Source organism: Alligator mississippiensis, chromosome 7, assembly GCF_030867095.1.
Source record: "Alligator mississippiensis isolate rAllMis1 chromosome 7, rAllMis1, whole genome shotgun sequence".
NCBI classification, from domain to species: Eukaryota; Metazoa; Chordata; order Crocodylia; family Alligatoridae; genus Alligator; species Alligator mississippiensis.
In genome coordinates this window covers 87835711-87907799 of record NC_081830.1, presented here as the reverse complement: position 1 = coordinate 87907799, position 72089 = coordinate 87835711, and the positions used below count along the sequence as shown (strand labels likewise).

General features: G+C 49.5%; 1 long non-coding RNA gene across 2 annotated transcripts; it reads right to left on the bottom strand.

Annotated features, from left to right (window-relative positions):
* Positions 1-23160: 23160 nt before the first annotated feature.
* LOC132251457 (uncharacterized) lies at positions 23161-70758 on the bottom strand. Of its 2 annotated transcripts, none has more exons than XR_009463557.1 (3): positions 70476-70758; positions 36932-37289; positions 23161-24528 (listed from the first exon to the last, which is right to left on the bottom strand). It is a non-coding gene; the product is annotated as an uncharacterized LOC132251457 (long non-coding RNA). The 2 variants fall into 2 exon arrangements; XR_009463556.1 differs by lacking the exon at positions 23161-24528 and adding an exon at positions 32071-35847.
* Positions 70759-72089: the final 1331 nt, after the last annotated feature.

The window sequence follows — 72089 nt, the reverse complement described above, 5'->3', positions numbered from 1 at the left end:
GTGCCACATGTGCAATGAATGCTATCTGGCTTTACGACACAGTTAACTTACTCCCTGCATATGTGGGTGCAATGAATGCTATCTGGCTTTACTATGCGGTTAATTTACTCCGTGCATATGTGGGTGCAATTAATGCTATTTGGCTTTCCGAATCAGTTAATTTACCCCCTGCATATGCAGGTGCAATTAATGCTACATGTGCAATTAATGCTAATTGGCTTTACAGCAGTTAATTTACCCCCTGCATATGCAGGTGCAATTAATGCTATTTGGCTTTACTATGCAGTTAATTTACTACCAGCATACACAGGTAGAAAATTTACTGTGCAGTAAAGCCAAATAGCATTAATTGCAAATATAGACATGCCCAAAGAGAGAGAAAATCCTGGAGTAAATTCAGCATAGTTGCTTGCCCCTAACTTTCAGGCAGGTCAGAGGGAGATGGGCTGGCGGTGGGACAGTTAAGGCTCCCAAGCCTTTGCCCTCTAGGCTCTGCCGCTGACTTCTTGAGACCTTGAGCAAGTAACTTGATGCCTCTGTGCTTTATCTCCTCCACTATTTCCCTTGGTGGGTACTGGAAGGATTTACTCCTGATCAAAGTGCTTTGAGACCCTTCGATGAAAGGCTTTGTTTTATTCCCAACACATTTCTAAATACTTTTGTATTCTCCTTAATCCAGTTTGTCTTTGATATTTTATCGGTTCCTTTAACTTTCTTTATAAGTTGCCTACGCTATGATTAGCTTCCTTTTTTTCTCCTTTTTTTAATGCATTGATTTTTGTGTTTCACATCCCCTGCATTCACACTCCCTTTTAACCAGGATGACTCTCCCCTGCTTTATAAGCGTTGCCACACTTTGAATTGTGGCTTTAGGGGCAGACAGCCTTTGAACAGTCAGCAGCTTTCATCAACATTTCCCCCTTAAATGCACCTTGCTCGTCAGCTATGCTGATGGTTGTTGCATGCTTTGGGACGTTGGACCTTTGAAAATAGTCTGCACATCACTGGCTGGCACCATATTCTCTTGTTATAAGGAAACATAGCCCAGTTCCTGCAATTTGGCATCATCTAGGATTCAGACAGTAAGTGGTGTTTTAATGTAAAGTGCCCCATCCTCTTCCTCACTTCCAACCCTGCCCTGATGGAGTAAGTTGTAACCATGAGTATTGACAGTCCAGTCATGAAACACATCCCACCCATGTTTAACCACGTTATATTTATTCTCAAACACCAGACCCTTGTCTTGGCTTCTCACGTGGTTATATAGACATAAAATGTTCCTAAAAGGCTGCTAGTGCTGTCACATGCATTAGGTCTTGAGGTTGGTTTACATCTTGGGGTGCTGGTACCATGACTGGATCACTAGCATCTAGAGAAGGAAACCAGGTCTGATTGACCCCTGCTTGGATCACCCTAGTGATTTTTACATTCCTGTTTCTCCAGGGAAACGAATGGCTCATTTGAAAGTCTTTGCATCTTCCACCTTCGGGCCCATTGGAATTGCAAGCAGTGACCCCGCAAGTCTGGCATTTACAAGTTGAGGATGAAGATGGATGGCACTGGTTTCATGAGAAATCCTCTCTGCCAGCTAGAAGAACACAAGGCAGAATCCAGCTTATTCACATACTGCACTCCAGAGAAAAACAGAAGCAATTTTCCCTCAATTGTCCCCGGAGCCCCATCAGTGACTCTTTGTATATCAGGTCCTAGAAAAGCACAATAGTCAGAGAGGCCCTGCCTAGCCCAGAAAGAGCCAGAGCTCGAGAGTGCAGGGAGGAAGCAGACAAGCCTGTGGCCTGTCCAGATGCACTCATCTCTTTGCTCATACAGTCATTTCTTTGGCGATAGCCAGGGTTACTTTAATGCCTTATGTACAGTCCATGACAGTCCGGTCCATGATAGTTGGTATATCTGCCAGGTGTTTGTAATGCATAAGAGAGAACTGCTGAGTCCTAATTCATTAGCAAGACAAATGCACTGGGACAGCACGTGCCATTCTGCAAGAGAAGCTGTAATGTTGTTCTAGTTTGCTCCATCGCAAAGATGCCGCAATGGCGGTGTATACCTGCGAGCAATCAATCATGTAGGTCTAACAGCCCTTGGGACATCATTTGCTGCTCCTGTGGTACTTCTTAGTTGGAGAAGTCTGGGTTTTGCAAAATGCAGGTGATTGCTTTAAAAGCACATATTAAAAATAAAAATCCACCTAAAAGGATGGGTTTTGATAAAACTAGAGCAGCCAAGGCCACCCAGATCGGAACCTGCAAGTCAGTTGTTAACCTAGGGGCATCGGGGAGAGTTTGATTTCCAATGAGCCTTGTTAAGGTAGATTGGTGAGCTGTGACATGCCAGTAGATTAGGGTCTCAGTCCATGACAAGGACTGCACCAGAGCAACCCAACGAGCACAGCAGAAATGAGTTTTGAAAGGGGTATGCATGTGCAACACCCTCGCCAATGCTACTACAAGGATTCAGATGGTCCGTACAGACTGAACCTCTCCTCCTGGCCCCTGCACTGGTCTTTCAAAGGTTATAGATGCATCAGCTAACTGGGGGCTGAGAAGATATTTGCACTCTTGCTGCTGTTGGGTAAAGAGGCCTTCTGTTTTCAGACCCGAGGCATCTTTGGCCAGTGCCCAATTCAGTGCGGGGTGGTGGGGCAATGTGGATAATATCAGAAATCATGGCTCTTATTGAATGGGGAAGCCAGGATAGTGTGCAAGGAACAAAATGCAACCCAGACATAAATAATGGAGGACGTTACCCTTGCATTGTTCCCAATAAATATGTTGGTCTATGATGCGCACTCGACCAAGCAGATGCCCTTTCGTTATGATTGATGTTTGTGCCCAGTCTCTTAGAGAAATGGTTCAAGAACGGTTCATCCTTGTAAATATACTGCCTTTGCAAGGCTGCCAAGACCAAAGAGCGTTTGGGTTATCTACCGTGCAGGAGGTGGGGGACTTGCAAACTTGCTTTAAAGTAAAAAGGCCAGAGCATTGCCCTGAGAAACAGCATTCAAGCAACTTCGAATCATAGAATTATAATGAAGATCAGACGGGACCTCAGGAGGTCACATCTAGTCCAACCTCCTGCTCCAAGCAGGACCAGCCCCAACTATATCATCCCAGCCAAAGGCTGGCCTTAAAAACCTCCAAGGATGGAGAGTCTACCAACTCAAGTCTAGAAGAGAATTGCTTTATTGTCCTGGCTCCATCATTGTTCTGCCTCACTCTTTGCTGTTAACCAACATGGGTTCAACCATGCCTGCACATGCCATTCAATAAGAGGACTGAGAGCCGCAATATGCTGTGGCTTTAGAAGTTACCCATAGCCATTAATACTCTATTATTTTAAGACAGCCCATGGTGGCATAAGCATACTCTCCCCTGCTAAAGTGCCGTCCACATGAGACAGCCGCAGGACTATGCCCTGGGGCATTCAAACTTTGCAGGGCAGGTAAAAAAAAAATACTGCCCATGCTTTAGAAACAGGAACACTGGAGCCACTTTGCCCAAAACATCATAAAAAGACAGTGTTACACTTGGGACCAGAAGCCAACTCCCCGCCTCCCAGCTCATGGTCCGAGACATGTGTATATATATCTCCCTCGGATCCATCCTGCACCTTCGGACATCCCCAAGCTTCAACTGGGAGCTTCTGGGGCCCACTTGATCAGGAGGAGAGGTAAACTGGGGTTAGACCAGTCCTTGTATGCCTGTTCTTGGGGACAGCATCAGTGCAGCCAGAGCACGTCTTGGCTACCTGTTAACTCAACAGAGGCTGGATGAATTGGTGGATGAAGGGCTGAGTTTTCCTGCTTTGGAAGGGACCCAAGAAATAAGCCCAGGAGATTGGCATTCATAATCAGGCAGTGCCAGCTTCCCCTGCCAAGAGCTATAACACTTTGTAGCTGGAGACTCCACTGCAAAACAGCAGGGAAGGTGTCCAAAAACTGGGCTTTGTCAGGTAAGGCCAGCACCAACATCCAGCCGGTCCCTCTCCAGCCACGCTGCTTACTAAAGAAAGGTCACAGCTTGTTTGCAAAGGGGTAACGGTTCCCGAGGCAGAGCTGCATGCCGAAAGCCAGCTCCATTCAGAGGAGCTGCTCCTCGGCGCTTGCAATGAACAGCATGAAGCCGTCTCCGATTCTCTGTGCCTTGAATCACGCGAGAGCAGCTGTCCCTTTGGAAGCTGGCAAGAGATGGTGAGAGCGAGGGCCCATGCCCCTTTTTCCCTGCACAACAAACAATGGAGCTGAGTTTGCTTTGTGCATCCCTGTTCTGTTCAGCATATTTTATAGTCAGGGGTGTGGGCTTTGCATGCGTCCTGAAGGCACCTCCATCCACCAGCAGCTGCCCAAGGCACGTGCACAGCTTTGAAAAGTCATCACCAGGTGATGAGGACACACAGCAGGCTGAGAGGTGACCCTAGGGACCCATCCTGCATGTTACACTTGGGAGCAAGCTTTGCAAGACCATGATGGCCCAGGGGACCCCCGCTTCCCAGGCACTGCCCATCTGTGCATCACCTGGGCCCCAGATGTTTGCTAATTTTGCAAAGTTGCCCCAAACCGTGCAAGGAGAGCTCTTCCCCTGGCATGTCATCTCCCTGCACTCTGGGGTAAATCCTGACTGCACGGGGCTCAGCACCTCTCAGCATGAAGCTCCAAGGCTTTCAAAGAGGATGGGCAAAAAGGAGACATGTTCCACATCATCAATTAGACGTTTCAGCCTCGGCTGCAACACAGCCTGTTAACATGGCATCGCACCAGGGCTTTCCAATCAGGTTAAGCTAACACTCCTTGAAAACACGCTGCTCGAGCCCATCAAGACAAAGCTGAATTGGTCTCTTTAGGACCCCCTGTACTCCACAAGTTCTTAAAGATAATTGCCAATGGTTCAGAGATTACTTCCAACTCCTTTCTTAAGTACCCTGGAGAGGATTTCATCAGTCCCTGCTGACTCCAAATGCATCCGAGACGTTCTTTAACCTGTTCTTTCCCTATTCCCGCCTCCTCGTGCAAATGTATGTGCTTAATCCTGTAGTCACAATTCACCTGACTTGTAAAAAGCAGCAAACACTTACGCTCTTTCCGCATCACCCTGTTTTCTTTCAGAGCGCTGCATCTTCCTGCCCTCCTCCTCTTTACACCACCATTTTGTGAGCCGCCTTACGTCCCGTGCTAATAGCAACTCATCTTGCATGAGTTAACAACCACCTACACAATGGTAAATAGTTGAAGGCATAAATGACTGCATTTTACACATCAGATCAACCATTTGGGGTCTCTCTCCATGTTTTTTTACATGAGAACAAGGGTCATTGAATTATTCTGCAGATAAGTCCTAAGGGCCTTAAAGATGAACCTAGGGTCTGGTCTTGAATCTTCATTCCCCGCTTTCCTCGGTCAATGCTGTAGCCTAAGTTCATTATGCTTATTTATATCTTCAACTCTACTTATCAGGCTTCGGTGGCAGGGCAGAGGGCATGGGACTAATGGTCTGGTTGGGCCTGCTAAGCCCATATCCCTTTGCCTCAAAGCAGTTATCCTTGGATTTTCCTGATGGAGCCCTTTCTACTGGCAAATTATGAAGAAACTAAGCAATGTATTTGCAGCTGATCCTGGCTGTCATGTAAGAAGGCTTGTGCTGCTGGTACCACTCTCTGGCTGGGGACCGTCTTCTCTCATCATGCTTGTCCCTCAAGATTGCACATCACCACGACACGTACGTGCATGCACCAGGTCTAGGCCATTGATTCAATGTGGCTGCTGGTGCTTGGAAAGCACTTTTTTGCTCTTGCAGGGCATGCCTCTTTCAAAAAAACCCCCAACAAAATCAGCTAACAAAAAGGAGGACCCAGAAAGTTATAAACCAATCAAACCTCACTCGGCTCTGAGAAAGAGAGGGGAACATATTATAAAGCAATTTCCAAGTACATCACTGCTAATAAGGTGATAAAAGAACAGCCAACACAAGTTTGTCAAGCACAGGTTGTGTCAAAGTGTCTTCCTTTGACAGGGGAACTTGCCCAGTGGATAAAGGGGAAGCAATCAATGTGATGTATCTGGAGTTTAATAAGGGGTCTGACACTGTTCCACATGACAGTCTCATAAGCAAGCTAATGAAATATGGTCTAGATAGGATCTTTGTTAACACAACTAGCTAAAACAAAAATCATTCTTGGTTGGCTATCTATATTTCCCCCAGCCAAACCATAGGATCATAGAAAATGAGGGTTGAAGGGACGTCAGGAGGTCACATCTAGTCCAACCTCCTGCTCCAAGCAGGACCAGCCCCAACTGCATCATCCCAGCCAAGGCGTGGCCTACCCGGGTCTTCAAAACCTCCAAGGATGGAGATCCCACCACCTCCCTTGGTAACCTGTTCCAGTGCTTCACCTCCTTCCTGGTGAGAAAGTTTTCCTAATTTCATAGACACTAGGACTGGAAGGGACCTCGAAAGATCATCGAGTCCAGCCCCCTGCCCAAAGGGCAGGAAGTCAGCAGGGAGCATAGGATCCCAGCAAGAGATATCCAACCTCAACCTCCCTTGCTGCAGCTTGAGCCCATTGCTCCTTCTGTCGTCTGCCCCCACTGAGACCAGCCCAGCTCCATCCTCTTTGCAGCCCCCCTTCGGGGGGGGTGAATGCTGCTATCAAATGTCACCTACCACGGTCTTCTTTTCTGTAGACTAAAATCAGCCCATTTACCTTATCCTTTTCTCACCAGTCCTGTCCCCCAGCCCCACAACCATTTTCACTGCCCTCTGCTGGACTCTCTCCAACTTGGCCACTTGAGATGCAAGGCATCTTAAGCAGGGTCCGCAAGTGCTTTTTCCTCCCTTTGGGTCCAAGTCTATTCAATAACCTTTATTTACCATTTGTTGCACTCAGAAAGAGAAAGCAAATGCAAAAAGGGGAAAGTACAACAAGCAAGCAAGCATCTGGGATGATCACACATCACAAAATTAAACGAGTCCATAGTGCACGTCCATCATAAAAAGAGATGTAGTAGCAGGAGCGTTGCGTCCAAGCGACAGCACTCCACTAAGCGCGAAGCTGAAGGACTGTGTCTAGTTGTGGGCACCACACTGTTAGAAAAATATAGACAAATTGGAGAGAGTCCAGAGGACAGCAGCAAGAAGGACAAGAGGTTTAAGAAAACATGACCTATAAAGAAAGGTTGAAGGATTTGTTTGATCCAGAAAAGAGAAAGATATTGTGTGGAGACCGGGGGGGCAGGAAGAGATATTATAATAATCTTCCGGCACACAAAAGGCTGCTTACACAGAGGATAGCGATCAATTCTCCTCCAAGGCCAGTGGGGGAAAGACAAGAGGGAAAAAAATCAGCTTAATTTGCAGAAAAGAAGATTTAAGTTGCATATTAGAAAAGAAATGTCTAACCCTTGCGGAGGCGGAAGGGGAGGGGATACTGGAGCGAGCTATGTATAGATGTTCAAATCCCATTTCCTGGAGGTTGGCAAGGATGGAGTAGGCAAACATCTGCCAGGGACTTGAGTCCAGCCTCAAGGCAAGTGGCTGGACCAGATGACCTCTTGAGGTCCCTTGCAGCCCCATATGTCTATGAACTACATTTTGCTTAGTTCCCAGACTAAAAGCTCTCACAAGAGGCCGGACAAACGGTAGCAAAGCAGAGACGAGAAGGAGCACTTGGGTATCAGAGGGAGGTCAGGAAGATCGTTGCACACAATGCCATGTGGACGAGGTAGTTTGATCATTTGGGTTCATTTATCTGATGTGCCCATGGGGTGCTACACAACGTCTTCTCAGCAGTTTTGCAGTCACAGAGCACCTGGTATTTACTCGGGAACCAAGCAGCGAAGCAGGTTCATAGCACACGTCTAAGCTTTGGCACTCATCGCTGGCTTGCTGATATGACTTGACTGCAGTGCTGTGTTATAAGCAAGAGAGCTGCTTCCCAATACTGGCAACCCCCTTTCACCATCCTTCTCCCCTTCCCAGCCTCCCCCACCGTCCGCATGAAACCCCAAAAGCCAAAATGCGGTGCTGATTGCATGGGGAAATGATCTGCTCTGCAATGGGGACATGCTTGGCCGCGGTGAAGGAGATGCACCACTGCTTGGGAACAGACTTGAAACAAGACCTTAGCCAGCAGGCCCTGAGCTACCACGTGCAAGCCCCAGACCCTTGGACAGAGCCGCATGTCCACTGTAAGCTTCTCCCACCCATTTTGGGTGATGGGGAGGTTTTGGGCATTTTCTTGGAAACTCTCCCTGCAAGCCCTCCTTGGACTGCTTGGAGGTAAAAGCCTTTAAGCAACTCATTTCGAGCCAGGAAAGCTCCCCACCCCAGACCAGCACCTCGGTGCCAGGCTCTTTCCAAACCACGTGCCACTGCAACACAATTCCCACGCTCACCGCTGACAAGTGAACCCACAACGGGTGTGTGCAGTGCAGAGAGAGGACAAAAAAAATAGGACTCTGCCTTCTTGAGGAGCCTTGTACTATCTTATCCCACTGCAGAAAGTCGAGGGAACCATCCATAGCACAGCCTTCGTCGTGCTGGGCTGGGGGCAGATACAACTGGGGCATTATTTGCAGGACACATTTCTCCCAGAGTTATCATGGATTTGGCCTCTAGACGAGCAGATTTGCAACCCAACTCAAAAGTTTGGGGAGGAAGCCCGCTTCCCTTTCTCCATCGCTGCATGCAACAACAATCTCTTTTAGTCAGCCCGGCTCCGAAAGTACAATTAATGTCCTCTCTCAAGCGTTGAGCTCAAAATTAGCGTCATACAAAAAGCTCAAAGAACCACTGCGGCTGAGCTCCGAAAGCAGTAATTTAGTTCAGCCTGGAGGTAACACATAAAATAACGAACAAGCTCCCCCCCACCCCCATGATATAAGCCACAGAGTCTTAATGGATTTTTCCCCTTTTACTTTTAACAGCCGTAGCAGAGTAACTTGCAATGATTGTGACTTCAATTAAACACGCTGCGGAGGTTGGCGGGGATTTGGCATGAAAATGTTGTCGGAAGAAAGAACAAAAAATGCAAGTGGCTAAGAGTGAGTGCTAAGTTAATTAGCTGGGGATTGCTAATTTTGGTAAACGTGGAGCAGCAGCGCAAGCCCTGGATCGTCTTCAGAGAGATTTGTCTTGCTGAAACAAAGAACCAAGGAAGAGAAACCAGCCAAAACGCCTTCCCTGACTTGGCGAGCATCCTTTGGGTGATCTGGATTGGACCAACTGTAGGGTTGGGATAGAGATAGTCAAGCTTTTTGGATACCACAGTACCCTTCCTTGACTGGCTTGGCCTTTGCTAGACTAGACTGTGCTCTTGCATGGCACAGCTGCTCTCCCACAGAGGCCAATGAAGGATGAATTGGGCTTAGAAAGCCAATCGGAAGACATCGGTGTCATCCAAGGGGGCTGGAAACCCAACTCATGACCGATCCTTCATGGTACATGACCGAGCTCTTTCACTATCTCACCTCCCAGACAGTAAATCAGCCCAAAGACAACAATTTACCATAGCATCTCCTGCATCCGTCAGCTCTGGCTGTGATCCCACCCGGTCTGCATCATCACTGAAGTGTTTGAGCCCGGTTGTGCAAGGCGCTGTACAAACAGAAGATTAACACACTACTCATGTCCCCTGATATCATAATAGGACCGAACCCTTCAAGCCAGCACCAACCATTAGCTGAATTGCAAACCGAACAAAAACCTGAAATGCTTTTCTGAACTGGGCCCTCTGCAATTTTTTGAAAAAGATTAATATCTTCCAGGGGGCCGCGCAGAGTGTGCACGAGCAGTAGCCTGCTTGAAATGAAACCAAGATGAAACAACAGCAAAAAGAGTGAGAAATCCCTTTCTCGTGTGCTAGGAATAATCCCTGAACACAAAAGGGAACCTGGGCAATAAATGTATATATCTATTGGCTGTTTCCTCACACTTTTTATGTCCTTTATTGCACTTTATTCAGCTCGAGAGATGGATGTACCAATTCCAGTTTAGTTTGCAGCCAGCTCCCCTTTCTGGTTCTTCTCCCCCCCAGCCAGCAGGCTGCTCCGCGCTGATCTCCATTGCTGCTCCATGCACAGATGGCTCCTCATCCCACGTGTTGGAGAGGAGGCAACCGAGACGGTAGCACGAGCTGCCTGTGTGCTGCTGGGGCTCCGGCTCCAGAGGCTTTTCGAGGTCCTGGGGGAGCGAGCGCTGGGAGACGCAGCCCGCTTTCAGTTGTAAGCACCATCCAGGCCCCTCTGGAAAGCCCTGCAGAAATGCCTCACGCACCCCAGCCGCTGGGGATGAGCATTTGGCCCTTAATGAATAACGAATAATAAAAAAAAGGGAATAAACCTGTCAAGTAAACAAACTGTAAGCATGGGAGGGATCTCACTGCCAGAATGAGCCCATTAAAGGAATCGCTTTCTGCACCCATATGTCAAAACCCCATACTTGGTGCGACAACTATTACTTGAATCCAGGCAGCCCATGCATTATTCATAGGATCATCCTACTCCAGTCCCCATGGCCTTAAAACAGAGCGGTGATACCCTCCTGCTAGGAAGCGAGCAACTCTCCATTAGTGGCGGTGGGTTCTCCGGGTAAGTCGGAGCCCCCTTCAAACAGGCGTGGGGACCAGCGTTGCTCTTCCCTGCCCTCCCTCCCTCCGCCCAGCCCTGTCCTCTCCCTCAAACACGCTGCAAAATTCAGGACCAGCCTTTCCTCCCTCGCCAGCAAGCAAGCCCAGCTGCTGCTTTCCAATTACCGCAGAAAGTTTGTAGGCGGATCCTGGCATATGCCAGGAAACCAACAGTGTGTAAGCAGAGTGACAGCAGAGCAGGTTGCAACTGGGAGGAATGGGAGAAGAAAGATAAATAGAGAGAGAAGAGAGGGGGAGGGAGGGGAAAGGATGCTTCTTCATGTGTTTGCTGTGACTGGATGGGAGCAAGAGCTGTGTACACATTTCTTGAGCTACAGCTTTTCCTTGTATCAATACAGGGAACATGCAGCTTCCCCCAGCTCCCAAATCAGAACGTGCAGCTTCCACGCCTTGGCCAGCTCTACCTATTTTGCCACCTTAAATCTCCTCTGCTGTGGGTCGTATCATTGTAGGGAGCCCCGTGCTGGGGGTCCAGGGCGGGAGGGGGTTGCATGATGATCCGTGACGTCTTTCGGATCAGGAGCTGCCCTTCCTTTGGGGAAAGGCGATGCCCGTGCTAACCCAGCATCCAGAATCACCATTTCATGGTGGCGTGAAACTCTGGCTTCATCCACACCCCAGCCTTGCAGCTGGAGGATGAGGGTGGAAGGGAGAGGACATGATGCAAGCTCTGGGCCCTGGTCCATCACAACTCATTTATATTATGAGGTCCCCTCCAGGACCCCCCCAGCAAAGGGAAGAAGGCGAGTGAGCTAGCAAATGCAATGCAGAGCCTGGCTTGAGAAACACTCCCGAACGAACCGGGTCTGCCATGAAGCAAACATGCCATGAAAAGCACTGCAGCAAGAGCAGCAGCCTGCACTAAATATAAAGCAAGGATGCAAGTGCACACGCATGGGGGATGGATGCAGGAGAGCGCCTGCAAGCCAAGGGCCCGTTCGCTTCTGGCTGCTGTCAGCGGGTAGCTTTTCTCCCACGGCTCCAACTGGACTGGAAGACGAAGATGTCGAATGGGCAGCTGTGAAGGATGCCCCTCGGGCTTCTGCTTGTTGCCAGGAAGTGGAGAGCATCTGACATTTGTCATCATTAAGAAGGAGCCCAGAAGGTTTGTGCTCGTGGGGGCAGCGTGACGAGGACATGACAGGTGGGTGAGAAGCATCTCGGAGACACGCAGCGCAGCACGGAGGTTTGCTACAGCCGCCCGGAGCTAGCGGAATAGCCCTGATCAGCACATACCCACGCTTTTTTATTTAAAAAAATAAAATAAAAATAAGAAAAAAGGTCCGTCTCCAGCACTTTTGCTTATCTGACCACTCTGCCCTTTTCTGCCAGTATTGAAAGGACGAGTCAAAACTTGGGCTACAACATTGGACTATAGCAAAACTCAGCTTAAAAACCCAATGGAGCAAAACAAAAACCTACCCGCCAACCGCAGAAAATGATGCTGAAAGGTTGTTTGGCATCTTTTTAAAGTTACGCCATTGAACTTTTTAATTTTTTTAAATCCTTTTCTCCACGCCAGAGTATTTCGGAGTACAACATGGCACCCTGGGGTCTACGAGCCCGATGGATGACAGCCGGCCATCGATTCAGGCAGACTGGCTCGTGAGGGAGTTGTGCAAAACAAGAAAAAAAGTCATTCCAGATTTTTCCTTAAGTGTCAATTATCTAAGGTATTATTAGCAGGAGGTAATTTCTTTGGTATTTATGATTTTTTTTTTTAGATGGATCAGTACGCTATTGCCAAACCCAAATGTTAAAAGCAATGAGTCATGCCCCAAATATAAAGTTATGAGATTTAAAAAATGACAACAATATATTTTGGGTGCTGTGTGTGTCTGTTCTTTGACTGCTTTTGTCGGCTTGGATGCCCTTGCCTTGTGTTTTCAAGCTGGTGCAAAATGAGGAGTAAAAGTTGACTTCAAAAAAAGAAAAAAGAAAAAAAGATCTGAAGTTCTTGCCTATATCGTAGGACTCCAGAGCCGGTGTTTGAAGAAATAACTTTAAATAGGAAGAAACAAGTGTTGGTCATGAAGGTAACACTGTATGTCTCTAGCACCATGAATGCATATGATTCTTTGAAGGATGCCTGGAAGTCAAGTGTTGCTACCCCAGGAGCTCAAGGTTGTCCTTTCCCTGCCTACTAGTCTTATCCGTGATACTCAGACTGGTCCCAGAGGTGGACGGGCATGAAGGAATAGGCCTAGCAGTAATGTAAGGAGTATTTGGGCATCTGTAGTCAAGACAGTGACAAACCCCAGCAGTTTAAAGAGCAGTGGGTGCCAACAAACAACCCAAGGAGGCAGCTCGGAGGCAGGCATCTTCTATTGCAAGGGTTAACCTTAATTTTCAAAGTATATTTTTAACCTGCCAGCATTTGACAAAAAAAAAAAGGAGAAAAGGAAACTATTTTGGTTTCACTTTTATTCTGGGGCTTTGTTAGACATTGTGGGAATGGAGAAGATAAGATAAGCTGGCCTCAAAGCCTTCTCTCTTTTATGTTTATATCCATCCAGCCTTACTGCTTATCACTGAACTATTTAACTCCCTCTTTATTAAGGAAGAAAAAGGAAGGAAAAAGAAAAGCAGTCGAGCTGATCCCTGAACTCGCTCCTATTAGGAGATGGGCAGAGCTCAGATAGTCAGCAGGTCTGCAAGGATAAGCAGCGCCAAGTTGAGAGACTTATTTAAAAGCTAGCCAAAGCATTTCGAGACTGGAAAATTGGGCTGGTTATCACAGACACGCTGCCTGTCTAGCCATCACCCGAGGCAAGGCAGACCTATGTGCCCCCTAGTTCACTCCCCAGAGCTTGCCCACAGTTGTCAAAAAGACAACACCAATTTTGCTTTGCTGCTTTGGATTTTCTCTTGGAAGAAATAATACAAGCCGTCAGTAGCTCGTGGGTTGCACCTGGACTGGATGAGCAAGTTTTTCCCAATACCAAGGGTCTCCCCTCCATCCCGAGTGCCACGCTCAGGTACCAGAAGGAGCTTTTGCATGTGTTGCATTCAGCAATTATTCTTTAATGATGGTCCAGGTGTCCAACCCCAAACTGGTTCCAGGTTCAACCTGAGTTGGCCATGGAGGCCGGGGGTAGTGCCAACAACAGAAGGAGCTTCAAGGTTTGGGCCATTTACCAGCACTAATGAGTCATACCGGATCCCTGCTGCTTACAGTTCTCAAGGAAAAGGTAAAGACACAGCATTGGCAAGTCGCCCTTTGCAGCACAGGTGAAGCTGTGAATTTTCAAGAGGGATTTAAGGACCTCAGGCAAAGCCAGGCATCCATAACTTAAGTTGCAGCAAAGGATGTTGAGGCTTGATGAGAGGAAAAACGAGGAGGGTAGCAAAGCACTGGACCAGGTTACCCAGAGAGGTGGTGGCATCTCCATCCTTGGAGGTTTTTAAGACCCGGGTAGACTAAACTTTGGCTGGGATGATGTAGTTGGGGCTGGTCCTGCTTGGAGCAGGGGTTGGACTAGATGTGGCCTCCTGAGGTCCCTGCCAGCCCTCATTTTCCATGATTTCTCCTCTAGACTGCAACTGTGCCATAAACACCAGAAGAGCAGCAATGAGGTAGGACATAGCAAGGAGGACAAGAAATGCATGGAGGAAAGGCGCAGAGAAATGCTCATGGACAAACAGGCAGTGGGACATCAGAGGCTTTTCATTAGGAGATGTCCTTTTCCCACTGGTAAAACAAGCCTCATGCCCAGGCCTGGTGCCCATCAGTGCATGCTGCAGCCCAGTATCCATTTCCATAGGCTTTTGGGTTGCACTTTGCCAGGGAGTTGCATGCGGTGCTAGGGCAGGGGTGGGGAGAGAGAAGAGCATGGCAGGAAAGCGCCCCTCAAACTGGATTGAACCCAGACTGGGGCTGGTTTCTCGCCCTGGTTCCTGCTCTCGCTGGATTGATCCATCAATTGCCCTTCTTTCATCATCTGCCACATCTGCTCTGCAGAGCAAACCTCAGCTCGCATTTTTTCTGGTTTTGTTTCAATTTCCCAATTTGGACCTTGACCTCCCCCCGGCTTCTTTGCTCTTGTTCAAATTAAATGCCGGCTAAAGGTGATGCATCCTGCTCCAAGGAGAGCTACAAAAGCCCTGAAAACTACCTCCCAGTGTCTAGGTTATTGCAACTCATTTCAGTGCTGACATCCTTAGCACTGCAAGGTCACTGCAGCAGCCAGTGTCAGGTCCCATCCACGCCCTCCTGAAGGTGCAGATTCACTTTGGGTCTTTTTGCCTCGTACCAGTCTTTTATGTGCGCCGCACACCAAAATGCAACGGACTTATTGTTGTGGGCCTCTGGCCCAGCCCAAACCACAGAAGCACAGGCTGGAAATTGCTAAATGAGCCTGACAAAGAATAAGGAAAATGTTGTTTGGGGGAAAATCTTGGCTGCTGCTAATGCTTCTAATTTCTCCTTTCCTCTCCAGGGGAGCAGAGGGAATGAAGCAGCTTGTGTTTCTCTCTTACTTTCCAATTATAGTAGTTTTACAGTGAGCACCTGAAAAACCTCAGGCTGGCTCATAAAAGAAAAGCGATGCATACAATAGTCCCTGCATCGTGCAGGCACCTCTGGGGTGGAGGATAGTAGCCAACCAGCAGGCTGTAAAATAGCAGGGGGAAGGGTATCTTGGGCTGGAAAAGTGCCACAAAACCATTAATTTTACAATCTTTGCATTCTCTTATGTGTGAAGAAGGGTGTGTGTGTCCAAAAGCTTGCAAATAAAGAATTTTTTTGCAAATATCTATTTGGCCTAATAAAAGAGATCACCTCTACCGAGAGTTACGACATCATTAATGCCCATGAAGAATGGACAGGACTTGAGGTAACTACAGGCAAACCCCCACAGGGACCAGGCTGCCTGCAAATCAGGAAGCTGAGGTGCTAACTCGGTCCGATCAGGCTTTCCAGGAAGCGTGCTCACACGCGCATGTGTCTGAGGAGCGTAGCAGTTTCAGACCTGAAAGCTGCCACCCCAGAGCCATCTGCTCCTCTCTCTAATTGCTAATCCTCATGCTGCAAGAAGCACCCAGAGGACTCACAGCCAGGAGAAAGCACAAGAGATGCACCTTGGCCACGCAAGAAAACACACTCAGGATCGAGCGAAGGATCCTGCGTGTCCCAGCCACCAAGACACGGAGGGAACATGAGCGCACATTTAATTTTTTGGACCATAGTGAACACCAAGGGAATCCTCTTTCCACAGAAAATTAACCCAGCTTTCCAGAGCTCCTCAGCTTCCTCCTGCCTGCAATTAGCCCATCTACATTTAAATCGCTCACTTTAGCAAAGTACCTGCTGGCAGGCTTTGCATCCTTGACTCAAGGTGGAAACAGCTTGTCGATGCTCTGCCTGGGGCTGAAGATGTGCTGTTGCCTTTGGGGGCCCTTGTGCTGGATGCTGGGTTGCCGACGGTCTGTAGTAGAAGTAGGAATCAACTCCCAAATCCCGGCTTCTTGCATGAACGTGTCCTGTGAGGAACACAGCACTGGGCTTCTTGGGCACATCTACATGTGCATTAACACACTTTAGTTAATGTACACTGAATCTAGTACCCCTGGACACCTATACACATGATGGAGCTCTGCTAATTAGCATGCAATTAATACTCTGCCTGAAGCATGTTAATTAAGCAGCCTCTGCATCACATGTATTCAGCTTCCCTGCATTTCAAAGTGGGGGGGGGGGGGCACTTGAACTAAAGCTCATTTGACAAGCTTTAGTTCAAGCACTAGCACTGCCATTTTGAAGCGTGGGACACTGAATACATGTGACATTGTGGGTGCTTTAATTAGAGCTGCTCTCAGAGCCATTCTAATTAAAATGCCCCCCCTCTGGAGCATGTATATAGATACCCTCCATTGTGAGATACTAGGAAAATGCACATTAGCCTGTCTTAAGTGATGCTTAATGCACTTTAGCCTATTTTAACATGCATTTTTAGTGATGCTTTAATGTGCATTAAAATAGGCTAATGCACATTAAAGTGCATGCGTAGACATGTCCCTTGTGGGGTTTTTTTTGTTGGTGTTTTCTTTTTTTAATGCATCATCAAGGACCCACAGGCCAGAGGTGTTCTCTTAAGAGGTGGAGAAGTCTGAACAATGTCACACAATAGCTTAACTCAATTAAAGGAGACTTTTATGTATTTAAGCAGTATTTGAAGTGGAGCAAAACCTCCCCCATTTTCAGGAGTTCTTGGGGTCAACCCTTCTTGGGGGAAGGGTTTGTAACAAGCTGCAATTCTGATGCCCTCTCTCTTGGCCAGGAGCAATTAGGAGCAGACTAAGAGTGATGTATTGCTGCAACCAGGACTGCAGTCTGCACGCGCGTGCAATTAATAGGAGGCCAAACAAAGGAGTGCAGGTGAGATGTGCGGAGAAAGGAGGTGTGGAAGCTGCCTAGGCAGCTCCTTTGATCCCCCAAATTTTAACTCTTCTGTTCATCACCATTGAAAAGGGGAACAATTCAATCAAACCTCCAAGAAAAGTCCCAGCCCTTTCTCCCTTCCTGGCCCTGCCTTTAAACATTCAGTTATACAAAATGGTCCTTTTGTGATTGTAAAAGAGCTCCTAAAAATAACAGTAAAGTGAAGGCAATTAGAGAAATGCCTGCTTGAGCCCCCTACCACTGCCAGTGCGCACCATAAATCCAGCCCATCTGCTCCCCAACTCTTGGAGCTGGAGTTTACTCATCTCCTCCTCCTGTCCCCTAACTAGAGATGTGCTTTTTTTTTTGGCTACTCTGGACCCTTAGCTCACCATTCCCCCACCATTTCTTTTAAATATAAAACTATTCCCCCATTAGCTCATCCAACAGCCTTTCCCTGGTCCTAAAAGCAAGCTCCAGCCCCCTGAGCCCGTGCTATTTAACCTGAGGCAGGAAGGACACTCCCATCCCAAGTCCAATCACAGGCCTGTAGTAATCAAGCTCTGCAGTTTAGCCCAGTTGATGCAATTAAGCCTAATTAGCCAAGCCCTCTCAATGAACCCTCCTGGGACAATTGGACTCCAAAATGAGTATTTCTAGAGCTAGTTAGAGAAAGCCTCTCTCTCAGCTTTTTCCCAAACAGCTACAAGTAGACCAGGACTAAGCAACCCTTACACCTACCTGCAGGTATGCCCCATGCCTCTTTTTTTGCATCAATATAAGTAACCTATAAGTTGACTATAAGTAAGCCCTGCCTCGGTTTTCTATATCACGAGCTTCTGCATTGCAACTGGCTTTGTCCGGGGGTACCACAGTGCTGATCTGGAGTGACTCTGCTATGGAGCAGCTGAAAATGGAGACAAGTGTAAATCAGATGAGTATCAAGCTCTTTAATAGCATTGCCCAGGTCAGTGCAGTCTGGACGGAGAAAGGGCTGACTCAATAAGCATTTTAATAGGATTTCAGTGCCTGGGGTGACCCAGCTAGAGGCACAAATTATCCTTTCTTCCCCATACCTATCAATTGGGATCAGAACATTTCACTGATAAATGAAGGGCCTGTTGGATTCTTGTTGGTGATTTGGGGGAAAGAAAAAATCAATAGCTGGCAATACTATGCAGAAAGCCAAAATATCAGGGATGATACTTTTTTACGAGACTTGAAAGGGGGAAAAAAATGCTAATTTTGGAGAAAAAAAAACCCAAACCCCCACACAGTGAGTCATACAGCCTATACGGCTTCATAAGAAAACATGAGGCTGGTCTGCAGGGTTAGTGCAAGCCACTACCCCTAACAGCACCGTCTGGGGCCACGAATAGTCTTACGAGGGCACCGCTGGCTTCTTCGCTGCGTCTGTCTGCTCTGATGGTTATGCCCCGCGTCTTGGCACGAGGGGACGTATGCTGCTTGGCTTGGTTGCAGGTTGTGATGCTGCACCCCTCCATCTCAGGCGCTCACGTGCAAATTCGTTCAGCCCCGGGACCCCCTCACCGTTCAGTATTAATCTTGATTTAAAGATAAGGAAACTGAGGCAGGGATGGGGTGAAAATTACCCAGCACCTGAATGCAAGCCAATGTCCAAGTGAGGACCAAAAATTCAGGTCCCCTAACTAACCCTCTAAGCAAAGAGAGCAAGGGTTCAAGTGTTGTTATGTGAAGGGATGCTGGCCTTCAGAGGGTGTCTGAAGTGGGAGGAGCGGGCGTCGCGCTGGAAGTGGGAAGCTTCCTCCCAAGGGCACTCGCTCTAACACCATTAGACTGAGGAGACGGTGAAAAGGAGGAGAGGGAAATTAAACGACTTTGCAGAAAAGGCCCTGGGGGGAGAGGGGACAAGAAGCTGGACAGGAGCCAGCAGTGTGCCCTTGGTGCCAAGAAGGCTACCGGCATCCTGGGCTGCTTTGGTGGGAGCGTTGCCAGCAGATTGAGGGCAGTGATCCTTCCCCTCTGTTCAGCACTGGGGAGGCCACATCTGGAGTCCTGCGTCCAGCTGTGGGCCCCCCACTGCAGAAAGGATGTGGACACATTGGAGAGAGTCCAGCGGAGGGCAATGAAAATGGTTGGGGGCTGGGGGACAGGACTGGTGAAGAGAGGCTGAAGGAAATGGGCTGATTGAGTCTGCAGAAGAGAAGACCGAGGGGATTGAATAGCAGCTTCACCTCCCTGCAGGGGGGCTGCAAAGAGGATGGAGCTGGACTGGTCTCAGTGGGGGCAGATGACAGAAGAAGCAATGGGCTCAAGCTGCAGCAAGGGAAGTTGAGGTTGGATATTAGGAAAAACTTTCTTGCTAGGAGGGTGGCAAAGCACTGGAACAGGTTACCCAGAGAAGTGGTACAATCTCCATCCTTGGAGGTTTTGAAGACCCAGGCAGACAAAGCCTTGGCTGGGATGATGTAGTTGTGGCCGGTCCTGCTTGGAGCAGGGAATTGGACTAAATCAGTGGTTCTCAATTTTTTTTATACCAGGACCCACTTGTAAACATCAATGGCCAGTCCCAAGCTGCTGCCCGTGCCCCAGATCGTGTGGCACGGGGGAGCCCCAAGCAGCCCCTTGCAAGCTGGAAATCTGCCAGCCTGCAAGTGAAAAGCCACAGTTTACCACGATTTTCTCCTTTGAAGGAGAATCCATTTTTCAAGTTTGTTGGCGACCCTTTCATATATTCTTGCCACCCACTTTTGGGTTTTAACCCACAGGCTGAGAAACATTGGACTAGGTGTCACCTCCCGCGGTCCCGTCCAACCCTCGTTCTCGATGATTTTATCCTTTTAAAACACGAGGGTGACAAGAATAACACAAGAATCCCAAGTCACCAGGAAACAGGGAGGAAAACACCCCTGTGAACAAATGTACATCCAGCACAATTGCACACCCCAGATTACACATCTAATGGCAGCTGTCGTTGATTTGCAATGAGGCTTTGTGTTTGATGTAGAGAACTCAAGTCTTTTTGGTTGAAAACCCTGGCATGGGTTTGGCTTAGGGAAGACTTTTCCCTTGGAATAAAAACAGGTTTAAGTTCTAGGAGGTGTTGAAACAGTCCCCTGGCTCCGAGCAGTGCTGACCACAGGTGATGGTGTGAGAGCACTGCACGATCCTCTCATTTTCATTGCTTTGGCTTGGTTTCAGGGGCACCCATGCAGAGTCGTGCCTGCACCAAGGCAGGGCCAAGGGGAGGGATGGGAGCATTATCATGGGGGATGTGGCTGCCTGGCACTGCTCAATGCTGGGTGCAGTGTGGCGTGCTGGGGAGAAAGCCCCCGGGACAAATCCTGGAGTCAAAGCAAGTGTTATGCTAGTGGGAGACTCCCTCTTAGCTTACATGCCAAAGCCTTTTGATTCTGCACCTGAATCCCTGGTTCTCCACCTAACCCCACACCTCCGCCAACAAGCTTCCAGCTCCGTTGCCCACATTTGCACAGCCAGAGACACGCTGCCTTGTGCACGGGCACTGAAGACGTGTGCACGTGCAGTCTGTAGATGCCCAGACACCCACGAGCGCTGCTTTCCACTGTCTTGGTCCCACCAGATTCCTCCCAGATGCGGTCTCACAGTCCGGGGAGGCAGCTCCGCTCTCCATCCTGGAGTATCCTGCCGCGTCCTTCAGGCTGGCATTTCACCCGCCGGGGATCTTCTTCCAGACGTTCTCCGGGGGCCGACGTTCAGCGGAGCAGGTCTTGCTGATTCATCTCCTACCAGCGCTGCTGACTTCCTTTAAAAGCCCAACCTCCGAACATACATTAGCATCAGGGCTGACAAGGATGTACCCTCCGTGGCAATAATGAATGCTGCTGCTGTTTCCTAATGCAAGAGAACATCCCTTTGGCTTTGGCACCGTGCATACATCGTGGAAATTATGAATGCAGGAATCTCCTCCTGGCATTAGTGAGGCTGAAGTGCCTGCACCCCGGGAAAGGAGCCATGTCCGCACCCACGGTGCAGCGAGCAGGTGGGGCACGGCCAGGGATGTCACCTGGGGAAAGGAGGATTTCTTGCTTAACATCTCCATTTTCAGCACAACGCTGAAAACCAGCGTTCTTTGTCCCCTGTGTTGCATGAATGATCATAAAGAACAATATCTGCAGCTCTGCTCCCCAGGATGGAAATGAGAAAGCCGTCAAATCGGTCCTACTGCCTGAGGGCATGAGCTGATGGCCAACTGGAAACCCCTCTTTCACGGACAGTGTGTGCTGTAGTGATCGCGGTGGTGCTAAGGGGCACGGAGAGCCGTGCTTTGCACCAGGCATGGGGGCTTCAGCTGCAGACGAGATTGCACGTTGCAGTCCGAGATGCCCCCATTTTTCTCTTCAAAAGGGACCCGAGAACAATAAATGCAGCGAATTTAACTCCCTCGCCCTTGCTGCTAGACGTCTCGGTGAGGCTGCATCTTTTGCATGGCTGTCACATCACTCAAGGTTACCGCTGGAAGACGTCTGCGAAAGAACCAACTTGTTATAACGTGTTCGCCGGTAATTACATCTAAAATTATTCCCAACATTTTTCCTTTGGCACCGAAACATCTGTTTGCATCCACAACGCTTCTCTCAGATCCCACGGCAAATTACATAACGTTTTCATTAGCATCCTCTAACAGGCGACGAGACGATACTCCGGCAACCTCTCCCCCCTGCCGAAATCGCTCCCTTCGGTACCCCCTGCCCTCCTGGAAGGAAGACTCACAAAGAAGCTGGAGAATAAAATTAAATATAAAGGGGGAAGTGGAATAGTTTTATTCTAAACAACTCGGGGCAGGTGTGGACAAAGGCACGTTGTGGATCTTAGATCTGCCCCTGTTCTCCCAAATCTCTTTGTTTAACCCAGCATGCTAATTAGTGACAGAAGCCTGGATGTCATTTTAGCTAACCTCATCTTTTCCCAGATCCCCGTGGCCCTGGTCTCCCAGAGCACATCTCCTCTCAGGCCTCAAGCCAGCCCCCGGCTCAAGGTGGGATGGGACAAGTCCCCTGATCTCAGACTGGCTTCGGCAGGACTGATTTATGCCCTAGCGCTGAAGCTCTCTCCTTCCTCAGAGCAGGGATGGTGGCATGCAGTGAGGACATGTCCCTTTTCATAGTACTTGGCCTAAAGCAAAAGCATTTCACAGGAAAAATAGCTCTGAAAATAAGCCAGACTATACCAGCACCCAGTTGACTGGGCACCAGAGCATCCTCACCCATGGGGGTTGGCCAGGCCTGAATTTTTTGGGGACCTTTCTCCCTGATGTTGACATATCCGTTCACATCATGAGCCATTCCTTTGCAGGCTCTGCTTCAGAGACAGTCCCCTTTAAAATGGCTTGGTCCTTCATATCCACCTGCCCGCTGGAGGCAAAGGCTGAATCCTGTTTCGCTTCATGCACCTACGCACGGTGGGTGAGTCAGTCCTGGGTGCTCTGACCTCTAGGCCACAGGTCAGCCCTGATCCAGGGTCTTCCTCTTGAAGCTGACCCATTGCACCTTGCATTTAATAGCATGGGCTGTGCAACAGTTTCTACCCCCACTAAGAACAAGATCCAGGGCAGGGGTGCACACCCTCCAACTTGCTCCTTTCCTCCATGCCCCATGAAAATCCTGGAAAGTCATTCTCCCCCTGTACTCGGCCTTGGTGAGGCCGCAGCTGGAGTACTGCGTCCAGTTTTGGGCTCCACAATTCAAAAAGGCTGTGGAGAAGCTTGAGAGAGTGCAGAGGAGAGCCATGCGCATGATCAGAGGTCAGGGAAGCAGACCCTACCATGACAGGCTGAGATCCCTGGGGCTCTTCAGCCTGGAAAAGCGCAGGCTCAGGGGTGATCTGATGGCCACCTACAAGTTTATCAGGGGTGACCACCAGGATCTGGGGGAAGGTTTGTTCACCAGAGCGTCCCAAGGGATGACGACTAGGTTGAACGGTCATAAACTACTACATGACCGTTTCAGGCTGGACATAAGGAAAGACTTCTTTACTGTCCGAGCCCCCAAGGTCTGGAACAGCCTGCCACCGAAGGTGGTTCAAGCACCTTCATTGAACACCTTCAAGATGAAACTGGATGCTTATCTTGCTGGGATCCTATGACTCCAGCTGACTTCCTGCCCTTTGGGCAGGGGGCTGGACTCGATGATCTTCCGAGATCCCTTCCAGCCCTAATGTCTATGAAATCTATGAAATCAGCTGTCTTCAACTTCTCCAGGCTAAAATCCCTGCAAGACCTCAAGCAACGACCAAGTGACCTTGAATTGTGCAGCCCTAGCTCTGCTCTCCCTGCCACTCGTTCACAGCCCTAATTTAGGAGCTCCTGCTATTCTCTGCCATCCCTTTGTTATTAATCAACGCCTGCTCCCGTCTTCACCACAGCTCCTGCACTTTGATCCTCTCAGTCCCTGGTCTTATGCAGTAAATTAAAATAGCTTCTCCAAAGCAAGCACTTTTAAGCAGGTAAGGTCTACAATATCACCTCCAAATCAGACAAGCTAGGACAGAGCAAGCCTAGGGTCTATACTGGCTTATTTTATTATTAATATTTGAGTTATAGTACCAGGGTACCAACCAATATGCAGGATCTATTGCAAAAAGTGCTGTAAAAAAATCACAGAGACAGTCACTTTGCCAAAGGGCTTATAGCATCTAAAGCAAACACAGGAATAGTATTAGCCTCCATTTAAAGCCAGGCTTTAACCATGTGGGTCTCATAGGCTGCTTAGCTCAGGATGACCTTGGATTGCTTTTGACCTTGTGCAAAGCACTTACTCTACTTGTGTCCTGGTTCAAAGAGGACATTGGTCAACATGTGATGAGTGAGGGCATTGCTCCTCATGTTGTGGGGAGTAGGGGATGACACTCCTCCTAAGAAACAGCCACGCAGAGATGTGCCAAGTGCAGGGGGTACAAGCAACAGTTGTGCAGGTAAAAGGGTACGTAGCCAGAAAAAGTCTGAAAACCACGCTTGTGGTCCCAGGGGTGGATCTAGCGGGGGATGCAGCGGTGCAGCCGTGCCCCCTTTGATGCCTGCTCCACCCAATCTTTCAAACCAACTGCCTGGGGGAGACGTAGGCAAACAAGTTTCTTTGGGTAAATCCGGGTATATCTTTTATTAAAGCAACTCACATAGTTGGAAAAAAAATCTTTGCAAGCTTTTGCTGGGAGAGACAGGCATTTCTACTCAGGCAGCGCTGAAGGAGTCACTTGACATCTACCTGATTCCTGCTACACTCTTCATTCCAGAGGCATTAATGACCCCTCTCTCCTGTTTTTTTTTAATGCTCATAATGTTATATTAATCAAGCTATTCTTTCTTTTGCAGTACTGCTGTTGGTTCACCTGGTACTAGAGCTCCGCTCTCACAGCCCTACAGCTGTTTTTTTAACTTTAGCTAAAAACATTAACTCAGGTGTGGAAACAACTTTTGGTGATGCACTGGATGCCCGGTCAAGATGCTCAGGACGGCTTGATCTTGTGTTATGAATCTGAAAGAGAAGTGCATTTAATTGTAATGAGCACAGGACTAAAGAAAGAACATCTTTTGATTATTCTTGCCTAGTTTGTTGTGCTTTTAATGACAGAGAAAATGAATGCATATTCCAATAAAGGTGTATTTGTTTGGCTTCAATCTTAAACTGAATATTTTAAGAAAATCAGTATTCCTGCCCAGAGCAGGGGGGTTGGACTCAATCTTTTGAGGTCCCTTCCAGCCCTTGATGCTATTATTATGAATAATGTAGTCTTAGGCCCCTAGCATATTAATAAAGCTTCTAGTTTCTTTGGACCTGAAGAAAAGATGCGCTGTGTTATATGTGATGATGCAAAACAGAATCCACACCTCTCTTCTCAAAATCCCAGATTCCCCACGTCCAATCCTGTCCTCTGCATCCCTGAACACATCTCCCAGGCAATACATTAATGGACATTTTATTCCGCAGCATTTGTTGAATAATTATATTTTCCCTGCCACAAGTTACAGCTTGCAAAGACAGGCAGAGAAGTTATCCGTGATCCCTTGCCTGCACTTTGCCTAGCTCCCCTTTGCTGTCAAACATCTATCTTGCTTCAACCAAGAACAGCACCGCTTCCCTGGTTGCAGAGACGGCCGTGCGCTCGCTTCGTAACACGCTTTGGGGCGCTTGCGTATGGGTAAAACAGTGGCAGCTACAACTTGCTGCTCCGTCTTTTCTTCCTCCCTTTAAAGGTTTCCAAATGAGCACAATATTCAACACTTTTTTAGGTTCCCTTTGCAACATGAAATATCCAATTAGCCGACAACTAATCTGCACAAGGAGTCATGCATATGTCTCCTTCTTTTCTAAAAGATAACAATTCACTCCGTTTGCAAACGCTGTTCCCAGCTATCACTTCTTAAGCATGAAAATCAATAGTCCTCAATTATTTATTGTTCCACATAACAACTAATTGCCTCTTAATTGCTTTTAATGGAACATTTTGAGAGGAAACCCTTAAGTTTTTGTACTGTGCCATGGTCCCCGCCTAGTGATTCTGAATTAATGTGGGGTTGTTAATGTCAACTGTTTGCAACTCAATTATTTAAAACATTCTCATTTCCAACGTTAATTTAATTAGGGTAATCTTCACTTTCTGTCCTAATATACTATGTGCTATTGCTGTGTCCCTACCCAAGGATACTTAGACTCATAGAAAATGAAGGCTGGGAGGGAGCTCAGCAGGTCACATCTAGTGCAACCCCCTGCTCCAAGCAGGACCAGCCCCAACTCCATCATCCCAGCCAAGGCTTTGTCTACCCAGGTCTTCAACACCTCCAAGGATAGAGACTGCACCACCTCTCTGGGAAGCCTGTTCCAGTGCTTCACCACCCTCCGCGTAAGAATTTTTTTCCTAATACCCAACCTCAACCTCCCTTGCTGCAGCTTGAGCCCATTGCTCCTTCTGTCATCTGCCCCCACTGAGACCAGCCCAGCTCCATCCTCTTTGCAGCCCCCCTGCAGGGAGGTGAAGGCTGCTATTCAATCCCCCTTGGTCTCCTCTTCTGCAGACTAAATCAGCCCAGTTCCCTCAGGCTCTCCTCACCAGTCCTGTCCCCCAGCCCCACAACCATTTTCATTGCCCTCCGCTGGACTCTCTCCAATGTGTCCACATCCCTTCTGTAGTGGGGCCACAGCTGGACACAGGACTCCAGATGTGGCCTCCCCAGTGCTGAATAGAGGGGAAGGATCACTGCCCTCGACCTGCTGGCATCGCTCCTACCAATGCAGCCCAGGATGCCATTCGCCTTCTTGGCACAAGGGCACACTGCTGGCTCCTGTCCAGCTCCTTGTCCCCTGTCCCCCCAGGTCCTTTCTGCAGAGCTGCTGCCCAGCCCGTCACCCCCAGCCTGCACCGGTGCAGGGGATTGCTCCCTCCTCAGTGCAGGACTTTGCACTTGTCCTCGTTGAACCGCATGGGATTTCTTTTGGCCCAATCCTCCCATTTGTCAAGGTCACTCTGAAGCCAGTGAGATGAAGGCACACCAGTGCCTCTGGCCAGTACATACAAAGAAGAGATGGGGTTGCATCACAGCTGGCCAGCTTTCACACCCCAGCTTACGTGCCCGGGTGTATGTTCAGGGCTGGGGATGGGGATCAGCCTTTGGCATGACCCTGGAGCATGTCCGCTGGTATCATAGGAGGAGGTGTCACTCGCTCGTTCACCCTGGAGAAGTCACTCACTACAGGAATCCCTGTTGCCTTAGTAAAAGAGCTAAGGGCAGTCCCCATCCCCAGTCTAGGTTGCAGCCAGCACCCACTGCCTCTGGGGAAGGATTAAAAACACCCCGACACAAGGAGCAGGAAGTGGGGAAGGGCAACCAGCACAGCCCAGAAGCCTGGGCAAGCCCCATAGCAGAACATAGGCATCGCTACGCCTCGATCATCCCCAACCAGGGGCTGTCCACCCTCTTCTTGACACCTCCAGTGATGGAGGGTCCACAGCTCTGAAGAAGTTTTTGCTGATATCCAGGGGTCAAGTCCATAACTGCAGGTGAGTGCCTGGAATTTAGCTCTGGAAATGTATTTTCATTTTGTTCTTTTCATTTAAAAAAAAAACAAAAACGAGGCCCATTCCTTACCTGCCCCAGTCAGCACAACCAGAAGAGTACTGTTTTTGCCTGGAAAGGGCAGAGACAGAAACACTTCCAATAAAAGAAGTTGAGCGCGGCAGAATAAAACAGCAATGTTTAAGAAACAGCCTTGGGTTGCAGAGGAAGGTCTGCATTTCAGATTGCACGGCTCTAAATCACAGCTACTTATGACAAAGTCCTTCTCCGAGTGAAGCGAGGCAAGGCTGGAGTTCAAGCCATGCATTATAGAACAGATCTGCCTCACTCAAGCAGCAGCCAGCTGTACCACATCAACAGCCATCCTGTTTTAATTACATCCCCGCCCATCATTAATGTGGAATTGATTAAAAACATAACCCGCCGCAGCGCAAACACTCCCAGCGCTTGGCCCCAGGCTCCCCCTCCATCCCTCCACGCAGCTGCCTGCGTTCATCTGGGGCAGCCCTTTTGCCTCGGCAATGAGGTTCAGAACAGCCCCTTTCCCACACCGGAGGCAGCTTTCCTTCAAGTCTTTATTTCAAAGAAAAACAAGGTCAAGGTTTCCAAAGCCCATTTGAAATGTCCAGGCTCAGCTAGGGGCTGACGGGAATAAGACACAGTCAGAGGTCCTGGAAGAAGATGCATTGTGTTGGTCAGGTTGGATCATTTTAAGCTAATGAGCTGGCTACCGTGTCAGCAAGGACTGGAGGTGCGTGGCTTTGCAAGGGCAGAGACGAGGTGCAGGGAGCAGGCTATGGCTCCATTCACTCCTGCCTGACCGACTAGCAAACTGCCCAAGAATGAAGCTTTGAAAGCTGGAGGTGACAGAAGTAACTTAACGTCCAACCTCAGCTCTGCTCCCAACTATTCCAGCTGGGTGCCAACAAACCAACCCCACTGATACCCAAACAGAGCCTGGCTTCACCCAGACCGATATGCCAGTCACATGGGTGGTGGTAATAGGGAGCATGGGCTTCAACCGGCACTCTGCTCTTTCCTCGGCCCAGCCCCAAACATCCTTGCCAGCTGCTTTATGGAAAGTCCTCAATAGGCACAGCTGGGGGTACGTCTACACATGCACTTTAATGTGCATCAGCCTATTTTAATGTGCATTTAAACCTCACTAAAAAAAAGTGCTATTTAGTTAATGCGCATTAGAATAGGCTAATGCACATTAAGCGTCACTTAAAAAGCCGTGCTCTAGTGAACGTGCATTAAGCCAGACTAATGTGCATTTTCCTAGTACCTTCCCATGGAGGTACTAGCTTTAATGCACATTAACTAGAACGCGTTAATACATGTATAGACATGCCCCCTGGGGACCAGACTCCAGCTAACGACCGCAGGGCTCAGGACTGAGCACTGCAGCACAGAGGGATGCTCAGTGAGTTCAGCTTCTCACACCTCAGGCCCAGAGGACCCTTTCCTGAAACCTCTCTGTCTTCAGCTCAAGCTGGCTCCAACTGGGTGTTAGAATTAAGGAAACCTGATTAAATTCAAGTCTGACCACGCTTCTGGGCCCACCATGCTCCACATACTCCATTCACAGCTTTCCTTCGTTACATAATTATGAAAACTTTCCAGCTAGGACACTTACCAGTTTTCCATGGACAAATATGAATCTATGAATCTATGAAATAAACATTTCCAAGCTCCCACCGCTCACATCTCAAGTCCCAGCCAGTGGCCTCAGAGCTGGAAAGACTCCGCTTGTTATGGGACTCCGTTTTTACTGTTGCACTTAACACCTGAACTAACTTTACGATGCAATTTGTAAGTGAAAGTCCTGGGGACTCCGGGCATTTATGTACAGGCCAGGAGCCAGGCAGGAAACAGTACGGCGGGCTTTCTCACCAGCCCTCATCAATTTGCCTTGACCTTGACCTGAAGCGGACTATCTGGGCTAAGCTCCATTACGATGGTAATTTTTATGAAACAGGCAAGTAGCCCCGGGAGCTGCGCTGAATCTACGAACGTATCCCCCACAAGCACTGAACACATCCATCAGTCAGCAATATTTGCTCACTCTGAGATTGAGCTGGTTTCAACGTAATGAGGTAGAAGAAAAATATTCTGCGCTCAATGACTAGTCTCCTTCCCTAGCCCAGCCCCCGTAATACGTGGATAGGAGACACAAGCACAAAATGTTCAACCAGGATGGAGCTGGAGTCTGAAAAATGATACGCTAAGGTGGGAAAAAATACAAGCTTTGGACCATGCACTGCCTCTTCACCTTACAACATCGCTTTCCTTCGTTAACCCAATGAATTGTGCCATAACATTTGCTTTCTTTACATTAACGACGCAGCAACGACAGCCCATGGAGATCGCAGCAAGAAAAACAGGCAGCCACCGGGCAGCCCTGGAAACATGCTTCAAGATCATTTAAGGGGCCACTGGCCAACTGTTCAAGTGTGCGTGGCTGATGAAGTACGGCAGGGTGGCAGAGAGGGGGGGAAAAAATCAATAATTGTAAGAAATTAAGTGTGCGCTAGAGACCGATTACTGTCCACACCAGAAGGGCCCGTCCTTGCTGTTGGAAAGAAATGGTATCCACTGGAATTAGACAGACTGACAGACCATGTCCGACATGGTAAATATTTCCTGTGAAAGCATTTGAAAAAATTATTGTTGGGGGGGAGGTTGCCCAAAATGCTTCATGGAAATCATCCAATTTTTCTGGAGTTATTGTTATTTATTGAAACTTTGCAAATATGGGGGAGGAGGGATGACTGGGGGGCAGGTGGGGGGCAGGGGGTTGGAAATCAGATCTATGTTTTTTCTTTGAAAACAATGAGACATATCTGCAGAAATAAAAATGTTCCTCAGAATGTTTTCTCTACAATAGAGGGCATTTTCACTTCCACATCCTTCATTTCCAGAAGGAGTGATGCCAGCAGATGGAGAGCAGCGATTCTTCCCCTCTGTTCAGCACGGGGGAGGCCACATCTGGAGTCCTGTGTCCAGCTGTGGCCCCCACTACAGAAAGGATGAGGACACATTGGAGAGAGTCCAGTGGAGGGCAACGAAAATGGTTGGGGGCTGGGGGACAGGACTGGTGAGGAGAGGCTGAGGGAAATGGGCTGATTGAGTCTGCAGAAGAGAAGACCGAGGGGGATTGAATAGCAGCTTCACCTCCCTGCAGGGGGGCTGCAAAGAGGATGGAGCTGGGCTGGTCTCAGTGGGGGCAGACGACAGAAGGAGCAATGGGCTCAAGCTGCAGCAAGGGATGTTTAGGTTGGACATTAGCAAAAACTCTCTCACGGGGAGGGTGGTGAAGCGCTGGGACAGGCTCCCCAGAGTGGTGGTGGGCTCTCCATCCTCAAAGGTTTTAAAGCCCTGGCTGAACAAAGCCTTGGCTGGGATGACGTAGTTGGGGCTGGTCCTGCCTTGAGTGGGGGTTGGATTAGATGCAACCTCGTGAGCTCCCTGACAGTCCTCATTTTCTCTTATTCTAAGAATTACCACACCACACATACGATCCATCCTTAGCGATGCTGCAGACCTGCTGCCCGCTCTCCCTTGGTGTGACTGGACAGTGCAAGTCAAATGGCTTAACCGATTCAGAGACACGCGCACCTTGCCCCAGAGAAGGACAAAAGGAAGCATTCCTACTTCTCCCACCCCAACTCCATCTGGTTCGCTATATGTGAAACAGATGTTTCAGCCACCCCTCGGAGGCCTTCAAGAATGGATGGCAAAGGTTGTATTTGCCGTTCTTGTGTTACTGTGGCCTCATCGAGCATGATTGCAATGGGGGATAAGGAATCTGTAACGAAGACACTTGGCTGGGCTGGTTTAACCGGGGGTGATCCTGCCTTGAGCAGGGAGGCTGGACTAGGCGACTTCGTGAGGTCCCGCACCCCACTACTTTCCTATAGTTCAATAATCCTAACCCAGATTCTACCTTAATCATCTGCGATCTTGTTTAAAACAGTTAAACCAAAGCATGGAAAGTTTTAGGTGAGTCTGAGCAATGTAAGAGTATACAGAAAGGTCAGTGAAGAAGTGAAGTCTGATTACTGACCAATAGCGACACAGTTTAAATCCATCCCCTGTCTGTCCATCCATCCATTGATACAGGGGTTATTAAATTAATTAATAAATACAAGTAAAGAAAGATTCTCAAGGCAACCAAGCAAATGTTTTGCCTTCCAGCTAAAGGCAAACATGAGGACATTATCCAGTTGATTCTTTAACCAAAACCACAAAAGCTTGTTTGACTTTTTTTATCTCAGAATATAGGGGAAGATTTTGAAGGATGCAAGAGCCAGGTGAGCCCCTGAATCCTACTGGGGGTTGGACGCCAAGGTTTTCCAATATGTGCCTTTGGAAATCTCCCTTACACAGAGATGCAACCACAAACATACTGTACCGTGGACAAAATATCCACATTACCCAATACTGCACCAAGCAGAGATGCTAGCTTGGGGGTGAGATGCAGTATGGTGGTATTCGAGCATGATGCTTCATCCAGGCTAAAGGTACCTTGCTAAAAACCATAGCTTCCAGGGCCTGTGCTAGCTCCGATACCTATTCGGCACTGCGTTGTACCCCTCAAACAGAAAGCAACCTCACTCTGACTTCTACCAAATTTTCATGAGTTGAATACAACTCCACCTTTTCCTGTTGTCATGCTGGAGACATTTCAATGATACCAAGTGTCAGATCCATGCGTAAATCGATGTCAGACCAGAATCAGGCTCGCTGACTGGTGAAGTTACTGCACGTTTGCAGCTGAACATGCAGCATCAGAGCCGGGCCCAAAATATCAATGTCTGTTTAGGAGCATGAATGAAATATGTGCATATGTACACACACTAGCAAATACATGTCCGCGTTGCATCATCAGTACCGTATTTCCTCACGTACAACATGCCCTGGAGTAAGAGACACCCCTGGTTTTTGAAAGGCAGATTAAAATTAATTTTAAAAGCTCATTCCTTGCAATACATACCTGAAAACCAGCAGCTGAGGACCTGAGCCTGCTCATCCTTCCCCTCCCTGTGAGACTCCTCCAGCTCTTATGTTCACGTTTGTCCAGTGAGCAGCAGAAACTGCTCTTACCGTATTTCTCACATATAATGCGCATTACAATTTCCAGTGTCAGTTTTTTGGAGGGAAGTGTGTATTATATGTAGGAAAATATGGTATTCATTAACAAAAAAAACATAACTGTTGAGTGAACCACTTCCCATGATAACCAACTCCGTCTTGTCCAGCCACAGGCAGAGAGCTGCAGGTCTCTTCTGAGTATGGAAAAGTTAGCACGCGTTGTTGGACCTGCGTGCTGACCCACCCTGCTGCCCTCCTCATTTAAAAACAAAGCTGCGGGTGATCAGTGTTGTAGATGGCAGGGACTTTGCCTTCTCTAGGAGCTCAGGGCTAAAATCCAGAACGGCTTGAGGAGCCCTGCTTTGCCTGTATATCAAATGCCAGTTCTCAAGTGGTCATCTCCTGTGCCAGACGGCTAGCCCCATGTCTGCACTTTGTCACAGAGATAACTCCACTCTGGTCAATCAGGAGCAGCATCTGCTCACCAGTGGCCTTTGGGGCATGTCTATGCCACCACCACAATGACCCTGGGGCACAGGTCCCAACAGTATCCTTGAGCACACTGTAAAACACGGCTTCACAGTAATTTTGGTAAGTTGGTGGGATTGTTTTCTTCCTGGGCTGGCAGCCTCAGAAGCACGTGGGAGGCAGTATAGGCACATCTCAGCTTCCCCTTGAGGAGACCAGTGGCTTAATTTTTCCATTCAAGGAGTTAAAAATCAACAACATCTACTTGAGTAGGTTTTGTCCTGAGAAGAGCTGGCTTCTGTCACTGCAAGGCTCATTGCTGACTCCCTGCTAACGAGCTTTGCTTCATCGCACGTGTATCGGGGGAGTGACAGTTAAGAAAGAAAAATCTCTGCTTATATGTGCAAATATCAATAGTTAATATAAAGACTGCCATCTACAAGAATGGGTTTTGCTTGGAAGGATCTGGTTCAATAAAGCTGTTGTTACATAGTGCTAATGACAACCTTAGTCCTGTAGAATCGGTTGGCAGAAACTTCTCGTTAAAAGATCATTGACACTGACATTTCCTCTATGTGATAGAAGTTAACACCCCGGCAGCGAACCGTTGCATCTGCACGGACCTGACTGCAGGTCACGGTCTCATTACGACTCTGAAGCTGCCACCACGTTGCCCATGCAGCCCTCAGGGAAGGAAATTTTGGGCACCTTTAGGAGAATCTGTTAGAGATGTTCTTGCAAATCCAGCACCCCTGCACCAAAACGGAGGGATTGCCTGGACTGGCTGTGGAGCGGTGGGTAGGATAGCACAGACATTTTTCTAACTTATAGAAACACACCATTTACAATGTGAAGTTTTTGACCAGGTCTGGCATGGGGAACCAATGTTAATGACAGTTTTGGGGGGCTTTGAAATTTGATTGAAGTTTTAAGATAATAATAATAAAAACCCCAAATTATCCACTGGATCTAACAGTAACCCTGATCATGCTCATCCCTGCAGGGAAGAAAGGGATCAATGGCCATTATCCAGGAGCCACACAACACAAAGGAGCAGGAGGTCATGTTGCTCCACGTGCTAAGAAGCCATTGGCAATGCCACAATGCACTAAGTTGCCTGCCCTTCTCCCAGCTGACAACATCCATACCCAGGGCAGCAGGGGCATGTCTATATGTGCATTAGTGCACTTTAGTTAATGCACATTAAATCTGCTACTAAGAAAATGCACATTAACCTGCCTTAATGCACGTTAACTAAAGGTTTTTAAGTAACACTTAATGTGTATCAGACTATTTAATGTGCATTAGCCAAATAGCATGGTTTTGTTTAGCGACGCTTAAATGCACATGAAAATAGGCTAATGCACGTTAAAGTGCATGTGTAGACGCACCCCAGAAGTACTAGGTACACCTCTGCTGGCTGGCCTCTTCTGTTCCCCATGTGTCATGCCCAGAAATGAGGCTACAGGAATACCCCCAATGCTCTTGAGCTCTCAATCTCCAGCATATTTAGGAGCAGTATTGCGGGGAGGTCTCCTGGGGCCTCATATCCAGGGTGGGTGTGGGTGCAGCAGGATGTTGTGGGCAGGGGTGGGCTTCTCGGCAGCCCTGTCTGGACCACTACAGAAGAGCCCCTAAGTCTGGGGATCTGGTTCTGAAGCCTGGCTCAGAGCCTGGCTCCTGGGATGTCCTGGAGAAGGCCATTCAGCCTCCCTGCAACAATATGTTGAGGGCAACAGTGCAGAATAAATGCATTTGGACTGTGAAGCCCTCAGACACGGGTCCTTGAGGCCACGCCAATCCTTTAGATGCAGAACGTCATCTCAGCTTTCCCTGAGCTTATCTCAAAGCTGGGAGATCTCCTCCACCCCCACACACCTCCCATCTCACTCCTGGCCATCTCTAAACTACCCCCCACATTCACACAGCAGTTATCCCCTTTCTTCTGAACACCCAGGTACCCTTCTGCCAACTTCCTCGGGTCCCCAAATGCAAAAGTGAAGGCAGTGGCAGACAGCAGCTGGTTGCACGTGGCTTTTATTGCCCCAGAGAGTGTCACGTGGCTCCTGCCTGGTACGGGAGACGTATGGTGCATCCAGCTGCCCTCCGTGCTTTGCTGAATGTCACATCCGTCTGGCAACGTCCAGGCTAATCAGTATTTGGAACGCATCCCTCGCTCCCTTTCAGAATTAACCTATGCTAATCTTTTGGGCATCTCGTATTCCTGTCCTACATTATGTCCCCTTTCCAATGCTTCCCTCAATCAATATTCCCGCCAGACACATACTGAGTGCATTTCTCTTCTTATAAACAGAGCTTGGACCCAGAAGATCTGACATTCAGATAAACCCAGCGATCTTTTCGGCTCCATCATTTAAGGGGTTTGCATCTCTCATCAAACACTGAGAGCGCCGGGCACCATCACCAAGCTACCTGCAGCATTTTACCTTAGTTATGGTTTAAAATGCACTCACCACCTGGCATAGGCAGCCCTGGAAAGTGCAAGGCTACTCACAGAACAAGGACGAGGCAAGGTCACTGGGGCACACACTCAGCTGGGGGGACTCCCCCTAAGTTACTGCTTGAGGCTGATGCCCTGTTCACCCCTTGCCCCCAGGTTATACTACTGCACAGGTCAGAAGAAAAAAAACACCTGCTGCTTCCTGAGTCCAGCCCGTACCTTCTGCCTGAGCGAATGTGCATCTGTTAGGAACACATCCAATCTGGACTTCAATAAAATGAAGCAATGGGAAATTGGCCTCAGTTGTTGCATGGTTAACTAGCCTAACTGCACAAGATTGACACGCTATGTCTGAGCCAGAATTTATCTCATTTCAGCTTCCAGCTTCTTACGCCTTCATCTGCTAAATTAAAAGTCCCTTTGCTCTCAGACATCGCCTTCCCATCTAGGTCCTTGTAGCCTGTGATCCAATCTTTTCTTCCCCTTCTCTTTGATAAACTAAAGCAAGCTTTTTTAAAGTCTCCCTCTGTACAGCAGATCTGCAGTGCTCCGGTATTTTTGCAGCTCTTTCTGGAATCCCTTCCCAGCTTTACAACTTCTTTCTTAAAGTGCAGACACCACAAGTAGACACATCATCCCAGCAGCAGTCTTGCTCTTGTTGTGTACAGAGACTCTCCTCAATGAACCACTCGCACATCTCGGTCCTGACCTGCTATTGCCGTCCTCAGGGTTCATCCCTCCAGGCTTTTCTTGCTCCTTAATAGAATCACAGACAACGAGCACTGGAAGGGATCTCAGGAGGTCACATCTAGTCCAACTCCCTGCTCCAAGCAGGACCAGCCCCAACCACATCATCCCAGACAAGGCTTTGTCTACCCGGGTCCTAAAAACCTCCAAGGACAGCACTTCCACCACCTCTCTGGGGAGCCTGTTCCAGCACTTCACCACCCTCCTAGGGAGAAAGTTTCTCCTAATACCCACCCTCAACTTCCCTTGCTGCAGCTTGAGCCCATTGCTCCTTCTGTCATCTGCCCCCACTGAGTCCAGCCCAGCTCCATCCTCTTTGCAGCCTCCCTGCAGGGAGCTAAAGACTGATATCAAATCCACCTCGGTCTTCTCTTCTCCAGGCTGAATTAACCCAGGTCCCTCAGCCTCTCCTCACCAGTCCTGTCCCCCAGCCCCCAACCATTTTTGTTGCCCTCCGCTGGACTCTCTCTAATGTGCCCACATCCTTTCTGCAGCGGGGGCCCACAGCTGGACACAGGACTCCAGATGTGGCCTCCCCAGTGCTGAATAGAGGGGAACAATCATTGCCCTCGATCTGCTGGCAACACTTCTGTGCCAGGGATGGAACCACATTGGAACACGACTGATATTTGGGGGTGTTTGGATTGGCCACTGGATCTGGATTCCCACACAGAGATGTGCTCCATCTCAACACTGTATTTTCTCATGGTAAGCCTGTCCCACACTGTAAACCACCCCTTATTTTTGAAAGGTATAACAAAGAAAAAAAGAGGGGGAAGAAAACATCCACAGCCAGCAGCTAGATGAGCCCTGTGTGTAACATGAGCATCTTTACTTCCACTTTTCCCTGGCCAAGACTTAAGTGGCAACAACTGCAGTTATCCTATTTCCCCGACAATAATGCACCCTTATTTCCAGCAGCTAGATTTTAGGGAGAGGTACATGGCGTATGCAAGGAACTACAGTAACAGACTGAACCCAACCCTGGAATCAGGCCTGAAAAGATTTTGGAGCTGGGTTTCCTCTCTCCTCGCTCCCCCCATCCACAAATGCCTTCCTGACAGACAATAATCAAGCCAGACAAATGACAGACCTGTTCTCTATTGGCCCAGCAGATCCCTGAGCTGTCCAGTTCCACTCAAAATCTTCTTCTTTATTGTAGTTTCATTGGACCAGAAGCCAGCTCTCTTCCAAACAATGCCTATGGCATACGGGTGGGAGCATAGGCGACCGGTAGGGGAACATGGGGGGGGCACATGCCCCTGACAGGGCTGTCCCTGCCACTCACGCTGCCGACAGCTTTTGCGGGTGCCCCCTGCAGACTCAAGAGGCGCCAGTCGCCCATGGGTGGGAGAACGAAGCACTGGGAGATGTTCCTGGCACTAGGATCAAATGCAAAGCTGCCATTTTGCTGTCTCCATGCTGACGTCCAGAGGAGCATTGGGGTTCTTCTAAAAAAAAAAAAAAAGTATTCTTAATGGAAGAAGAGACCTTTTTTCATGGCCAGGCCCCACAAGGGCCGTGCCACTAATTCCCACCATTACAATTAGTGAAAGAACTGTTGGCATCTAGACTAATAAGGAGATTTCTCACTGTGTCATTTATACAGCGGAAAGGATTATAAAAGAGCGCCATAACAGATAACTGTGCTGCCGGAGTTTCCTTACTTTGTCATTGCAAATAAAAGGATCTCAGCAACCATAAAATTAACTTTTCCCCCATTGCAATTGCTCAACAATGAAAGAAACCAAATTCCCTGCTAATTGAATACTCAGAGCTAGTTATATATTCATAGAGAGATGGCGGTTTCAGCACCAGCGAGTCTGAGCACGGCAGGGAGCCTTCAGCATAGCAAAGAGTCACACCCCGAAACAAGATTTACTCCCGATAGACGCAGCATGGGGCCTGGCAGGGCAAGAGCTAGTGACAGCACTGCCAGCCCCCACGGGAAACGGCCTGCAGGGTGAGGACCATTGTGCCATCACATGCCTCGGGGAGCACCCTTTCCTGGACACTCTCCGACTTCCGCGTTTGGGTCTCGTTATAGTAGGCCCATGTGCTAGGAAGCTTCCCTTGGTCTGCACAGGCTACTCTGCTGTTTCCTTGGGGCTTGGAGCTTAGGTCAGGGTGGTCTGGAGTTTCTGGGACCCATCTACTTGCAAGGTCAGGAACTTGTGGCTTCTCTTGGAAGGTCCCGCTATGTCTGTCATGCTCTCCTTGGGGAGAGGCAGAGCCGATGAGTGTGCAGGCAGCCTCTTACTGAAGCAGCAGACCTCCTTCTGGTCTGGAGATGGGCCGTGGGGAGGAGAGGGGGACACAGTGAGCCACAATGCCATCCTGCCTGTTTCCCTTCCCTGAAAGTCCTCTGGACTTCACCTCCCAGGCTCCAAAGCCTGGTGGCTTTCAAGGCCTGTTGATGTCCTTGTTCTGTCCCTGGAGAGGTCCCGCTGCTTCTGGGGGACCACAGCGCCCTACAACAAAATCAAATCAAGCCTTCACCAGCATGCTGCGATGCCCCTGCCAGGCTCTTCACTAGTTAATTGTTCCTAGGATCCCTTTCAAAGACAGCGGTGCAGGCACCGCTCCCCTGCTCCTCCCCACAAGGCTGGAAGACCGTACATGACAGAGGATGCTCACAAGGCAGACATAGCAGCTCATAAAAAAAATCAAACTGCAATTCATAAGCTGCAAGTCAGCTGAAAGTTCAAACGGTTTCCAATTCCAGAAACCAGCATAAGAGATTCAGTCTCGTCCCCGCTGCAATTTTAGTGCGACTCTTCCAGCTTGAAGTGTTTCTCTTCATCTCTAGCAGCTGGAGTCCTGATATTTCACATGAATTTCTGACTCCCCCCCACCCCCCCATTATTTTTCTCCAAAATTTCTTGCCCTTGGGATTGCAGGAAAAGCATGAAAACTTGACAGAAGCACGCCTTGAAGGCTCAGATACCAGAAAACAGAGAAAGAACCCAACATTTATTGCTTAGAAAACTTCTTAGGAGGTTAAACCCATCTTGTGACTTCTGCAAGCTGGGGTTTAGAGACACTCGGATGTGCATGTGTGCATGTCCGTGTAGTGTGCAACGGTGCCATCTTGTGGACACTGCATGTATCCATCCCAAAGTGCAGAGGAGGAGTGTGAGTGTGTGCATGTGCAAGAGTGACCTAATGAAGAAGGTCTCGCATTTGGGAACTTGTGTATCAACTATACAGGTGCTTCAATAAAAAGATATCAGCCTAAGAAATCTTTGCCTCTCCCATGAATCCTGGACCACCATGGCTACAAGCTCACTCCGACACTGGGCACATCTACATGTGCATTAATGTGCTTTAGCTAATGCACATTAAATCTAGTACCTTTGGGCTCCTATAGACATGCAGGGAGCAGGCTCTGACATGCTGGAAATCTAGCGCATTGAAGCAGACTCGATTAATCAAGTCAGCTGGAGCACAGAAATGAACACGCTCTAGCAGACTAGCAATGTGTGTATCAGTGTCCCCGTGCTGAAAAATGGTGGTGGGGTGCTTTGAACTAAAGCTTGTTTGATGAGCTTTAGTTCAAAGTGCCCCACTGCCATTTTTCAGTGTCGGGGGACGCTGATACATGCAATGTTCTGGCACTTTTAATTAGCATGGCTTGCTAATTAAAGTGTTCCCCCACCCCCGGAAAAATGCCTTCATTTGTGAGGTACTAAGAAAAAGTGCATTAACTAAAGGGCATGTTTTAAGTGATACTTAATGCACACTGGCGTATTTTAATGCACATTAGCCAAATAGCATGCTTTTGTGATGCTTTAATGCGCATTAAAATAGGCTAACGTGCATTAAAGTGCACATGTAGACATGCCCACTGCCATGCTAGCAGGAGGTGTAAAAGGAGTGTGTGCACATGCAGGTGTGTAGTGTGCATCAGTGAAGTTGCAAAGACTGAAGGCATCTATTAGGAAGTGCAGAGACAGGAAGCAGCAGAAGATGGAGGGACAGGGTGATGGGCTTGAGGGAGTCCCCAAGGAAGGCCCCGAATCCCCTTCAGTCCTCCGTGCCAAGGCTAATGGCCTTTCAGAGAAACCTGGGCATCCCTCCCCGGGGACAACAAGGCACTGGGAAGAAACACACTGTCCAGGAACACACGCACACAAGGCAATCACAGTATTTCCCACTTCAAGCGGGTACACCCCATGCACGAGAGTCAAAACAATGAGATTTCTCTTCCCTCCTGGCACACGATCCCTTCGGGCAACACGGGAAGCTAGGAGTCTGCCTGGAGCCTCAGTTTCCCTAGCTGTATAACAGACCTGGGATTTAGTGAGCTTCCAGAACAGGACGCAGGTTCAGCAGCCATTTGCCAAGAGTGGAGCTCAGCACAGGGGGCAGATGCAGAGTTTGCTGGGCACAGAGGTCAGTTTTACCTTGAATGGACAGGAGCTCAGCTCAAAGCAGGATGTCCCATGTTCCCCGAGCATGCATTAACCTAGGGATTAGCCGAGCCAGAGCTAAGCACGTGATCTTTTTTTTTTTCAGTTGCTATGCCCAGGTTAGCAACTCGCTGCCTTGTCTGACACTTCCCCTGTCGCAAGGGCATTGTGAAGCTCACTGAGCCGACATCTGCACAGAGGGAAGGGATTTTCTACACCTCCGCTCTGTTCCTAACATGCCACCTTCTGTAGTATATAGGCAGTGCGGTGATGGTAAATCATGGAAAAGGCAAGAAAGGAGCAGACTGCTCATTATTGCTAACTATTTTATTTTACTAATTACCAGAGCTGCTCAAAAGGAGCTTAATATAGTTCCCAGCAATTTTTATTTGACAGTAAAGTGTCTCAGAGACACTTGCCTTTGCACGGCACGGAAACACTGCAGCCTTCCCTCATGCAGGCAGAATATCACACAGTTATCAGCCACCGAGTTTAGGCATGTTTCCTCCGCTTTCTATGCAGGAGGTCATTCATGTGTCATCAGTCATCCCATCATTACGTGCTTCTAAAGGGAATGCCAGACTCCTGCACGCTGTTTGGACCTTATTCAGGGATCTCAGCCGGGGTCAAAGCCTACCTCGCACACATCTGGAGCGCAAGGAGCTGGACCTTTCAACGGCTCTTGCATACGAGAGACACAGAGAACCACTTGTGTTGGAGTGGAGTCTGTTATACAGGGCAGAGCGGCTGAAAGTCAGACACTCAGTGGGTGCATCTACGTGTGCACATTTACTGCACAGTAAAAAAAATTACTGCTCAGTACAGACATGTCTACACATGCATGCCTGTACTATACAGTACATATGGTGCCTTATACTGACTTAAGTGTAAATCTGATATCTGCATTATGCAAGTATCAAATTTACACCTGATTAGTTACTACACAGTAATGCATGTGTAGACCTCTTACTGTGCAGTAACACTGTGTGTGTGGACTGGCTTGGGACTAACTTGAGTTCATGAATGAGCTTTAATGTCTGCACATGTAGACACCAGCCTATTTCCACTTACTGTGCAGTAAATTAGTGCACAGTAAATCTAAGCTGGCATAAATGCATGTGGAGACATACCCAGTAAAGACTGAGCATCATACAATGCCAGGAAAGGGGCAGGAAGGGAGGAGAAGGGGTTTGGCTCACAGGGTCCTGGACTGCAACAGAAATATGTGTTACAAGAGACACAAGGACATCACTGTGGGACTGAAGACTCTCAGAGCAGCAGCAGAGAGGTTTTAGGCAGACCTCACATGATCCAGGCGAGTGAGGCAGCTACTCAGCCTTGTCACATGTGCCAGATATGCCGTCAAGTGAAAGAGCTCATACGAGTGTCCCAGGAAGCATTATCTGCCTGCACTTTCTGAAATTATATGTTCATGCTGGCAGGAGAAAAAAAAATACATGTCTTTGTCCGTGGCTATTATCGTCCCTCCCCGCAGACAGCCCTGCTGGAGGCTGCTGCAGCTGAACAGGTGGCGACTTGTCTCATCCTCTTGCTAGAGCACTGGCCCACGTGCCACGATGTCTGGGGATGGGCGCGGTTTAGTGCCACAGGTTTTAACCATGTGCAGCGGAGGATGAGTTTAGGTAGGTTACTGCCTGTCCCCCATGATCTCCGAGCCAATATGTAAGTGGGACGCAGCGTCAAACTACCGTATTTGCTCAAATCCAAGACGAGGTTCTCCTCACCTTAGATGTGCATACAAGGGGGTGAGGGGACAGGCAGCTGCTGTGGCTCCAGCTCACATCTGTTGCCTACTACCCACCCCCAGGCCTCCTGTCCCCACTTACTGCCTCCCCCCACAACCTCTGCCCCAGCTCCTGCTTCAGTAGACCCTAGTCCCTCTCCTTCGCCAGGCACAGAGCATGCACTTGCTCTGGCCCTGGCCCAACTCGGTAGCAGCAGCAGCATATCCCATTTGCCCAAATCCAAGACACCCCCAAATTTAAGACGATGCCCCCAAGAACTCAATTCTCCATGGAGCTTGCCAGAGCGGCAGCAAGGGTAAGCAGAGAGGGGAAAGTGGGGGGCAAGCCAGGCTTCTGCAGCCAGAGCTGGGGGGGACAGCAGAGGGCAGGGAGGGCATGCTTGACCTACTCATTGCTCATGATCCCTCAAGGCTGTCGCCTATTTGGACGTGGAGTTAAGGTTGTCCAGACCCTGCTCTTCATCCCCTCCACCCTGGCACGACAGCTTCCTATGCACCGAGATGCTCTCCCCTTCCTTCTGCACCTGGGGATGTCCCCAGCTGCCAGGCACAGAGCTGGTCCTGTGTTCTCCAGCAGGAAAAATCCTACCCATACAACTGGGGGATGCCACTTTGCAGGGGACAGCAGCCTAATCCGGCTCTCCCTGCACTGAAATCTAGCAGCATTTTGCATGCACAAGAGGCAACGACCACATCCAGCTCCATCACGCAGTGCGCATGAACCACTAAGGCGCTGTCGGGCTGGGGACAGACTCCTGCTGCCTTTTTGTGCCTGATGCTCGCTGTGGTGGAACAGCAAGACAGCTCGGGGCCCTGCAATCGCACAGTCCATGGGAAAGAGATGGGTGTATGGGGTTGTGGAGGAGAGGTGGGAGGCGGTGAATTCACACCAGGCTCGAGTGCAAGTCATCTGCAGCCTCTTCCAGGCACGACACCTCCCAAACTCTAGCTCTGAGCCTTAGCAACGCCAACCACCTCCTCTCACAACATCTGTGCACCGCCACGTTGCTGGGATGAAGGCAGCCTCATGCACAGGCCCTGCGGGCGGAAGGGGAGCAGGCTCACCCTCCATCCCCACAGTCCTTGGGGCTCAGCCGGTGGCTGCAGGGGTCCTGGCACCTGCTGCAAAGGCAAGGACTGGATCCTCCACATGCATTTCCCTCCCTTTGCTGAGGGCAACTGCTGCAGCCGGTCACCTGAGGATTGACCCATAAGGCAAGCCTAGCTGGGGAGAGCTGGCAGAGCAGCAAGTGGGAAAGAGTCCAGCATCGCTGCCTTCCTCCGTACCCCTCAGGAGGACCCAGAGAAGAACAAACACAGACTTTGCCGTGCTCCCATAACCATTCAGCAGCCTGAATTTTACAGACCCCAAAGCTATAAGCATGGCCTTGTCACACCCACCCGTCACTCAGAGCAGGGACGAGGGGGTTCTCCACTGTCTTGGGTGGGAAAAAAAGCCTAAAATTAGGTCCTTACCCTCACTGAGCCACTTCTAATTACCAGGATTGGGATGCCCCATTCCCACCAGGGCTTGTTCATCCCACTGGTGCACAGTAGCTGCAACACCAGGCTCCTCTTGAGGATATATAAAATGTCCTAAATGCAATTGCTGCATCCTTGGTGAGGGCCAGTGATGGGCGGCTCCGTTCGAGATGCCGCAGCAGGGACGGCGGCGAGTGGTGATCTCTGGCTGGGATCTGAATGGACCATGTTCAACTCAGGACACGTAGCCCCTCTTGCTCCATGCAGGTTGAGGGATGTTACCAGCGTGTCAGAGCCATTCATTTTCCAAGGCCGGGCACTGATGACGGGGAGCTGGGCCTGAGCACCAGAGTCCTCAGCCCTCCTGGTATTAGGGCTTCCCCCCTGGGACTGAATCTCCAGGCCCAGATCTCCTGTGGGGAGCAAAGGCCATGGATATTTGCTCTGTTTTAGGCCCGGTGAGCAGCAGATCTGCATGCCCTTTGCCTTCTCATAGGCAGAGCTGTGAACAGCGATGAAAAGCTACCGCCTGTCTGGATCTCCATGCAGAGCCTTGGAGAAGCCCCTTTCTGCCATACAGAGCCCTTTTGAAACCCTGTAGTGGGCAATGAAAATGTTTCGGGGCTGGGGGACATGACTGGAGAGGAGAGGCTGAGGAAAATGGGCTGACTGAGTCTGCAGAAGAGAAGACCGAGGGGGATTGAATAGCAGCTTCACCTCCCTGCAGGGGGGCTGCAAAGAGGATGGAGCTGGGCTGGTCTCGGCGGGGGCAGACGACAGAAGGAGCAATGGGCTCAAGCTGCAGCAAGGAAAGTTGAATAAAATATCCCACTGAATAAGCCAAAACCCACTCCTCATTTATGCTGCTGGGGGGCTCTGGGCCTGCACGTCCCTGGAGCAGCTTATATAGAAGAGAGAGCTACCAAGCAAGGAGAGCGAAGGATCTAAACCAAGATACCTAGCACCACCTCTCTGCTCCCAGGGCCAAATCCTGAAGCCAGTGGAGGTCCCAGGCCTGTGGTGCCTCCCTGCATTCATACCATGGTTCGGTGAGGGGGATGCGATGGAGACGGAGCCGTGAACACTGTGGACAAACACGAGTGATGGATCTCAGCACATCTCCAGACAGGAGAGAAGGGGAGAGAGGTGGTAATGGGCAGCTCATCACTTTAATGGGTCTTTTTATTAGCTCTACTGGAAATGCCTCAGCACACATGCCTGCAGTTTCTCTCCAGATGGAGGAAGGGAAACATTTTTGCCAGTAAACTCAGGGTCCAGTCACTAACTTCAAGGCCAAGGTGATGAAGCCCTGCAAGAAGGCTTTGGGCTAGCAGACTAGATGGACAAGCAGATGATGGAGTCCACCACCTAATCACCAGACCCCAGCAGCTCTTCATGTCATCTCCTTATTGCACGGTATTGTGGTAATGAGCCTATTCCTTCCTCAAACATTACTGCAAAGCAATTTTACAGCATGGAGCACTAACAATATAATATGCATTTCCACCATGAAATGTTGTTCATTCATCAACTCCAGCCTTTTAGCGAGGCTGGTGGCTACCGTACGTCCTCACGGTGGTACTTGATGATTATCCATTTAATGGGCTCCTCAGGTACTTCATTTGCAGGGTATAGGCTATAAAACAAGAGCCATGCAGACTTGGGTATAGTAAACATGTTTTAAATAGGCTAAATTTGCTTCTCTTTGCTTGGTTTAGCATTTAATCACACATCTTGCAGCTATGGGAGGACCATCAGACATGATTCACTGCACCGCTTGGTGCGGCTTGTGAGCAAAGCCAACCTAAGCTACAGCATAACCAAAGTCAGGCACCATGATGTTGTCAATGGGCTGTCCGGTGAGGACGGAAGAGGAGGACCCAATGCAAACCGGAGTACTCTTAGACATCACAAGACTATTTATATTAGTTAAAAACTTGTCCTGTAGCACAGACAGAGCTCAGAGAGAAAAGCAGAATCTGTGCCCTTTGCACAAGGGCTCCTGTCCCCGTGCACATCAGCGCTGATCCCGAGGGCCTTGGAAAGCTGCCAGGTGTGCAGCTGGAAGATGCACATCCCAGGGCGACGGCACACTGTGTATGTACGTGCAAGAGGCCAGGACTCAGTACAAGCATGAGGAGAGATGACTATCCACATTGCCTATGTTGCAAGAGGGGAAGCAGAGGTAGAACTGCAAACACCTACCTCAAAGGAGGACAAATGAATATGTGCAAGGCACTAGGAGCACCGACTGAGGCTAACGGCTCTTTCCTAATACTAACTCACTTGAGAGGCACATGAGAAGACGACGATATGGCAGGTATAGCGATCTCTGGGTTCAGGAAACACAGGCATACAGTGAAGGAGAAGAACTAGCACTAATATTTATTTGTGGACCAGTAGGCAACCTCTGCCCTCCCTTTGCCTGCCTGTAACTTAACGGAGGGACCATCTCCCGAGTCTTATCCTCTGTTGTCTAAACAACAGAGCGTCTTTAAAAGTACAGCTTCTATCGGTACACTGAGCACATTGTAGAGACCCGGTGACCGAATGCAGGCCCGGGTATCTGGGGCGTTAGCTGCTGAGGGATTGGCCGAGGAATGGTAGCCTCAGCACCACATACTGCTTACAGCCACCCCACAGGTGCTTTCCCATCCAACACACCCCACAATTTGCTGGGGCAGCAGCTGAGAGGAGCCCCGTAGCCCTTTGGCAACATAGCTGCATAGGAAGCTGCTTTTAACATATCAAAATCCAGGATCGTCTCCACGTGGGGATAAATAGGGACTTTTCCCACCCCCTTCTACATGACTAACAGATGGGAAATGTATCCCCCACCCCATTGGTGCATAGATTAGTCGTGCTTGAACACAGACCCAAACTACACGTGGTGTCACCTTCCACCTCCCCCGTTCAATCAAATATTCTCCCTTGACAGGAGACGCCAAACTTTTGCATGGCATCATCTTTATTTGCAAGCAGCAGCTTCCCCCAGATAGGAAAGGAAGCAACAGGGCTGTCAGGACCCTGCATTTCCCCATGGGTGTTATAACCCCCAGTCCTACATCAGCAAGGTCTAAATGGGCCAGCTTGCAAAAGATGGTAATATCTGCAGGCGCCTTCCAGCCTAGCCCTGAGCAAGGTGCTCACAGGTCCACGAACTGCCCTGTGCTCCTACCCTGCTCAACATGGAAACAGTTTCTGGATGAGGAAAGGCAAGAAGGTCCCAAAACAGCCCCAGCCTGAATGACACCCTGCTCAACAGGGTGCATTATTTCCTCATGGCCTGACCCCATGTCTGCAGAAGAGCACACACACCAACTGCAGATGGTTCCTCAGCCTGACGAAGGGTTTTTAAACCCAAAAGCTTGCTAAGAAATTTTTTTCCAACTATTTAAGTTGGTTTAATAATAGATATCAGATTCACCCAAAGAACCTTGTCCACCCATGTCTGCAGGCATGAATGTCCAAGTCCTGGCACCTGCCATGGTGGCTAAAAGCTTCTGCATTTCCCTGTTGCTTCTCTGGGCTAGCTGGTCCCACCGACCCAAGGGTCAGCATGCCAAGCACACCTCAAATGCCCCAGGGAGCAGTTTAAAGAAGTTCTGCTTAAAAGACCTGGGGCACCATCAGGCTCGGCAGCAGCATAACCCTCAAGGCCTCTGCAATGGAGCAGTACGAGGCTTGCTCAGCTCCTGGAAATATCAAAAGCAACCTAAAAATTTAGTGACCTGGAGCCTGATATGTTTTACAATGCAGAAGTGCCCACAGTAGCATCCAGCATCTTTATAGACAGCGTCGTTCTGTGCCGACTACAGCACAAAGGACTTGCACTCAGCCAGACAAATCCTCATCAAATTCAAGGGCCCCACAAATGCTGTTGGACCCAGCCCTATGAAAGAACAGGCTTTGGTACTAAAGAGACTGGCTCAATGCTAGCCAGATAGACCGAGCCTGGCCAGCTGCAGATGGAGAGAGAAGGATGAAGCGGAGGACTCTTGCTTATTTGATACTCGTGGCTGCCCTGCAGTAGCTGGGGCTCTCATCCCAAGGTAGGATCATAGCAAAATTGGGCAGGAAGAGACCTCATGAGCAAATCTGGTCCAGCCCCTGCTCAAGGCAACGATCCCCTCTTTGATTCCTGTTCCAACCAATATTAAAACCAACTGCATGGGAGGCGGATCAACATTTCTATTCAGGCTGTGCAGGGAGAATCAATTGGACTTCAGGACTCATTATCATCTTCCTGATTCCTGCTAATCTCTCTCCACTCCCCAGGTGCTAACAAACCTCTCTTTTTTTTTAATGCTCTTTATGTTCCACTCTTCAAACTATCCTTTGTTCTGCTGTCTGCAAGCCATTCCTGGAAATGCCTCTCCTCTTAAGTGCAAAGTCCTGCATTTAGGACAGAACAACCCCAGTAGATCCTAGGAGTAGATACGCTGGAGGGTAGGGCTGGGGTCCAGAGTGACTGGACACATTGGAGGTTTGGGCCAAAATGAATCTGATGAGGTTCAACAAGGACAAGTGCAAAGTCCTGCACTGAGGAAGGAGCAATCCCCTACACCGGTGCAGGCTGGGGGTGACGGGCTGGGCAGCAGCTCTGCAGAAAAGGACCTGGAGGTGACAGGGGGCAAGAAGCTGGACAGGAGCCAGCAGTGTGCCCTTGGTGCCAAGAAGGCTACCGGCATCCTGGGTGCATTGGTAGGAGCGTTGCTAGCAGATGGAGGGCAGTGATTCTTCCCCTCTGTTCAGCACTGGGGAGGCCACATCTGGAGTCCTGTGTCCAGCTGTGGGCCCCCACTGCAGAAAGGATGTGGACAAGTTGGAGAGAGTCCTATGGAGAGCAGTGAAAATGGTTGTGGGGCTGGGGGACAGGACTGATGTGGAGAGGCTGAGGGAAATGGGCTGATTGAGTCTGCAGAAGAGAAGACCGAGGGGGATTGAATAGCAGCCTTCACCTCCCTGCAGGAGGGTTGCAAAGAGGATGGAGTTGGGCTGGTCTCAGTGGGGGCAGATGGCAGAAGGAGCAATGGGCTCAAGTTGCAGCAAGGGATGTTGAAGTTGGGTATTAGGAAAAACTTTCTTAATAGGAGGGTGGTGAAGCACTGGGACAGGTTACCCAGCGAGGTGGTGGACTCTCCATCCTTGGAGGTGTTGAAGACCCAAGTAGACAAAGCCTTGTCTGGGATGATGTAGTTGGGGCTGGTCCTGCTTGGAGCAGGGCTTGAACTAGATGTGACCCGCCGAGGTCCCTTCAACCCTCCTTTTCTACGAGTCTCTCTCACAGCCCTGCAGACTGCTTTTAGCTCTAGTTACAAAGCATAACTCCCGTGTGGTAATACAAACTCAGGTTTTGAAATGACTGGCAGGAAGAATTGGTGATACTGTCAAGAGGGAGAGAGTTTGTTTTATGAGTAAGAGACATACATGTAACGACATTTCACATTCTGTAGTACATGTAATGACTAGAGGACTAATGACATCTTTGGACTATTTTTTTTGCCTAGTTTGTCATGGGTTGTTTTTTTTTAAATGCATGTATAATCTAGCAAATTAGTGCACGTTCCAATAGTTATATTTGCTTTGGCTTTGATCTTAAAACTCAATCACTGAGCGCTAGCCCACTAGCATTTTAGCAGAGCATGTAGTTTCTCTTTGACTGGAGACAAACATGTGATGATGTGCCAAATCATCCACACTCCACTTTACAAAACCTTAGAGCCACCCTTGCTTATGCCCCACTCTTCTTGGTTCTCGGCGACTTCTGCGATTCCTGCAGGGGAGCTGGACAACATTCACCCTGGCACATCTGGCCAGCTGCTCTCCTGCTGCCTCTGGGACCAGGGCTGGGATAGCACCTCTGGCTGAGCAGCCAGGAGCACGGCCACCCTCTATCAGCAGTCCGAGATAGCAAGATCATCCCTGAGCAAGATTTGGTAGGAGAAGGGAAGTCAAGGCAGAAGAGGACAAGCCTGGTGGCTGGGTTAGCAGCCATTGTAGGGACCCTTGAAGTCCAGGGGAGATGTGAGGAGATTGAAGCCTGTATGGGAGGGAGGCAGAGGAAATAGGTGGCTTCCCTGGTTTGGAAAGAGCTGCTAACTTGTGTGGATGGCTGGCTTATTCCCCTGGCATTGATGAGAGCAAAATGGGACCAATACCTCAGTGCATGTCCCATGTGCTTCATTACCTAACAGTTTTGGGCTGCACAGGTCCAAAGGAAGGGCTTGGGGGCTGATTTAATTTGCTTAGGGTTTGGTCAGGGTAGCTGCAAGAATGGTGCTGTGATGCCTCTTTCATTTCACATCAGCAGCTGCTCATTCACAACATCAGGTAGCATTAGTCCAACAGGAAATGTTAAAATTGCACCAATCATTAGCTCTTTTTTATGGCCAGAACATACATTAAAAAGGAGAGTGAACTTGAACTCTTAGCCACTCACCCAGCCCCAGTCATAGCTGCTCAGGAAGGAAAGGGAAAATAACCTGCTGCCAGGTAGTGAGAAAGGCAAATGCAGGGTACTCCAAATGCAAGGGGTGAATTGTGCTCTAAGTTATACTGATGCAAATGCACTGTACTCCATTGAACCACATGGGCCGCATCCTGCCCTCAATAGCACACACAGGTCCCTGCCAGACGTGCAGGTAAAGGTGCAATGGGATCTGATGCACAATTCACCTAATCACGCATCAGATCCCATCACACCTGATTGCCAGTGCAGGGGGAGCCTGGGATCACAATCCTGGATTCCTCGAGCACTGGCATGCAGCAAACTCCTGCAGCCGGGAGCCCCCTTAGCTATGGGCTCCCAGCCCTGGGGGTGCACACGGCTACACATTCAAGTAACAGCACGGCAACAACTAGCCATGAAGTTCTCACATTTTTTGCGGAACAACTTTGTGGCTTACTTCTTTCTTTATGATGCCATTAGCCGCTTTAGCATGTGGCCAGGTTACAATGTAAGAAGTGATTAGCTGGTGGGAAGGGGTCACACACACACAAGCCTGGATCCTACCCAGGACATGAGTGTGCCAGCACACGACTGAGCGCATCAAGTCATCACTGCCCTCTGAATTAATGCTTATATTACCCCCGCCCTGCCTCCTTTGCAGCAGAGACTTGAACCTCCGTCGCAGGCAATGCCCCGGCTATCGGGCTATAGGCTGTTGTGGGATGCAGCTCTCAGTCTCCCCTGCTGGAGAGGTCCCATTTTGTACAAATGATTAGTTATGGAGCCAGGGACTGACCAGTCTGGGGGTCAGGGCACTCACCTAGTCCTTCCTCCCTCAGATTGAGAATTGCTGGTATAGACGACCAGGGTGCTGGGGCATCCCGGGGTGCCACACGATCCTTTGAAGGGTGTTATAAAGCACGAGGAGAGAAATCAGGTGTTAAGCACAGGCTTGAGCTCGATTGCTGCCGGGCTGTTCCCCTGCCCACCCCAAGTGCCTGCCCCCTTTGCAAGGCAGGAAGCAGTTATATATATATATATATATATATATATATATATATACACATACATATACACATATATATATATATACACACACACACACACACACACACACACACACACATACACACACACACATATACATATATTTTAATGGGCTGCTTCTCAGTTCAGGGAAGTTATGGAGGGGGGGCTTGAGTTTAAGAAGGTCGAGCATCACTAGCTTATAGAAATGCCAAGAGAAAACCTCCAATGGTAAGGACTTCAGGACATGAAAGGAAAGCGGTGGCTGGATCCTGTTGGGAGCAGCTCTGCTTACTGCTCCCTCCTCTATGGCCGGGCACCCGTCCCATAAACGGGCCGAGTTGCACGGATTCTGCACTGCTGCTCTGCCTCCGTTATATTTACTGGGATTGATGGTCCCGGCTGCTGTAGCGTGCTGCGAGCTCATCCTTGTTTGCACTGCTGTTTGCTTGTTGTAAGCGCTGCAGGGAACATTGCCATGCTTTGTGCTTCCTTGGTGCCTTTCATCCTCTAAGCTCAGAGTGCTTAACGGATGGTAATTAGCTAAGCCACACAGCACTCCTAGGACATGCATTACCTATTTCACAAAACCCAGGTGCCTTCCTTACAACAGCAGTTCCCAAACTCTTCTACCGTCAGGCTCCAGACCCCACTTCTAGCCAGCTGGTCTCACCCGGCCAGCAATTCCCCTTTGGCCTCACCACCCCATAGACAAGTGCTATTCTCCTTGGGACTGCAACCCCCTTCCTTGGGTACTGCTAGCAGCAGGTTCAGATTTCCAGGGTTGTGACATGGGATGGAGTCTGAGTGCCTTGAAGCAAGCCAGGCTCAAGCAGAAAACACTCCCCCTTGAGTCATGAAGTTTTTTGTCCTTGAAGCCCCACTGAGGTCTTCTTCAAGGGATGATATAATTGCAGAACGTGCCTTTACTTTGGCCATGCATATAGAGGGAGGAACCTTAACCTATACAGACTCCCAAGGAAGTGTGCAATGCTCCAGCCACCAGTCTCTTCTCCTGTTTCCTAATAAAAACCATGCTGCATAAAAAGCAGCTTATAAGAAGACAATTTGCAGAGGAACCCATTTGCAAAGCTCCCTGTAGGGCCATGTTCTGCTGTACCCGTCCGATATGAATGGCACGCTGTCGAACGGAGACACCGACTCCCCGAGACGGCACAGTGGCAACTTCATCCGAGAGGATTGAATAATCCACCCAATACCATACATTTTATAATGAACCCATGAATCACAAGGAATAAATCTGATATATTGCCGGAGACGGGGACAAGCAGCTATTGATTTACAGTCTGCAAACAACATGCATCTTCGAGGAGTTGGTGGTGATGCATTCAGCACTCGCCACTCTGTGTCACTGTCTGGGAGTTTGTAATTCAGCACTTTGCCCAGGCTCTTTTCATTACAGGCACGCTCCCAGCCCCAGAAAAACAAATGGCTCCTGGCATTCAATGTGAAAACTAAAACCACCAGTAATTCCTCCTACATCCCACGTGCTCCCCCTCGTCTCTCCCAGCACAGTGCTGCAGCCCTGCATAAACCAGCGCAGCCCGTTCTGGTGGCCTGGTCCTCTCGCTCCTGTTTCTGCAGCAAGGGAGTGATGCTTTGCCTCCCAAAATGCAAAACCTTTAAATGAAGTGGGGAACTGTCCTTGAGTCACCTCTGCTTCATTCCTTGCCCTCTGCATCTCTTAGCCGCTGACGCGGTTGGCTGTTGCCTGCACACACTTATGCCTCTCTGAAGCCATTAGTCTCTGAAATGCCACCCTGCCCCATCGTCTGCCATCTCTTTTAAATGACCCTTCATCAAAGCCATCTCACGTGCAGCCCGGTCACCTTCAGGATCCCAGGAATTCACTCTTCACTCTCACAACCACCCCCCAAACTATCAGCCCCGGCACACGGACTTAACTCGAGTCACGGGTCTGTATCTTAGCCAGCCCCACTCACCCCTTCATCCTGGGATGACTGCCAGAGTCAGCCAGAGCGTTTCTAACTATAATGTACACCAAGAACGGCTTCTCTGCTGAACATGGGGGGGGAATCTGGAAGAAAAATCACTTGGGATTTTATAGATATAAATGTAGTGTGTGTAATATACACACCCACTAATATACACATCTATATATATATGTGTGTGTGTGTATGTATACACACACATTTACATGCACACATATGTGTGTATATACATCTAGATGCATGTATATACACACACACACACACACAAAATGTACGTGTGTGTATGTATGTATATACACACACACACACACACACACAGATGTGTATGTATGCATCTATACACATATACACACACACACACGCACACGCACATATACACACACACACACACACGCACACGCACATATATATACACACACACACACACGCACACACACATATATATACACACACACACACACGCACACACACCCCCTACACACACACACACACACACCCCCTACACACACACACCCTACACACACACACACCCTACACACACACACACACCCTACACACACACACACCCTACACACACACACACACACACACGCGCCCTACACATATATATACACACACACACCCACACACACCCCCTACACACACACACCCACACACACCCCCTACACACACACACACCCCCCCTACACACGCACACACCCCCTACACACGCACACACACCCCCTATACACACACCCTACACACACACAGGGGGTGTATTATATCTATCTATTGATATACATAGACACACGTATACACACACACATACATACTTTTTTTTGGTATAAAAAACCGCAGAAACTGAAATTTTTACTTAACCAAAATCCCTATGGTTTTTCTGAATAGAATGAGAGACTTTAGCTTTTAGTATTTGTTGAAATGTCCTGGAAAAATATTATTAAAAATATATATAGGTCAAATATCTGGAGACTGTGACGCTCAAGCTGAGCTTGGCCGGCTTACAAAAGTTACAATACAAAATGCTGATGACAACTGTATAGTGCAAAAGGATGCAAGTTTGCGGCTGGACCTTCTGAAAAGAAATAATGAGGCATCACTTCCAGTTTATCTTACTATATCCATGATGGATTTTCAGGAGTCTCCGATGTGTCTGGTATGTAACTGCATGAAATGTCTATCCTTGATTAATTAGTGTAGCAAATATTTCTTTGCACAGAAGACATGGAAAAAGTAAGGACTTTTCTGGTTTCTTGTGAGAGTATGGGGTCCTACTGCAACACCAAGCTGGGCTGGGATTTAATGGTGCATCATGCTGCCTGACTGACAGTGATGGATGACAACAGGGACAGTCTAAGTTTCTCAATTAACTCTTTGCCCAAAGATTGAGAAACACACAATAGTTTTCCATCCTGCAAATGTCTAGATGGAGCTGTCAGCATAGGTGGGGTGTCCTTGGTTCGGTAACTGGTCAGGAGTTCTCCTCTTACCAGAAACTTTTAAAAAGCCACAAACAACCTGGATCTATGCCATGCCCTTTTGGAAAGTTTCCACAGAAGGTGGAAAAGCCTTACTTCCGAATCCAAACGCATCATTCAGGCAACTGGATAAGTACTGTTGTCTGCTGAGCCATTCCCGAAGCCAGGGACTAGCCTTGCTTATCCCTGGCGGGGTGGCTTGGGAAGCAGGAGCCTCTGGGATGCACATATACAAGTACGTTGACCACGCTCCTATCTTTGCACTAGTCACAGCCACTTTCCAGCAGCAAAGAAAACTTCTGAGCTGTAAGTTTGCAAAATAAAGCGAACAGTGTCAAGACTACACATAGATATGATAGGGGCAAAAATACTAGGATCACCATGGCAACACCACACAGTGACTTTGATTTCTTGAAGGCCATGACAACACATGCATTTTATAGAAGCAGCTAATTGCCTACCTCTCTGCTTAATGATCACCAACACAGCACCATATTTTTTGCTAAATATCTTGGTATTTGAGTTTTGCTGCCTCCAGCCACCATTAACATATCTTGCATTCATGCTTTGGATAAATTCCTGGTAATGCTTCTCATTAAGGTTCCCAAACATACATTTAATTTATATTTAATGAGACTGTATGAGTTAAGTAAACGAGAGCTGATTAATTAAAGCATATGTAGAGAGAACTGTGAAGATTAATTTGCTAATGTTTGCAAAGTGCTTTGAAAAATGTAACGCACCATAGAAGTATTAAGGCTTTTGATTACTGTTACTGGGAACAAATGAAGAGATGCTTGATATTGATTACACAGCTAATTAATTGGCATTGAATATTGTACCCACTTTTGTATCTGGCAGGTAAGTATGGTAAGGGAGCAAGTGCGCTTCCTTTAAGCAGCAGGTTTGCCAGGAGCTTTGTTGCTGTTACTTTGCAAGGGTGAAGTTACATCTGACACTGAGACCATGTTAAGGGCACTTAAAACATGAGTGTCCTCCCATTAAAAAAAAAACTCATTAACTTATGCTAAGTGCCTTTTGACTGTCTTGAAGTTAGGACACTTCAAGTGAGGGCTAACTCTGGGCCAAGCTACCCAGCTCATGTTAGAATAACTTCACTTTGCTCCACAGAGATAAAACGAGCAATTTGCAGTCCTCCAGCATCCTAGGATGCACTGCTCCCAAACTCCTCAAGGCAGGGATAGAGCCTAGTGGCAAGCCAGAGTGGTGCAGGCAAGAAACAGAATTAACCCTTAACGTGCAACTGCTCATAGCATGTTCTAGTTGAACACACAAGTTCAGTGTGGGCTAAGAGTAACTTCACCCTAATAAGCCGAACCCTGCAGTCCAGTGTTGCATTACATCGGAGCTGGCCTGTGTGAAGTCTGACCAAAAACCCAAGTCACGGGCCCAGAACGCCTGTGCAAGGGATATACTTGTGCAAGGGATGCAGGCTGCACTGGTGCATGAACATGGAGTTGGACATCAAACCCTGCGTGCTCTGCTCTTTGCTGGGTCACAGCACCAGGTAGGTCTGTGAGGCCAAATATATTAGGTCCACAGACATCAGGTGACTTGGGTTTTGGGTGCCCCAGCTGTGAAGCTCTGACAGTATCTGCATTACAAACACAGCAGCAGATGCAGCCTGGATGGCTCAGAAATTGCTAGCCGGATGCCCATAGCTGTCCGAGTTCAACAGCTGAGTGTGTCCACTCAGGAGAGATAAGCAACTAGTGCTGGGCTCTGTGCAGCTACAGCAAAACCAGAGCTAGCTGGCTTGGGTAAGACCATAATACACTTCAACAGGTGCTGGGGTGCTCAGTACCTCAAAGCATGAGCCCAGGGGCTTGGGGTGAAGCACCCATGAGTCTGTGGGCATGTTTGAACATCAGGCCTTAGCTACTCTGTGTTGCAGTCTCCCCACCTGTAAAATGAAGGCAGCGATATACTACCCCATCTCCAAAACACAAGCACCACCTGTAAAATCCCCCCACTTAAAGTGGTGTCAACAAAAGGCTGTGGTGATGGTAGTATAGATGGCCTTGGGATCTTGGGGTGGGATGGCTGGGCAAGTGTTGGCCAACTCCCCACGTGTGGATGCAAGTTCAAGCCTTTGGGGTGAAAAAACAAACAAACAGTGCAGGGTTGATAAACTCTCCTGGAAGTCACAGGCTTAGTATCATGGAGATGAGGATCAAGACCTGGAGCAGCTTCTGAACAGCGCCAAAGGGAAGCCACATGCAAAGGGACTCCTCCAGTAGCGGATGCACCCCTTGGCTCAGAAGAGCAGCCCTGGGGTATGTGGGGGGCTGGAAGTGCTCGGCTTCTGCAGCAGACCTGTCGCGCTGCACTGCCTTATAGCAAACCCCCCCCCCCCCCCCTTGTCTTATGCTAGCCCAGGCCATGCCAATCCTTGTGTGGCCAGGCTGTTTCTGGAGAGCCGCCTGGCTGGAGTGAGAGAGGAACACCTCCAGCATCTAGCCAAGGACACACTTGTGGAGTTTGCCTGGCTCTCCCCCGTCTCCCACCACCGGGCTGCTTCGAAATTCAAAATGTTTCAAAACTGTTGAAACATTTCAACTGGCCTCGTTTTATTTCGAGGCTGTTTCGAAGCCCTTCGTTTCGCTTCGGTTTCACTGTTTCGAGCTCAAAGCGAGTCAAAACAGCATCAAAACGAAACAGCCAGCAAAGCTTTGCGCAGCCCTACTCTGCAGCTCGACAGGGTGTGCGCACTTGTCCCTGAAGCTGGACACTGCGGGCCTTTTCCATCACCCCCTCCTGGGAGCGCCACTTCATATGGAGGCTGAACTTCCACCAGCCCGGGGGGTGACGGGGTGTGATCGGTGACCGACAGTATTTCATACAGTCCTAGAGCCGTGGGGCTGGCAGGGAGCTCCAGAGTCCCCTCCAGTCCAACCCCTGCCTGAAGCAGGATCAGTCCTGTGCAAACCAGCCCAGACATATCCATCATCTAAACTAAGGGCAGAACTACCATCACCCCTGACACAACACAAGATATCATACCTTAGCCTGCCACAGGTAAAGCAGGGGGACCACGGCAGCCAGTGTCCTGCTGCTGTAAGCAGGTGAGAGATCCCAGGCAGAGGCTGTGCCATTAGGACAAGAGGATGGCAAAACCCTCCCAGTCCATGCCAATCTGACCAGGAGGTAAAATTCCTTCCTGACCCCAAATGTGGCATTTGTTTGACCCTGAATGGAAAGGCAGGAACCTCCGAGTTCGAGTCCCAGCAGGAGCATTGGCACAGCCTGGTCAAAATCCCTGGCTTTGAGGAGCATTATCCGGGCACCTGAATGCTTGCACCAGACACCAACAGACTCTCCCTATGCCTAAAAAAGGGCGTTTGTGCCCAAAAACTTGCAAAGACAAAAATTTCCTATTTAATCAGTCTAATAAAAAGATATCACATCTACCCCAAAACTATGCCTGCCTATACACCAGCCGAGTCACTCGCCGCAGGGGCAGGGGCTGGGAGAAGACTTGGAAAAGATGCTGCTGGCCAGCATGGTTTTGGCAGTACCTGTTGCTTCTCCCCCATCCTGGTCCTGTGAGCACCGAACCTGCGCCGGGGAAGGACTCTGGCACCTCTGCCAGCAGGGCTTTGCCACGACCTCCTCTGTGCCGCACAGGGAGGACAGCATTTCAGTATGGGGTTTAGCCAGCTGAGCTGCCTCCTTCCAAAGACCCAAAAGCAGTGAGCTGGGAGATGTCAAAGCCCAGCTGGGAGCCAACAGGTGTTTGCAGTCCTGCTCCACCTGCATGTATTAGCGTCTTCAAGACGAGAGGAGTGGATGGGCCCTGGCGAATTAACCCTTGCCTAAGCCAGAAGTAGCACTGGGGGAGGGTGCAAAGGAGCAAGAGGCATTGCACACTGCCTTTGGAAATACAGGGGCTTCCCAAACAGGTGTTACAGTCCTAGCTGTTGCACCCTACAGCTACAGCAATTTCAAACCTAGCTGAGGATGAAGGAGAGCAGCTAACTCAGAGGGGAATCACTGGCTACCAAGCCATCCTTGCCATGTCCTCCACCTTCTGCTCCTTTGAGCACCCTGCCCTACCCCTACCGCCACTCTTGCAAGGAAAAGGCCTGCCCACCAGCTGGGAGAAGTGACAACCTGGGTGTATGCATCTCACCTCCCTCCCCAAACACCACAGTTGAACGCTGGGATGCAGGCAACATGGCTTAACACAGCGGCTCCCAACCTTTCTTAGGCTCAAGGCACGTGCGGATAGACTCAAGACTCCCGTGGGAAAATGTCCGCTCTTCATTTTAACTCTTTTTTTTGCTTACGGAAAAATAGTTTCTGTTGCAAAGAACTCAGGAAGATGACAGCTCTGAGTTTCTCTTTGAAGTGTCTAGGTTCGTCGTCTCACGAATCATGTTTGCACAAGTCACAGTGCTGAGTTTCAAGGCACCCCGGGGGGGGGCATGGCACACACTTGAGAATCATGGGCTTAGAAGGACTCTTAGGGGTACGGTCCTGCCCTTGGGAGCCCAGATCCAGCTTGTTGCACGTAAAGCATTCCCTGGGGGTAAAACTTTTCCTTGCTCCATCCAGAGCAGCATCTCGGGCCAGCCACGAAGGGACAGGAGAGCGCAGGGATGAACTAGCTGCAACCTCCATCGCTTCACCAGGACCTGAAGCAGGTTTGCGCTGATCCTGAGCGATTGCTTTGAAGGCCAATATCCCAATGCAGATATTGCCACCGTGTGGCCGACTGCCTGCAGCTCAGCTGAGAGGCCCAACCTACCACGGGCATTTCTAGCCAAAAATATTTGGCCAATTGACTCGTCAAACAACGGTCAAGTGTTGACACATAACGATCAAATCTATTTTAAACATAAAATTTGTTAGAACGCTGCAGAGAGACTTGAATCTGCACTGATGCCGATTACAACAAGCCCACGTGTTAGTTGTTATTGCAAAATAAATTAAATTCTAAAAAAAACAAATGAATATTGACAGCTATCCGTGCAAGGGGCCGGTGGATGTGCATGATAGTCAAGATTGAACAGCTCTTCTGTCAGCCCAACCTGTTGCAGCATTAAAAGAAAAGAAAAAGAAACAGAAACCACACACACACACACACACACACACACACACACACACACACACAGAGCAACCATGAAAGACAGACAGAGTCAGGTTTTAAAATGCAGCCATGCTATATAGACAAGGCTCTTTGAGTAAATGAAATATCTTTTATTAGACCAACTACATAGTTGGGGAAAAAAAAAAAAAGGTGATCTTTGTAAGCTTTTGGGCCCAGACACCCTTCTTCATGGTGGTTATGTTGGAAGCCTATGCCCCTAGACCAACACGGCTACAACCAACAACCCTATAGTCATGCTATGTAGGCAGCAAGCCAACTTTCCAAGCATTTTGCTGCGTCTTTTTGGAGTTTCCTGCAGTCACAGGTGATGGCTAGTATGAGAAACTGTGTGCATGCGTTTGTGTGTCCATGCGTTTCCCCGACTCCTGCAGAATTGAGGGGCAAAGCATACGGTCCTCCTGTCCTTGCTAATAGAGGACAATAGGATGCAATAAAAAAAAAAAGGGAGCTGCCACGCACAGAAGGGTAATCTTAGCTTCTGGAATATTTGACAATTTTTGACCATGGACAACTAAATAGGCAGTCAATTGACATCATTAGACCAGTCAATTGACTGGCTTGTCAACCTTACTCTGTGACGGAGCATGATTCAAGAGCTGGTTTATTTTCACCATCGTTGTCAGGGGAAGCGGCAAGAGTTTGAGCCAGGGCTCACACCTGGCCAGGCTGCTGCAGTTCACTGTCCTCAGCCTGCTCCAGCCAGAGCCCATGAGTTATTGCAAGCCTGGCCGGATGGGGATGGGGACTGGGCCAGGCTTGGCACTCAGCTGGCACAGCCCCATCACCTGTGAGCGATGCTGGGCTTGCAGGAGATGGGGCCACAGCATCCCAGCACCAAGCCTGGCCCCGTCTGCTGCGAGCAGCACGGCCAAGCACCAAGCCCGGCACCACTCGCAGGGGACAGGGCCAGGCTCGGTGCTCAGCTGGCACAGCCCAGGCAGCAGCGCTTTCAGGGGACAAGGCCACGCCAACCAAATGCCAAACCCAGCCCCAACTTCTACACCAAGCCTATGAAAATCCTAACTTTTTGCTGCAGAAAACTAAAAGGGGAGAGTCAACTTATACACGATGAAATACAGTACGTTTGCATGGTTTGCAAAGAGACTAATGCATGGTTTGCAAAGAGACTCCCCCTTTGGAGGATGGCAGCCCATATTGTTCCTGCACCCCAGCAACATCCTTTACATGTTGGGCTATCAGACCAACTGCATCTGAAGATAAACCAATGGTCTCAAGCTGCAGCAAGGGAAGTTTAGGCTAGGTATTAGGAAAACTTCTCACTAGAAGGACAGGAAAACAGTGGAACAGGTTACCCAGAGAGGTGGTGGACTCTCCATCCGTGGAGGTTTTGGAGACCTAACTAGACAAAGCCTTGGCTGGGATGATGGAGCTGGGGCTGGTCCTGCTTGGATCAGGGGTTTGGACTGGACGTGACCCCTGTGGGCCCTTCCAGCCCTCGTTTTCTGAGTCTATGAACTCCCTTAACAAAAACAGGACAGGCAAAGTCCTTACCTCCTGGCTTCATTTGCAATAGGAAACGCACAACTTCCCATGCACCTAAGATCTCAGATAACTTTGCACCCTATTGAAACTCCTATTGCAAGCCTGGGTGGTGCCAGACACAAGTAGAAGAGTTACTGATAGATGAATCCAATCGTTTTGGATTTAGGAGATGTGTTTTCACCTTTTGCTTCTGAACATATGTACAGGGTAGTGCGAATTCTGCTTAAACCAGAGCAAAACATTAGACTGCTGCGAGACCCGAGCTGGAAAAACCTGACTCGAGTGCACGGCTCGAAGACCAGGCATCCAGGAGCGAGCTAGCAGAGGTCATGCAGCGGCTGGGGGCAGGAACTGAACCGGGGGATCCTGTCTGTCTATCTGCCACGCGCTGCCCTAGGATCTGGTCCAAAGCCAATCTGCTCCACAGGAGCCTTCTGTGGATTTAACGAGGCTCTCACCAGCTGGACCCCCTGCGAAGACGTCGGTAAATACTGAAAAAGCCAAACAAACAGATGCACATGCCAGAAGATATGGCTGTTATGAATAATTGTTCCCTGCTCACCAGTACGGCACGGTCACACCAGTTAGTCACAGCTCCAGGGAGCAGGACAGAGTTCAATGGAAGAAAACTCGTGTCTATTCACCTAGCTGGGAATTGCGCTCTCTTGGAAACTGGTTTCTCTTCAGTGTATTGGCATCATTACACCCATCCGCTGCACGGTCCTCTTTTGCTAAGCATCCTTCCCTTGAGAAGACAGCCTGCTGGTAAGTCGGACAGACCACCTTCACCGGGAGGATCATCTTTTGAACGCGTGGGATTTCCTTCTATAGGAGGTTTCCAGGCAGAAGTTGGAGGGACACTGGTCTGGGATGGTTTGGGAACAGCGCATTCATATCAAGGGCTGGACTAGATGCCCCTGGACATCCCTTCCAACCCTATTACCCCGGGAGGACACCCGCAGACCGGGATAGTCCTCCTCCTGAATCCATCGGGTGCAAAACCAACTTAATAGTGAGGCTGGCTTCGGAAGAAGCTACAAAGATCAGAAACAAGCAGATCTTGGAAAGAACTAGCATGTCTACCCAGAATAGAGCTAATATATATTTTACACACACAAATATAGATATAGATACTTTTTTCTGTGGATTAATAAACACAATCCCTGTCTCTTGGTGAGCCATCTGTGAATAGTTTGGACCAGATCCTGTTCCAGCCATTGGGCATTTAAACAGACACAGGCTCCTAAGTGTTATTCTAGTCCACTCTGTTCAAGCCCTAAAAATCCATTACTATATTTACTTCTATAGTAGGGCATCATAAAATCATATAGACAATGAGGGCTGGAAGGGACCTCAGGAGGTCACATCTAGTCCAACCCCTGCTCCAAGCAGGACCAGCCCCAACTACATCATCCCAGCCAAGGCTCTCTACCTGGGTCTTCAAAACCTCCAAGGATGATGACTCCAGCACCTCTCTGGGTAGCTTGTTCCAGTGCTTCACCACCCTCCTAGTGAGAGAGTTTTTCCTAATATCCAACCTCAACTTCCCTTGCTGCAACTTGAGCCCATTGCTCCTTCTGTCATTTGCCCCCACTGAGACCAGCCCAGCTCCATCCTCTTTGCAGGGAGTTGAAGGCTGCAATCAAACCCCCTCTGTCTGCCCTACTCCAGACTCAATAAACCCAGTTCCTTAAGATCGAGTCACAAAAAGCTGCAAGGAGGATGCACTGGCTTTAATGAACTGTTTTGCAGAAACTCAAGCAGGAGGAAAGAGAATCACATCTGGGCACCTAAATCCACTCCCACACCTAATAGCTGGGACACAATCCAGCCCCTTGTGCCTCCCAAGAGCACCGGTTACACAGCATCAATCGTCCCCATCTCTCTGGGGTGCTTGGCTCATGCATGAGCTTGTTCATGCACGCCTGAGATTTGAACGGTGTTGCCCAGAGGCATAAATCCCATGGTACTGCTTCCCTTTCTTGAGACACACATCCTCAGTCTAAATCAGCACTGTCCTACTGAAATCCAGGGTGTCGCGCTACTTTACACCACTGGCCCTCTGCCTCCAAAGGCTCCTAGTTTAAGGCTCGCAGCTCCCCAAGCCTAACCAGTTAGTGATGGGGGACGAGCTACTTGGGAGCTGGGGTAGGAGAGGCCTTCGTTTTTGACAAGAGTTATCTTCTCCTACAAGGGAGCAGCAGGAGCCTTTGTTCCCAACAGCTCTTGCTCAAAGTAGCCCCGAGGCCATGATACCTGCCCAGCCTCACCCTTCCCTGTCAATCCAAGCTTCCCAATTTACAGCGTCCTGACTCCTTCACACTGCTCCCGCCTTGAAGTCCACGAATATTATACAATGCACAGCTTAAATAGGTCGTTTAATAGATCCAGAGGGAGAGGAAGTCAAAGAGCCTGTCCAGCCTAACTCCTCGGACAAAGGGCCAGGTGTCGGAGGGAGCCGAACCAGAACAGAGCCTGTCGTCAGACTGGAAGAAAAATCAGTTCATTCAGTTTTAACCCTGGTTTCCATTCCTAGGAGGCCCTGTTCATACCAGGTGCATCCCTGTTCCCACTTATGGGAGCACCAGGACAAAGACTTTCCCCTGGGCATTCATGCCTCTTGCCAAACATCAATGTTAAGCCACTAAGGACACAGAAAGGTGCTTTGCTACAAGGCCAGCCACTCGCCATCGATACCACGACTCTGACCTAAAGCCAAACCACAGCGTGCAGATGTTCCCCAGCATATGATGCAATGCGAGTCAATGCAATAGAGGATTACCCCATTCCCCCCCAAAAACACACACACCTTAATTAGTAACCTAGAGCCTGGGAGGTTACAAACCTGTTCGTATCAGGACTGTGCTTGGGTACCACTTGGTCTTACAGAGGTTTACATGATGTACCAGTGCCTTGAGGGATGCCCTCGCACGTGGACTCCTCCCTTCAGACACCGCTTATTTCCAACGAGGACGTCTTCTCCGCAGATTTTGCACTTGTGCTATTTCCACGTGCGCTGCACGCACCTATTTCCTTGGCCCCAGAGCCGGGGAAGAGCTGAGGCTGGCAACGGGGATCTTTAGACATGCTGCATGCTATTTGCAACGCTGGGATCATTTGAAAAAATCCACACATACGTACACACACACAGAAACAGCGTATTTCCACTGAGCTCCAGCTCCAGCACCTTGTTTACCAAGGACAACATTGCATCTGGAAGCCCGATCACTTGCAGAAACATCCGATGGCTCTGTAGGGAAACTATACCAATTCCTGGAAATTTGCCTAGTCAAACTTAGGGCCTGGTTACACGTTCATTTTGAGCAGCTTCTGGAGCTGTTCACCCCTGGATTGTCTGCACATTAACACTTTTAAGTGGCTTAAGTAGTCAGTGTGCTAGAGGCGATATCCATCATTAGACCAACCAGACAGTTGCAAAAAAAAGTTCTCTCTTTTTGCAAGCTTTCAGGCACTCGTGCCCTTCCTCAGGCACCGGAGAATGCAAAGATTGTAAAATTTCTCCCGGGCGGAAGTGGAAATGTGTATTTCATAGGACAGCGGTGTAAGGTCTCCTGGCTGGAAAAGTTCATTTTATGCAAATTAAGCTCAGAGAAAAGTTGGGGCAATCTATTGACCTCAAAGGTATCTGATGGCAAGATGCAGGATGTTGAGTTATGTTTCTTTCTTGTTACGAAGTTTAATATTATTCACAGGAGGATTGGCGAGGGAAGGCTTTCCTCGGCAAGGAATTTCTCTTGTATTGAAGCTGTTTTTCAGGCTCCAGACAAAAGGCTGGAGCAAGAGTGTCCACTTCCAGGTCTCAAAGTGTTGCATTTTCTTCCTTCTTGTAAAATTATGAAGTCTTCATGAGTGGCTTAAAGCACTCCCTATGCGGCTCAAAGTTATACCACTCCGAAGCAGGATTCACATAACCCAGCTCCTGTGCTGCATACCCCAGCCATCCCCCACAGATGTGCCGCTTAAGCGGCAGGTGCAACTGCAAGCTAGCCCTAAGCCAGTCAATATTGCGCGGCTCACAGCCTAACATGCAACAAGACCCTTGGAGACCAGTTATCGCACTGTTTGAGCAGAGCTGAACCTCTCTGCTCAGTGGTGCCTGCTCACCAGGCAGCCTGGGAGGGCATCCAGTCCGTCCTCGCTGCAGCAACCTTCGATCTTCTGTTCCCTCCAGTCTCCTGGTTGGAGGTTGAACTTCTTTTAAAGATGCTTGTAGATTTTAGATTGGACTCACAGCTTTATACACACGGGCGCTGATGCTACAGCAGGGTCCACAACAGCAGACCCTCCAGGGTAACGGTGCCTGTTGCTATATCGCAGCTATTTTTTGGGTTCTTTTGAAGAAGCCATTGTTAATTAAAAACCTGACTGTGAAACTTTGCTCCTCCAAACATACCCTCTTTTCTCTCTATCACCCTTCTGCACCAGGGAAGGAAAGTGGTTTCCCTCTCTCCCCCCAGAGCTCTTGCTCTGCGGGTATCCACGACCAAACCGGAGAAAACTTGAAGGCCATTTCTTGATTGTCAGCATTTTTGGAAGAAGCAGCATCTCTTCTTGGTGGGAGCTGGAGGCATAACGAAGCATGTGCTAGCAAAGTTTTCCATCTGCTCCGTTAGACTCCATTTCCTAAACCCAAATCCAACGAGCTGACCAAGGGAGTTTTGTCCCTGTGGAGGGCTAATCAAGTTTAGGATTCATGGGGTGACCCATCTCGTGTGCTGGGGAAGGAGGGAACCAACGGTTAAACATTTTAAAAAGCCTTAATCTAATGAAAAATGTAAGTGTAAAGTTAATTAAGCATCACACGTCTGGGCGGGTTCAACCAGAAGGAAGCACGAGCACACACTTGCATTAAGGTTGGTTTTCCCCGCTTCGGGACATTTGCTTTCCAAACCCTTCAGAAGAAGGGATGTTATTTAGCCTTACAATGAATGATTCATCTGGCATTAAGGGCTTCCCAGCCTGGTCCGACAGTGAGATTTCCACCCCACAGTACTGACTGCCTCTAGATGCTGTGCTAGCAGGAGTTTGGGGGTAGGACAGGCCCATGGCAGCGTGATTCAGGACTGCCCAACTTGGACCTCTGGCCCCGGGGACTGTAGACCATTGCCCTCCCATTTACATCCTTGAGGCGAGAGCCCAGTGACCCAGAAGCAGCCACTGGCTTCCCCTGCCCATGCACCCCATCGAGGCCCATCTTGTCCTGCAAGAGAACTGCAAAGGAAGGGACATTGGGGAACAAACAAAGCACCCAAGGCTTCACTCCCCAAAACCACCGGCACGCTCCTTTGAAAGGGCATGAAGAAGTCGTTCCAAGGAGCCTTCCCTTCTCTGATCCAGGCACCAGCTCTGAGTGTAACAGGGAACAAGAGACCCCCCTCCAATCACTCCTGCCTCCGATGGATGCACGAGAGGACACGGCCTTCCTCGAGCATGTCTTTGTGTCACTGCTTTAGCTTGGTGAAAATCAAACCTAGACGGACCCATTACACTCAGAGGATGATGACGACAATAAGGAATGGGGATAATTTGTCTTCATGTTCGATCTGTGTGCCATACGGTTTTATTCCAGACATGGCAGGGTCAGGGCTGTCACAACCAGGCAACCTCCAAATTTGCTAATCCCAATACAATTTTTGGCATTTGTAACTTTGGCTGGTTTTCCTAGGACTCCTGTGTGAATGCACCGTCTCATTCACACGGCTCCAGCCGGCACTGGGGGAGCATCAGTTTTCTGAGACGGAATAAAATATCTTTTAGGAGCAAAGAGATTAGAAATCCCCGAGCTGTCCGTGGGAGGGACGTGTGTCCATGTGCTCAGGGGGTCCTGGATGCCCTGTTGGGGTGTGGCTCTGCTTCTACCCCTGCCCTGCACAGGCAACCTCTGCACCCTTTGGGAGCAGACACCTCAAAGCTGCAGCATTTGGGCAAGAGCAGCGAAGGATTTGGGGGGTACGTGCTAAGTAACTGGCCCAAGGCTGCAGAGGAAGTCGGTGCCTGGGGACTGCACCGAGCTCTCCCACCGTCCACAAACTGGAAGCAGGAGGGATTCACGTCTCCGCTCCCGGCAGCCTTGCTGGCACGTCTATCTCCCAGACCTACGGAGCGAAGCTGGTCTGATTGATGTCTCGAAGTAAGAACTAGGTTAATAAAAGCTCATTTCTGCACAGAATGAATCTGCCTGAGGGACAGTCTGGGGCAAACAGATGATGAGAGCTTTTAAAAGCAGTCCTAAGAGTACAGATAAATCATACAATCTCTCCCCTAACTCCTTCTCCCGGCAGGACAGCCTCTCGTGCTCCAGGTCCAGGCCCCTGGCTGTACTGAGTGCAATCCCCGGGTTTTCTTAGAGCACCGTTTCGGTCGTCACTGGGGGAAACCGAGCCTCAAAAAGACCATGGTTTCCACCTCGACTCCAAAACCTCTCCCAGGAAGAGTCAAGTTTGGGGTCTTACAGGAATGAACTCTGTGCAGGGAAGAGCCGGTATAAAGGATGCACGTGGATATTTCTTTGGAAATGCTTCTTTTCCTTGCCCGTGGGCGACAAGGACAGAATACACTTGCCCCCCAGACCCGGGGACTTTTCTGCCTCTTGGGGCAGAGCGCCCATCGATATCTGCTCATCGCCGTGATGTTCTCCGTTGCATAAATCACGCGAAGAGACAGCCTTCCATCTACAGAGGCCAGCTGTACCACAGATGCCTCTCGGTAGACTTATTGCTTAGGCCAGCGGTCAGCAACGTACGGCCGGTGGACTGGATCCAGCCCACAGAGCCACTGGATCCAGCCCGTGCCCCCACCAGAGCTACACAGCAAGGAGCTGTACCACAGCCTGGCGACTTACAGCTGTGCCCGTGCTGCTGCTGCTCCCCCATCCCTGGCCTCCCCCAGCTGCCAAGTCCCCTGCTCCCTCCACCTCCCAGCTGCAATAAAGCAGCAGCAGAAGCAGCCCAGCCCCAGCACAGCTGTCCCCATCTGCCCTTGCAGCTGCCCTGCATGGCACCTAGAGTCAGGGTGCTCCAGACCATGGCCAGTGCCCAGCAACCTGCCCAAGCCTTGGCCATGTCCTGGTGCTCCACGCAGGGCTGAATTCTGCCCCCGATGCAGGGCAGGGCAGGGTAGGGAGGGAGAGAAAAACCAACAGAGATATTTGGGGAAATAAAGCATGTTTGAAAGTTGAGGCATGAGGGTCCTGTTTGGTGCTTGCATCCCCCCCAAGTGTATTTGCAATCACACACACGTATGCACATACACCCTGGTGTCTTTGCAGTCACATACGTTCACCCCCATCCCCACGCTCTGGTGTCTTTGCAATCACTCCCCTCCCTCCACCCCTTTGATGTCTTTGCAATCACACCCCCCCCCCCCCCCCAGTGTCTTTGCAGCACGTTGCTGCAGTGGTGTCACCACCCAGCGGCTCCATCCTGCAATGAACACAGCTGAACTAACAGCTGAACTAACGCGGGTCTAACACAGCTGCACAGCGAACGCTGCTCTGGGACTGCCCCACTTCGTGGCTTCCTCAAGCAAACAGCAACGATGCTACAAACCTCTTTCCAGCTTAAGCCCCCGGGCTCTCCTTTCCCCCTATGCCGGTACATTTTGGGGAGGGGTGGGTGTTTAACACAGCAAAGCACAAAAGCATCAGGAAGAGACTGATGGCTTGGGCAGGTGCTTTCTGCCTCACACGTACCTCCCAGCAGTGCGGTCCCGGTTACACTCTCCAGCACACGATGCACTTTGGCACCTCCAGTCGCCCAGAAGGAACATGCCTGGATCCTAATGCTGCTGGTTACAAGGAAATCCCTTTAACCAGGAGTGTTCGGGTTGCTCTCATGTATGAAAAATTCAGGCCCACGGAGCCGGCAAACCTATGACATGCTGAGAGAGCCATTACGTGATCGCTGTGCGAGTGTTTTAGAGTGCATTTAGGGCACAGTTTGAGTCCCATCCACTTTAGATCTTGCAGGAACGCACGGGGAATTAATATTTCAACGGGGACCCTCCGCTAACCTCTTAAAATTGCAGACAGCTTGCAGTAATGCAACATCTAAATAAGTCACAGTGGGCAAGTACTTGCGGGGTGGGGGAAAAGGAAAGAGAAACGCGCCAAGGAAAGCAGTGGCTCTCACCCTGCCACTAGCACGCCGTGAAAGAGCTAACCATGCAAGGGCCTAATTGTGCACTCTCCGCACCAGTCTGGAGACAGGAACGTGGCCCACGGGTGCTTGCAGGGCTGCAGTAGTTGCACCAGCCTTTAGGCAGGGTAGCATGCAAATGCCAGCAGAGGTTGTGGGAGCCACGTGCCCCCTGCTCTCTGGCAGGTGATACCATCTGGACCCTGGGTACCTGGGACCCCCCCCATCCATCCATGCTTGTCTTTTGGGGAAACCGTGAGCAACAGAGAAGGGGGTGGGCAATCTTCGTGCTCTGCATTCTCACCCCAGGCCCCGGTCCCGACATGATACCCATAAATATTCATCTTTAAGAGGGTGACAGTCATTCCCACTGCACGGCTCAACAGAAGAGCTTTGGATACCACAGCGGGTCCAGCCCCGACCCACAGCCCCAGGCTGCAGCTGGGGAAGGCACCTGATCTCATGCTTTGGGGGGAAAAAATGGTGCCATGGTGGAGAGAGTGCACCAAGAGCAGTTCAAACAGGTCCTGACAACGTGAAGCAGCAATGCAGCGATGCCCCTGCCCTCCTGCTACACCAGGCTGAGCCCAGCTCGTGTCACTTGGGCATCCCAAACGCTGCTTGCAAAAGCCCTGCCACCCCCTTGGGACTGCCCTCACCCCATGGACGATTTACCCTCTCGCTGCACCAGCTCAGTGTGCCAGCGAGGTCTGCCAGGCTCTCTCCAGGTACAAACAGGGCACAAAGCATCAAGCGTCACAGGGCTAGGAGGGAAGGCAGAGTAGCTGGTGGCCACCCAGGCACGCTGTGCTCACCCCAGGCACCTGAGCACAGGGGCAGGAAAGCCAGCACCTCTGCAGAGGAGGTGAAGCAGGAATACCCAGTGCCCCTGTGCAGCAACCAGAGCAATTCATTGCATTCAGGGAAAGGATTGTGCCCATCCCGTGCTCACACCTGGCCTCCATGAGAAGACAAGCTGCTAATGTATGCTAGGGTCACCCGTCCCATTCCACAGCCTGCAGAGAAACTTCCCCTATAAGCTATTAGCTGGCACAGGCTCCCGCCATGCCCTACACCCCCCTTCCTGCCTTCTTTTCTGAGCAATAAGCAGAGCTCAATAGGGAACAAAGACCTAGGATTTTATAACAATTTGTGGGACAAGGCTGGAGAGAGGACCCTGTCCCCCCTCCCCAAACCACCAGAACCAGGTCCACACTGCAATCACTTTCCAAGACAAGTCACTTCTCATCTCAAACCCACCTTGCTTTTGCTTCTCCCCTTCTCAAGCAATCAAACCATCCTCTTCCATACCCAGGCACGCTGCTGAGACAGATGTGGCACGTTGCACAGCACAGCACAGCAAGGATGCACTGCCAGCTTTGGGCACCCACGGGCATACTTTTCTGCCTCTGAAAAGAGAGGAAAAGGGAGCAACTTGCAGAGGGAAAAAGCCTCATCCCCTGGCTGGAAGGAAGCAGCTGCAGGGATCAAGAGAGGCAGGAACACCTGGAAGGCTGACCGCTCTGCCCTGATTTAAAGGGCCAGCTACTAGCAGAGTGCGCTGGGAAAGGTTTTTATAGAGTAATAAGACCCTCAATGTGTGTGTGAGTCAGGTTTCTAGGGACCTGGATGTAAGAGCTGGGGGGGGGGTTCAGAAATACAGCCATGCATTTGAACATGCTTTATTTAAGTCTCACCAGTTTTCCCTGGTTTCCTCTTGCAGGTTTAGCCTGGAGGTTTTAGCTGGCCTGGGAAATGCGGTGCTGCCAACACAGCAGGGCAGGCAAGTGTGTCCCCAGACACCCCTGCACAGAGGCAGCTCTGATGCTGGTGCCCTGTGCTCTGCCTGGGTGGGTAGGTGCAACTCTAGCCCTTTGGTGTCGATGCCCATGGACTTAAAAATTGCAATGCCCTTCCTGCAAGTGCTTGCAGCTTGTGTGGACCTACCTGCCAGCGATGCACTAGAAGAGCTAGTGACAGCTGAGGGTGTGAGGCCCTGCAAGAGGTGACTTCCTTTTTCAACCAAAAGCATGATTTGGGGGGTCTTTGCTGAGCTCTTGGTCCAGCTGGGAAATGAAAGCCCTGATTCCTGTGCCCAGCTTGCTTAGTATACAGCACCTGTGTCTACATTGTTGTTAAACCAGGTTTTTGGTTGGCTTGAGCTAGCTCAAGAGACCCACATGCAATGCAGGGAGCGCTGGATCTCCTAGTGTAGACAAGGCTATGAAGAGGAAACACTTGGATGCTGTTTGTGTGCATTTTTTGGAGGAGACCGGGGTCCTTGGATCCAGAAGGAGCTGGACCTGCCGTCTCTCCCCTGCCACAAGCAGCAGGGGCTCAGCCAGAGGTCCCCTTTCCTCTCCTCTGCTACTCTTGCGCCTGGTTCCTGTTGGATGCATTGGGCCAAACTGCCCTCCGTTATACCCTCAAAACCCAGAGTATCTCCACCGATATCACGGGAGTCAGCCCAGACTTGTAGAGGCATAAAAGGCAGGAAAATTTGGCCCGCTGCTAGCCTGGGGCACCAGGATTTCCTTTGCCTCTGGTGGGTCTCAGCTACACCTGGTGCTGCTGCTGTCCCCGTCTCGCCCCAAGGGACAACCTCCAGCCACTGCCTGTCCTGCCTTGGGGCGGTCCAACCCACGGGTCATCCCTCTGCCCCGAGCTGCTGTCCCTCGTGCCTCCCAGGTGCCGCAACGACTCCTGCTCCGTGTTCCATGTATGACACAATTGCACTAAATTTAGACCAGCCACACTTGCCAAGTAATTATCACATGACACAAAATGACTGTCCAGCTATTAAAAAGAGCCAAGCAGTTGCAAAGTTAGTGCTTGAATACGTGTAACAACTCTATCACTGGTTTTTACCCAGCT